Source organism: Cryptomeria japonica, chromosome 5 (genome assembly GCF_030272615.1).
Source record: "Cryptomeria japonica chromosome 5, Sugi_1.0, whole genome shotgun sequence".
Classification (NCBI taxonomy): domain Eukaryota; kingdom Viridiplantae; phylum Streptophyta; class Pinopsida; order Cupressales; family Cupressaceae; genus Cryptomeria; species Cryptomeria japonica.
The window spans coordinates 298,215,512-298,287,600 of NC_081409.1; positions in this window are offsets into that span (position 1 = coordinate 298,215,512).

Sequence of the window (72,089 nt, forward strand, 5' to 3'; positions counted from 1 at the left end):
GACCATATATGGATTGTGAGGTGTGGGAAGAGGATGAGATGGAGATGCCATATGTCTATATGTCATGATATTTGATAGGGCAGACACCCTTCATTATTGAGAGATTCCTATACAACCGGGTTCATCGACAGTATGGACGATAGTAGGGAATTCCATAGGGAGCATCCTTGTATGCTCGATGGAGGAAGGATGTGCTAGATTGGGGACCCACTATTGATAGCATGGAAGTGGTTGAGGAGTTCTTTAACCTAGCCAAATAGATTTGGGACTATGCCTACGGGATAGTGGATGTAGGTATGATAGAGGAGTTCTTAGCACTCTTTGCAGCTCATGTTGTAGCCAGGATATTGGATCCAACGGAGATGATTCCCGCTTTTGATGATGATGAGGATGAGAAGCCTGAGAGGCTAGGGAGATGGGGGCAGGAGGGAGAGGAGCTAGATGAGGGAGGTGGGGATGGTGGAGGAGGTGGACAAGGTCAGCATGGGGATAGAGGAAGAGAAGATCATGGGAGGAGAGGAGATAGAGGTGGAGTTGGTGGTGATAGAGGGATATGGGTGGAGAGAGTAGTGTGGTGGGCTATGGAGGATAGAGGGAGAGGAGGTTTGGCTACTGGAGTTGGTGGTGAGGAGAGGGTAGGAGAGGTGATCGTGGTGGTGGGAGGTGATAGTGCCGAGGAGAGGGAGAGGGACAGGGGGTACCACTACACAGGTACCCCTCCATATTTAGATTCCTACTCACTGAGAGGATGCTCAGATTAGGTCCTTACAGATGTCAGTGCAACATCTACAAACATAGTTGTTGGTGCATCAGCATTAGATTACAGAGTTGACTGCTGAGAAAGATATAGTTTTGGAGCGCTTGGGTCGAGCGGAGGCATGAGAAGATAGACTGGAGAGAGTGGTAGTTTGTGGCTCGATGAGAGACACATTGTGGGAGATGCAGTATACAACCAAGGAGGCTGAGTATTACCAGTGACATTATGAGGATCTGGTACCCAGGGAGCATAGAGTTCCTAGCTTCATGGCTACGAGATCGAGTCAATTAGGTAGACTGGGTCAAGGATAGAGAGCAGAGGCATGACTAGGCCTACTCATCAAGATCCACCTGGAGATCCAGATGTTGGGACATCTACTGTGAGACCGTTACCGTTAGGTGATAGTCATACCTAAGAGACATTTTCTCCACTATATTTTGATCATTTTGTTGTATTTGGGACATACATGACATATTTTGTACACTTGATCATTTTTGAGATATATATATGACACCATTTTCTTTGATCCACTTGTGATGCTTTATGGATGATGTGTTCTCTATGGTTTCGATGCTTCTATGATGATGATGCAATGCTTAGAGAGATGCATGTGATTTGATATTTGATGAATATGATGTGATATTGCATGATGTATGAGATGTATTCTGTAGGATGTGTATGGTAATGATATGTTGTGATATGTATCTTGAAAATGAGATGTATAATAATGATAATGATGTGAGATGTATCTTGAAAATGAGATGTATGATAATGATATGTTGTGAGATGTATCTTGAAAATGAGATGTATGATAATGATATGCAACTAATTCTAAATAATATGCAACTAATTGTAAAATGATATGCAACTAATTCAGCATCCTCATTCTATGTTTGTCATTCCTGTATAGTCACATATTTTTGCAGTCTTTGTGTTTATCATAATTGAGCATTGATTTTTTGGGATATGTTGAAACTTTATACAAGAACAATGGCATAATTGAACCATAATGACCTGAGAAAAATTTACATAATTTTTTATTTTGCAAGATGGCACAAGAATCGAGGTATAATTGAACCAAGATGACCTAAGTGTAGTTTGCATATAAATAGACAAGATTAAACCATTTGTATGCACAAAGTGGAATCATGTCTTCAGTGATATGCATTTGAATCACGTCTCTAGACAAGTATTTGCAAAGTACAAGTGATCATATCATAGATAGAAAAGATATTGGAGTCTTAATGACTTTCTCTAGCTCGATGCATCATTGAGAAAATGTATAAGATCCAATAATGCAAAAAAGTTCAAGTGCAAAAATAGTAAAAACATCATGCGAGATGCAAACATTTATACTTCAGAAAATCATCCATCATGTGTTGTGAATCCTTTTAAGTGATCAATGTTGTGTTCTCATGATTGTTGATTTGTTTGTTTGGACATGATGCTCTGAGTCTGCTGCAAGTTTTGACTTAGGATGGAATGTTGATCAATGTTGTCCCTAGCCATATCTACCTCCTGACGTAGGTATGTACAGTGATTACCAAGCCATGGTAGGAGATGACGAAATGATATTCAGATAAACAAGGACAATGACTACATTAACTATGTCCCGGATAATCCTATTTTGAAAAAGATGTTGGGCGATGGTCGGTAGTGCTTGATTGTGGATATAAAAAGCTCGAGAGTATAGATAGTTAGAGGAGCTGTCCTCTCACAATAGCACCTGTTGCTAGGTTTTCACTAGTTGTTTTATTTTACCTTTTTGTTTGCTTTTTATTTTATTTTATTTTTATGATTTTTTGGTTTTTTTTTGGTTTTTCCATGTATTAGACTGCTCAAGTGTAGTATTTCTTCAAATGGATGTTGTTGGTTGGTTCATTGAGCACATATCCTTTTGAAGTTGTTAGCTAATAGGCGCCTAATCCATAAGCAGATATGATGACATAGGGACCTAACCAATTAGGTTCAAATTTCACTTTCTTTTCCCGATCCTGTTGATTTTTGGGATTTTGTTTGAGTACTAGATCACCAATTTTAAATATTCTAGGGATGAATTTTTGATTGTAGCTTCGGCACATGCGTTGTTAATATTCTTTGAGGTGAGTGTAGGCATGTTGTCTCTTTCCATCTAGAAGTTCTAGCTATTGCAGTAGGTTGACTCGATACTCTTCATCCGGAATGAGGCCTTTCAAAGATACTTTGAGAGATGGGATCCATACACCAATTAATATGGCATAGCTCCTGTAGGCATGCAGATGCTAGTTCTCTATGCCCAAAGGGTTGGATTGAGTTGTACATGCAAATGTTTTCCTGCATCATTTACTATTTTCTTAAGGATTTTCAATATTGTTTTGTTGGATGCTTTAGCTTGACCATTCCCCTATTAGTAGTAAGGTGTAGAGAAACGATACTGGATTTTGAATCATTCACATAGTTCTCACACATCTTGGTTTTTGAAAGGTCATCCACTATCTATGATGATAGAACTTGGAATGCCATATTTGCAGATCAAATAATTAAGAATGAAAGAGGTAATTTGTTTCCCAGTCACTGTGGTCATGGGGACCGCTTCAATCCACTTGGTAAAGTATTATGTTGTAGTGATAATGAACTTGTGTCCATTTGAAGATGAAGGGTGTATTTTACTAACTAAGTCCAGTCCCCACTAGAAAAAGGGCCAAGATGTTGTGAATGGCTGCAGTTCCTGTGTTGGTGCATGTATAAGATTGCCATGAATTTGGCATTGAGGACATTTCTTTGCAAAATGGTAAGAATCCTTTTCCATTGTCGGCCAATAATATCCCATTCTTAGAATTTTTTTAGCCAAAGTAGGACCACTTGAATGTGTGCCATAGATACCTTCATGAAGATCTTGTAAAGTCAAGTCAGATTCATTACGATCAAGGCAATGAAGAAGAGTACCATCTAGACCTCGATAGTAAAGAGAATCAGTAGTTAGGGTATAACGGGTGGCTTGTTGGAAAAACTTACATTTTTGGTTTTGAGATAGATCAATGGGTAGGGTATTATTTTTAAGATAGTCATATATGGGTCCATATAACAAAGAGTCATAACCAGTTAAGGAATAGATAACATGGGATGCAAAATGGTCATAGGTTGGGGAGAACAGTTGCAATACCAGAAACTCAGAATGACTCTGTTGTTCTAGAATTTGTAGCAGTGAAGTGATAGTAGCCATGGCATCAACTACTTTGTTGTCCAACCTTGGTATTTTCTCAAAGGTGATGTGTATAACATACTATTTGAAATCATCCACCATTCATTTGTATGGTAGCAACTTGTCATGTTTCATCTGATAGTCATTATTGATCTGATTTATGACTAGTTGTGAATCTCCGTAGACTTTCAATTCTGTGATTCTCCATTCCATGGCCATTTTGATGCCTGTCACCAGTGCCTTATATTCAACAATGTTATTTGTGCATGGAAACATGAGCCTATATGATCTTGGCATCATGTGTCCATCAGGAGTGATGAACAGAATGCTAGCACCAGAGCCATGTTGAGTGTAGGATCCATCAAAGTATATGGTCCATTGCTTGGTGGTCATAGCAAGAACATCCCTATCTAGAAATTCAATCTCCATTGGTTGTTTATCGAGGAGTGGTGCATTGGCTAATTGATCTACAATCACTTGTCCTTTGATAGCTCGATGCTCTATGTAGTGGATATCAAATTCGCTGAGAATCATTACCTATTTAGCCAATTTGCCTGTGAGAGCTTCTGTGTTGAGCAAGTATTTGAGAGGGTCAATTTTTTCTACTAGCTTTATTGTATGAGCTAGCATGTAGTGTCAGAACTTTTGAGAAGCAAATACCACTGTGAGAGAAGCTTTCTCAATGAATGTATAATTGAGCTCGTATCCATTCAAAGTTCTACTCATGTAATAGATAGCTCATTCTTTTCCTTCTTGATTTTCTTGTGCTAATAGTGCCCCCAGTGATATGTAGAGAATAAGTGGCTTCCCTGCTATTAGCGGTACCAGGATTGGTGGGTTCATTAGATATTTCTTGATTTGATAGAATGATTCTGCACATTTTGCTTCCCATCTAAATGGTACATTCTTATGTAGCAAATGGTTGAATGGTAGAATTTTATGTACTAGTTGAGCGATGAATCACCTAATTGACTGGATCCATCCTTTCAATGATCTGAGTTGGCTGATATTGTTCGGTGGTGGCATCTCCATGATGGCTTGTACCTTTGCAAGATCTACTTCATTTCCCTTTTCTGAGACTATATAGCCTAATAATTTTCCTAATGTAACCCCAAAAACACACTTCTTAGGATTGAGCCTAACTTGAAATTTCTCCAATCTTTAAAAAAATTTCTCTAAGATGCCTAGATGTTCTGCTCAGGTAAATTATTTAGCTAGTAAATCATCCATGTAGTCCTCCATGAAGGTATGCATCATGTCATGAAAGATCATTGTCATTGCTCGTTGATAAGTTTCCCTAGCATTCTTTAAGCCAAAAAGCATGACATTCCAACAATACATTCCCCAAGGATAGGTAAACGTTGTTTTATCTTGATCCTCTCGAGCTATCTTGATTTGATTATAGCCAAAAAAACCATCCATTAGTGATAACATTGCATGGCCTGCTGTGACATCTCTAAAATTGGTGCATATCCTCATATTGCCATCTGGTTTTGAAACTGGCACAATGTTGGAAATCCATTCAGCATAGTCTATAGGTTGAATAAATCCGACATCTAATAGTTTCTTTAGCTCAGCTTTGACCATGAGTGCTACATGTGGATTCATCTTTCTCAATTTTTGCTTAACTAGCTTGGTTGCTAGAGTAATAGACAAGTGATGCATGATTAGATGTGGATCAATCCCGGGCATATCTGTGTATGACCAAGCAAAGTTTATTTGCTTTGCTTTAAAGAATTTGATAAACTCTTATTTTTCTTCCTTTGTCAGAGATTCTGCTAGGTGTATGTTTTTGGTTTATTTTATTGTATCGATGTTGATTGATTGAGTGGGATCAATCAATATGGGTGATCACTCCTGATAGTGTTGAGGAAGAGTGTCAAGTCTCTCATCTTTAGGTGCCCCAAAAAGGTTTTTCACCTGCAGATGCATCCTTTATTTTTATTTTTTTGTGATCTAGTGCTGCCATTGACTGGTTTTTAGTAGTAGATCCTTTATTTATTTCATTTTTGTGGCTAAGAGACTTGGCACTCCCTTGATTGTAGATGTCATTACTATGTTCACTGGTAGAGTCTATTTTCAGGTTAATGGTACACAAGTAATGGATAATGCATTCATCATTTGGGAATATTGGTATATCATGATTTTCAGGTTCATCCCAATCTATGAGGTTAGGTTATATGAGTGGTAAAGAATCATTGGGTGGGTCAAGTTCAAACATTGTTAGTGTTAGGATGGATGTATCATCGAGGTTGGCTGAGACATTGAATAAGTTAATAATGTTGTCGAGGTCTTCGATGGTTTCATCTTCCATGTGAACTTGCTCATAATATTTCTGCTCATTTTCTGTGGCATCATAGATATTATGTGTACCAAATTCAAGTATTCTAGGCTCTATGCCTTGTTCTTCTTGAGAAAGGGGTGTATGACTAGTGTGTTCAATAATATCCTTAGCAACATTGGAACAATTGCCCCATTTATATTCATTTGATTTAGTCTCAGAGTTATTATGCCATATTCTTTTAGTGTTGTGGACTGGTATGTTGTAGGGTGAAAAGAGGTCTTTGATGATTGACACTACTCTAACGGTCTTCTTAGATTCTGTATCAGATCCTGCTTCGACTTGTTGCATCTGTTCATATATTATTTCTCCATGGGGAGTAATGATGTTGTCTGGGGGTGATTCTTCTTTGTTTGAAACAAGTGCTTGAACATGATGTACCTCTACACAAGGTTCTTCTACTTTTTGAATGACTGATTGCTCTTGATGTTACTCTTTTTCCTGATATTCACATTCCTTTCGGATTGTTTGTACTACTTCAAATAATGCCTCTACCATGAGTCTTCCTTGTATTTCTTCTTTTCCTTCCACTCAGGTTTTTGATATTTACTTGGTGTCTTCTTTGGTGGTAGAGTGTGTTCATAGCCCAATCCTATTTTGTCTTTACAAAACTATGAAGGAGGATCTAATGGTTCTGTGACGCCTTCTTGATGCTTGCCGATAGGTCCTTTGCCGTTGTATCTCATATGTTGCATGATTAGGTAGCCTTTTCCATATAGCTGTGTTGGTATAGCCACTTCCATAGTAGTTTCTCTATCTTCTTCTTCATCCTTGTATAGCCAAATAAGGATTTCCTTTTCTTCTGATTCATGTGCTAGTGTGCCTAGTTGAATAAACTTGCCATCAAACTTGGTGATGGGCTGGGTTGCTTGATGTGTTGATGTTGTAGGTAGCCCATGAGATTTAGGCAATGCTGGTAAGTTAAATAAACACAAGGGCTCCAAAGGGTAGTCTCCCATGCCTTGTTCTTTGATTTTCATCTTCTGTTTGAAATCTATACATAAAGACTTAGGCTTTTCTTGTTGAAGATCTGGTTCTAAGGAAAGTTGTTTTTCTCTATTATGTGGAACCAAACTATCTTGGTCTTCCCCATAGCATTACAATGTTGAAAAGGGTTATGATCCATTGAAATAGAAATCTCTTGTCCATTGTATGGGAACTTAACACACTGGTGATAAGTTGAAGGTAGTGCTTGCATTTCATGTATCCAAGGCCGACCTAATAAGATATTGTATGTGAGGTCTATGTCTAAGACTTGGCACATAGTGTCCATTTGTATGGGTCCTACCTGAATTGGCAACACCATTTCTTTTGGATGATCTTTCTTCATCATCATATGCTTTCATAGTGATCTTTTTGCGTGGATCAATAGACTCCTCAGAGAATCCTAATGGACAAATAAGTTTTAAGGTACAGATATTGATTCCAGCTCCTCCATCTATTAATACTCTTTTGACTTGATGTTTGTAGACCAAGACCTCAATATGGAGTGGAGTATTGTGTGGATGGCTCAATGAAATGTTATCATGCTCAGAAAAGGTGAGATTATAAGGCCCTGTCATGTGAGCCACCATGGCTTGGAATTTGTCAGCATCCAGATCCTGAGGTACATTTGTTTCCAAAAGTGCTTGTTCCAAGATGTTCCAAGATATTTGAGTAGGAGTTTTGCGCAGTTGACTGACCAGATCATATTGAATTTTGGGTATGGTGTTCGCTATTGATGTATGTCCTTTCAGGACATATTTTTGAGCTCTAGTGGTTAAATTGATTGATTCATGTTCATGCTTGTCATTGATTGTAATAACATTTACTTGATTGCCATCAGTTGATATATGATTAATGGTGTTATTGTATATGTGATTGATATGAGCTGCATGTTTATCATTTGAGGTTGAAGCTCCATCCTTCTTGTAGTTCGAAAGAGGGTTCTTAAAGGCTGCATGGTCACCATTTGTCTTGAGACCATCGACTGTTAAATTGCCTCTATCAATCATGTCTTGAACAATGTTTTTCGGTCTCATGCAATCATTTGTTTGATGTCCTTTCTTTTGATGAAGGTCACAAAAATGTGAGTCATTCCACCAAGGTGGTTTGATTTGTGGTTCAAAGTTAGTGATTGCTGGTAAGGAGATAATTTTGTTTCCCAATAGCTCTTTGAATGCAAACTCCAATGATTGTCCTAAGGGTGTGTAAATGCGTTTAGGACAGTTGTTGGTGTTACCTCATGAGTTTGTATTGGGTCCTCAATTGGTGTTATTGTTTTGGATATTGCTGGTGTTGTTTGTGTTGAGAGGATCTTGATTGGTATTGGGTGCATAATTGTTAGTGCCTTGGTTAGCACCCTTTTGATTCTTGGTAGCCTGAGGATTAGCTGATAAAGCCAACAATAGTTGTTTGGACTTCACATCTTTAGCTTCATTTCCTCCTTCATTTCCAATGTTTTTGTTTCTGGTCCAGAACCGGGATTTGTCTAAGTTATTGTAGTTGGATGAATTTGTTCCTTCTTTGAAGAATTTTAATGTTCCTTTCTTGACACATGCCTACTCTACTTTGATGCCATTTTCAATCAATTTGGCAAAAGATGGTATGCATTTGAATTTGAGTATGTAATTCATCTCACTATTCAAGTTGTCAATGAAAATTCCCATCTTTTCCTTTTCAAGCACATCTCGAGGATATCTTGAGACCATTCATCACCAACGTTGAAGGAATATGATGAATGTTTCATTGTTTTTCTATTTGGTATTGCAGACATCTAGCATGGTGATGGCATGTTGAATGTTGTAGGAGTATTGAGTGATGAATTTGTTGAATAACTCATCAAAGGATCTGACAAGAGGTGTGATTTTGGATAGCCATTCCATTGTTTGCCCTCCCAAGTTTCTATGGAATAATCTCATCAAATAAGTGTCATCATGGGCAAATTCTAGGCTCATGGTACAAAATTCCTGAACATGATCACATGGATCGCTTTTCCCATCATATTTGTCAAATTTGGGAATGTCTGAATTTTGGAGAAAAGGTACCATGTTTAACCTTCTATCAAAAGGATAAGGACAAATTTCATTCAAGGAATACCATACTGTTGATCCTTGTTTCATGTCTTGCATTTGCTTTTTCAGCATTTGCATTTGTTCTGTGAGAGTAATCAAGGGTGCATTTGTTTGCTGGGGAAAGAGTTCTTCCTTCTCATTATGTCTAGCTTGGAATGGTGTGTGTAGCAGTATGGTTTTCTCATGGATTTTTTGCTCGGGTATGTTTTTGCTTAGGGATGTTTTGTTCAAGGTCACCTGGGTCTTCTTCTCTTTTCTACTCTTGATAAGTATAGAGTTGAGACCTTGTTCTAAACATGTTTGAATCAAAGTCTTCAGGAATATTAACTCCTTTTCTTGAGAGCATGAGTAGATATTTTTCTTTGTCTGCCTCTATGATTATTTCCATGAGTCTTTGGAATGAGGCACTTTCTTGGTATTCTTGAAGGAGTTCTTCAGTGATCTCTGTGTCTTCTAGATTTGGATAGTCGAAGGGGTTTGATAATCGGTGCCCCATACTAGATTTAGGTTATGTTTCTCTTTGTTTGTTTCATTGAGAGCGAATGATAGTGGGAATCTAATAGAATCTTTCTCTGATCAAGGGAATGAATTCCTCTTTTTTGTCTTGTTCAAGTGTTGGTGGCTCTACTCAAGGTGTGTTGTAAGTGATGCAAACTTCTAGGAAGAAAGCTAGATTGATTTTTCCTCCATGATTCAAGTGTTGGCTTAATGCTACTTTTTGACAGAATGCTCTACTCCTCAATGGTTCCTCGTCAAAATCATTTGTTTTGTCCTGAAGATATAAGCACATATGACAGAGGAATGTTCGATGAGATTTGAAGAGTTGGTGATTGATGTATAAAAATATATTCCATTTGGAAAGTTTTAGAGAACTAGGTTGTTGTTTCCTCAATTTAGTATTGCGATAAATACTCTTTCTTCTCAGAATATGAGGATTAGTCATGCACAGGTGATCAATGGTTTCCTTTGATTTGTTTTGGATTTAGATATCTTGTTTGGAAACTTTAAGTTGTACTTTTATCAAATGAAGGTTTCGATACCCCCTCACGACAAAGCACGTCAAATGTTATGGAATAAGAGATTTCCCAATATGGAAACTAGATTTGACAAATATGAGTTTAAAACAAGTATGTTTTGGGATAAAATCTATGTGATTTGAAAGACCTTTTGATACATGTGATGGTGTTACCTAATTCTAATAGGAGAGATGTGTTTTATCTTTTGACAACTTCATTTTAAGGAGAACTTGCTTTTGGAGTAGTTTTGATACTCTGATTTTGAATTTTTGTTTGATGGAGTCCAAGTGAGGAAAAAGGGCTTCGTAAACTGTTTTTATAATTTACAAAAATACTTTCTGTTTCACTCTTTGTTTTCTCAGTTTCGGCTATGTGCTACTGAATGTTTTTAACGTGCTAGAGGATGATCTCTATGTGCTAAGCTGCCTCTCTGACGCGCTATCTTGGACTATTTGAGTTTAGTTTGGTTTGAAAACTTATGCGCTAATATGTCCTATCAATGTGCTAATTGCTGACCCCAACACGCTAATGTTTGAACTCAGCGCGCTAAGATATTGCTTCAACGTGCTAGGCTATTTCCAGAAAGCATTAAGGTTCTAGCTATTGAATTATGGGATTGATTATGCCCTAAAGTTCAGAACTGATGCACTATGAGGAAGCTTGTACACACTATAATATGGTTCCTAAGCACTAAGATGTTTCTCTTACACGCTAAAATGCCTTGGTAATTTTGACTTGGTAGTTTTCTGTGATTTTTTTTTTTGAGTTTTGAATTTTGCTTCAACTGTGATAAATGATTTTTTGAAGTATAACATGAAAACAAATCACAAACGAGATAACCATTTGTCCTAGTCTAAATAATGAGTGTATATTTTGCAAGGATGTGTTCAAATCCCAAGTGTTTTAATAGTTTTAGATACAAAAAATACAATTTAGTCAGACTCTTTATTCAAGGGTCATCGACAATACCATAACTCACTATTCTTGAAACTTTGTTATCTCAAATAGCCTTATCACCCTATGGGGCGCACATTTTTTTGCCTTTTGCTAGAAATTAACTCAAAGTGAACTACTTCACAATTGAGTAGCTATATTGGGAGATATATGGTGAGTAATTTGGGGGCAGATTCTTCCCCACCCTTGCACTATGATACTGCAAATGTTTGGATACTGACTTAGCTCAAGGTTTCTAGTGCTAAAGTTTGTAATCAATCCTGTTTGGTCGTTAGTGATAAACTTCCTCAAGAGGCCTCCCAACCTTTAGAACAAAATATTTACGTATCGTAAAGATACTGGGGGAAGGCTAATCGTTGTGCACAACCATTGAAAAGGACTTTCGTTAGTTTCCACATTTGATTATAGTGGGTTGGAACACTTGGCTTCAAAGCCATTCCCCACTTAGGTCGTTCCCCTCACACCAACCAAAGAATGGCTTTAAGAGTTATTTGACTCCTTGGGAGGGCAAGACTTCTAAAAGACTTAATGCTATAAACACTAAAAGCGTAAGAGTGGTATGGCTTTTTTATCACCCAGTTAAGGGGAGAGCATATACCTTCCACTTTTGAAGCGAAGCACGTAAGTGTTCTTTTTAGCCTTTATCACAATGATTTGGTAAAGCCTAGGTGGAGATATTGCTCCACAAAAACATGGTGTTTATTTTATTTCCTCAAATCAGTGATTGTCTATTCTAGTAAAGAAACCTGGTCAATAAAGAAAAACTTCAATTTTTGGTCAGCAAAAGAAATCGACAAAAGGGGAAGAACTTCCCTCTTTTACTTTGAATAAACTGGACAAGTGAGGTTCTTTTACCTTGCAAAAAAATTTAAATGGATCCTTTTATACACCAAAGAATGGTGAGGTTCTTTTTAAAGCTCTTTTGCAAAAAAGAAAGTTTGTTGGTTCTTTTTAGAAACCCAAATGAAAATTTTCTCCTAAGAAAGAAAAGATTTTTGTTGTTGTTCTTTTTAGGTACCCAAAATAAGGCGTGAGTTCAATTTTTAGTTTAACAAGAATGAAAGGAATTGAAATCTTTAACTAACTTAGCCAAGTTAGAAAAAATTTCAAACTACTTTAAACCTAGCTCAAAATAAAATTAGGCTCCAAACCTGCAATTAAACTTTCGGTTACCTGCAAAACAATAGTTAATCAGTTAGCAAAATCATGGCTTTGTGGACTTTCACAAGTCTAATTCTCGAGGTCTTTGTTACAAATTATTTCCTACCCTTTGTTTGTGATGCGCTATATAATACACTATACGCGCTACAGAATGCCCCGAATGTACTATCAGATAGACCCGACGTGCTAAGTTATTTTCTAAATGTGCTGGACTATTAAATTCCCATGCTGAAATCTACAAGAAAGACTTAAAAACTCTATGTGCTAAGGAAGGGTTCCCATGCGCTAAGATATGAGTCCGACGCATCGAACAGTATACTGGATGCTCTGATTTGTTAACAAAATGTGCTAAGAGATGTTCTCTACAGGCCGATTCTCATTTCCCGCATACCTTTAAAGCTGGTCATATTCGAAAACTGATTTGATTAATAGGGTTATGCCCCACAGTGGGTGCCAGAAATGTACATGAGAAAAGCGGTTCGATGAACCTTAAATTGTGAAAATATTCAAAGACTTACCCACACACCCATGAGACTCTTGGTGCAAGTTATGGAGCTATGAGGAATAGCTCAACTTCCCAAGGAGTGTTCCATGGTTCTCTATCTCACAAGGTCCCTCAAGCCAATGTATTTTCTCTCAGATCACTGAGCAAAGTGACTTAGGGATGAAAAATGCAAGAATGCGGGATGCTTTAGATTAATTTTACCATGAATGCATCCTATTTATGCATGATTCTAACAAATGAGTTAAACTAGATGATAAGATGACAAGGTTAGTAACAATACTATCTTAACATGATATAATAGTTATATGATTTAAGCTAAGGTAATAGAAATGCTCTAAAATGTTTATTAGATTTGTTCCTATTGCAAAGAGAGGCTAAATGCTTGCTAAAATTGAGTATAAGTATGATGCTAAAGACTTGGATGATTAAAATGAGGGAATGAGGGCTCTATTTATAGGGAAAATAGGGAAATGGATGGTCAGGATTGAAGGATCTTATCAAGGGTAAGGATTGAAAGTTACCAATCCATGTTTGCAATTCTCACCAATGAAATGGTGACAATTGTCAACATAAGACTGGTTGAGAGGGGATGTAAGAAGCATTAAAAGCTTGAGAAGATCTCTTGGTTACCTTAGGAGGTAAGGGTTAAGGGTAGGTTAAGGTTATCCATTGGATAAAGATTTTACCCAAAAGGTAAACTATTGTGCAAGGGTTAAAGGAATAACCATGGTCGAAGCAATGAATGCTTGATGAGACCCTTGGGTTAGATGAGGGTTGAGTTAGGAAAAAAGTCTCTAACCATGCCATAAAGGGTTAGTTAACCATTAACGGTTTGAAAGACTTTGGGGACAAACTTGTAAGAGTCCTTCCAAATTTGAGGGTATTCAACAAGTTAGCTTGTTGAAGGCATAAAGGCTTTAATGCCTTTGGAAGACTTTACTCCAAATTTGAGAATTGACATCCTCAAATTTAGGGAAAGGGGATAAATGAAGGATTTAGGCTAATTGATTAGGTTTAGATGGGTTCTAGAAGAATCTAGAAAGAGGGTTAGGAAGCAAGTGGGTGAGGCATAATATGATTTAATTAAAATAAATTGCTTTGTTTCAATTTGGTTGCAAGTTGGGGATTTAAATAAATTAGATTTAGTTAATTGGGGTGAACTACTTAATTAAATATAATTTTAATTAAAAGTAGAGAGAAAGGATTTAATTAAATAAAATGATTTATCCAATTAAATTATATAAAGGGCTTAAGTGAATTTAAATAAATAAATTGAATAACTTATTTAATTAAACAGAAGAATGTCGATGTTTTAATTAAATTAGATTTAAGTAAAATAGAGGAATGAGAATAAAATGAACATTAAATATTCATTTAGGAATATGGTCATTTTTAGACGTCTACAGTACTGATCAGACTATTCAATTTAAATATAACTTGGTTTAGCATCAACATTAAAGGAGCCCAATGGTGTAATTAATCGCTGTGCCATACGAAATCCAAGTAAGGGAGGGAAAAATGAAAGGTAATTCTAATATGGATTTTTATTTTGAAGTCTAATCATACTAACACATTCCTTTCCTTACACCACAAATAGTTCCTAGATTTTAAAATGGATTGTAGTGGTAATGGATGCGCTAAGAAGAAAAGAACCTGCAACACCATTTATTGCAGTGTGGGCCTACTGTTGCAACCTCAAAAGAAGGGCTATATAAGATAAAAATAATCTCATCTTTAAAGTGCATGTTGACTATGCAGTAATGCTTTCATGGCTTTCCAATGATTGTCAATTGCTAGGCCTAATGACATTGCAACCATGGGATCACCTTCCAGTATAAGCCATTCATTGCTATTAGTTACGTCCTATTTTATTAAAAAAAAAGTGGATTGGCAACCAAAATTATAGGAGGATAAGTTAACTGACATAGTAAAGGTTATAGTATTGGCTTTATGCCTACCATCTCCTTTCCAACTAACGTAATTGATGCAAGGGAGAGGAGTCAATACATTCATGGGTCCAGAAGATGATATAGAATATGTGCATCATGGGCCCCACACATGACTATCTTATTCGGCAAAACTTGTGCAACCACACACCAAAAACATAACAGAAAAAATAGCGTAAATATTCACATTAAACGTAACATCTTCCGGACCATACATATGTCAATTACCAAAAAGCATAAAACACTACATAACATTTGGAAATATTAAAACATGCATTTACGAAATAATTACTTGTCAACTTGAGCAGTTTCATGTGCCACCATGCCAAGGAGTGGGCCCCTTTAACAAAAATAAAATGTTGTGGTGTGGAAAAAAGATGATGAGGAGATTGAGTGGAAAGCTTTACTATCCTCAAGAAGGAGTGGAAGTTTCACAAAGTATTCTCTTCAACCTCTCACACACATCACATTTAAAAGAGGGGGTTGAATTCACTATATCCAATCTCAATGGAAATAGATTGAATGCTAAGTGAATTGTCAATGGATTTGGAAAGTAAAGTAACCCCTCTTTTAGGATGAACAAGTTGAATTAAACAATTTGAGACTAAGTGCAAAGATGACAAACAAATGATTATAACTTGAAATAGGAATGTGGGATGAAGTTGTGCACCTAAAATTAGCAGTAAAATGTCAAGATGAAACTCCCTTGTAAATTTGAGTGAAATTTTTTGGGACCAGGTTGAAAGTGTACTTGGTCCTCTGAAAAATCTGTGTGTCGAAAAGGGTTTTTTAGTCTTTTAAAATGAAGTGTAAACCTATAATTATATCTATGCACCTACAACCTACACATGGAAAAGAGAGGAAATATTGTTGGGATTGGGGGTTTGCCTTTAGATCAAACCCTAGTTTTGGAATTAACCAAATGATGAAAAATACTTGCAAGTAAATGAAAGGAAATGTATGAAGTAGAATTCACCTCAAGAGAGGATGCAATTGAAATGTAGATAGAGTTGTTTGAAAGGATATGCGGAGTAGGATGTTAAAGGATATCTCTTCTTCAATGATTGAATCCTTGACTTGAATGCTACACCTAGCCTTGAAAGGAGACTTGAGATGCTCAATGCTTGAAATTTTGCTTGAATGCTTGAATGCTTGAATGAAAATAATGCTTGAATGACAATAATGATTGAATGACAATAATGCTTGTTCACATTACTTTCTCTTGTGCACTTAATTTCCACTTCTTGACTTATGCAAATAGGAGGAGAAAATGTATGTTATATATTCATCAATTAGGTTTTAATTTGACTGATTTTTTGTCTTAGGCTACCATGTGGAAACTTTTCCCACATCCCATTTGACAAGCCCAATGCAAGGAATAGGAAAAGGGGCCACAAAATAGGGTAGGGACAAGGGTGCCACACCCCTATCCTAGGGGGGCCAGGTGCACCACACCCCTATCTTGCCCTAATTTAGCACAGAAAAAGGAACAGACAATGCGAGGTGCAAGGAAATGCATTTTTGGTGAGCTATGAGCATTTGTCAGGTCTTGAATTAGGCTTAGGGATTAATTTCGCCAACATGAAGAGCCAAATGCGGTCAAAAAATTGCAAGGTCACAATTTTATGATGCTACAAATGTCATTGTAAAAATTTTAAACGTGACCAAGTTTCTGTTATGTAGCCTCAACCACCAATAAAATAAACACAACATACAAATTAATATCTCCAACATGGCACACGTGGACCCAAACATGACCCTTCACATAGCACATTTTGGTTAGTTTGGGTCCACATTGGTGCCACGACACCTCCTTCCCTTGGCACAGTACCCAACACTCCGTCACATATGTATAGACATTCTTGTCTCCTTCACGTCTCTTCATGTCAATTCCCACATAAAATGAAAACAAAAACCATGTAAGGCCACCAAATTCTAGCCAAAAATAATCAAATCAAGCTTAAATGAATTTATTTTGTAGATTTAATCGAGAACAATGTAAATTCAAATTTTAAACTTGAAACAACACATTAAAAAAGGGGAAACCACACAATCCATTTATAAAAAATAAATTCTCATCTCATCGAAAGAGCCAAATTTGAAAGAAATGCAGTATAAGAGAAAAACAAAAAGCAAAAACATGAAGTGGAAAACACTCACATCAGTTGAATAGATTCAACAAAACACATAGGTATTATTCTTGTTACCATACATATTTTTCTACCTCACATTGTTATTTCATATTTTCTCCTTTACGAACTAGATAAATTATAACATTTAATCTGAAACATTTTGAAGCATTCCCATGCATTCCCAGAAACCATTCCCAAGTATTGATAGGCATTCCCAACAACCATTCCCACTAAAATTTATGTATTTTGTTACTTTAAAATTAAAAACATTGAGAAATATAATGCTTACCCAAAATGTGTCACACACAAAAATATTCATTCAGTCCCACATTTGCTTCTTTTTCCTGGGCAAGGGGACGTAGTCTTCATCTTTTTCAGGCTCTGCAAGAACCTCTGGTACTTCGTACAAATAACCAGTGCCATTTGCAACTCTTTCCTTAGCTACACCTCCCAACGTTCCCTCTCTTGCCACCTCACCTACACCTTCCGATGTTCCCTCACCTCCCGCCTCACCTACACCTCCTAACCTTCCCTCACATCTTGCCTCACATGCACCACCTGATGTTCCTTCATCTACCTTCTTCCTCTCCATGAGCCACATCTCCAACATCATCCATCCAAGTGTAGTTTTGGTAGACTTTTCCTTGTGGTCGGCCCTCACCTCCCATCGAATGAAGGGGAAATTGCAGGAACCCCATGACCCAGTTCTAGCTTAGGAACTTCAATCCCTAGCCCTCTAATAGTCGTTATGAAAAGTTCATCAAGATTGAGCACCCATTCATCGTCCATAATTTCTTTCAACAACCATTTAACTTTCTCTGAACTTTTCCTAATCTGGCAAGCCCAAGCCACCATAATGGCCACAATGTCTATATTCATCCAATACTGGTGATCTGTGTTCATGAAACATTCACCCAGAAACAATTTCAAGTACCAAAGAAATCAGTCATCCCCGAACTTGAACACGGTCTTGAACCTTTTATCGATGATCTTTCCCCTAAAGGCTAGTTGTTATCTTGTTGTGTAAAGGTTGAAGGTGGCTTCTATGTCTTCTACAAACAATACATACATATACAAACCTTTTGGATTTATACAGGGAATATTTTTTTAACTAACTAAAACTATATCCCATCAACACATTAAATAGCAATTTCACTTCTTTTTTAATAATTGCCTCTAGATTTATTCTCTCCTACCATCTTGTTTTATTTATTGAGCAATTAATAATTGTGTCCCTTCGCAATTGTCATGTGTATACAATTAATGCATGCACAATTGTATAGGAGATGGCTGCCACCTTTCACCCTTTCCCAATTGCCATGCATATACAATTAATACATGCACAATTTTATAGTAGGTGGTTTACCACTTTCACCCTTCGCAATTTCCATGCATATACAATTAATACATGCATAATTGTATATGAGGTGGGTGTCAGCTTTCACCCTTCGCCATATATAAGCTAAGTTGTCTCCCTCCTATCAATAGATGGGGTCCACATATATATGGGTTGTATATGTATGAATACCTTTCTACAGGTTCCACATATCTAATGGGCTCCAATTATATATGATTAGCTATATGAACACACACACACACACACACATATATATATGCACACACAGACACACACACACACACACACACACACACACACACACACACACACACACACACACACACACACACACACACACTCACTCACATGCATATATATACACAAATGAGTATATATATACAGACACATATGTGATTAGATATAAAGTCATAAACAGATGCATAAATTTATATATTGACACATATTTGTGTATATACATGTTTGTGAGTATATGTGTGTGTGTGTAACTGCATACATCCTTATTCATACATGTATATGTCTATCAATCCATAGAATGGCATACGACTTACTATGCAATTGTAGACCAATTCAATATTTGCATTCACAAACATGTACAAGTGTTTAGAAATTCCATACCAATCCAATCTTTGAATTCAAAGAACATGTAAAAATGCATTCCAATTACTCTACATGTATGCATATACAGATTAAAATAATATTTTGAGGTTAAATGCAAAGTTTGTAATATATAGCATGATGCAGATTGAAAATAATACATTCCAGACAATGCACATGGATACAACAGATTGTAGAAATGTCAAACACAAATCAACACTATAAGATTGTAAAAAAATATTAATGTGAGAGGCAAAAATATCTCAAGGTCCACGAGATTTTAACAAGTGAACGTCTTAGCAAAACTCTACTTCCAGATAATGATGATTATGAAATCCTGAACTATCTCTGTGAAACTTTCCACATCTCACACTCTGTTGTTCCACCCACAGGATGCCCTGTTAACATCCCATATCCCATAATCTGAGCACAACAAGAGTGGTTAACCAGGCGGTTATTATGAGAATCTAGTTATTATTAAGAGAGGGGTGAATCAATAATAACATAAATATTTAATACTTCAAAAACTACTTCAAAAGCCAGTATCGGTAACTACTCAAACAATCCTTTAAACTGATTTACCAAACCATTCATTCAAGTGTTGATTATTATGCAACCAAATTAAAGATAACAAATGCACATATAAACAATTCAATCACAATATCAACAAAGATATTTTTCACATGGAAACCCAAATGGGAAAAACCATGGTGGGAATTACCACCCACAAAATATTTGCACTCTTTTAGAATTTTCTCGGTTAGGAGCTTTACAATATTCTCGGTTAAGAGCAGACCCTATCAGGAATCACCTGGTGACTAGATTTAGACTTATCTCTATTAGGATCTCTACCCTGTTAGGAGTAATGTTGCTAGAGAATTTTAAACTCAAGCTAATGAGCAATCGAGTGAAGGGATTTTTAATATTAGACCTGTTAAAGTCTAACCAGTTAAGAGATTTCAAAGTGTTCTAACTGTTAGGGAACAATAGGGCAAATGATCTAATTATAACACTTCCTTGCTTGCTAGTACAGATCCTTTTCATCTCAATTCTGCTTCTCACATGTAGACTCTTCAATTTGGTTCAACACACTCTTCTTCTCAAACCACCGACACAAAAAACCTTCTCAAACTAGACCTAAATACACTTGTCAACTAGGTTGGTTACATAGCCCTAGTTACGTCAAAATACATTGAATTTATATCTAGCATGACAAAACAATTTTCCATAATAGATTATAGATAATTACAACTATTTTCTAGACAATTTCCACCATTGAATAATCATCGCACATCGATTTGATAAGCAATCAAACCCTTGTCACATTCTGCTAAGCACTTTTCATTTTCCCAAGAAATCTGATCCTTGTATATTCTCAAACATCATCTTATATTTACACATGAATTCTAACACATCATCACTAAGTTCTGAACATGATAGGTTCCACCACCAAACCTTAAATCATTACTAGTTAAAGATTTGTCACCAGTATACATTCTTCTACACAAAGTTCACAACAATCAATCATAACTTACTTAATATACTGAGTTTTCTGATGCGGTTTCAATCACAGACTCATACCAAGGTCACAAACATATGTTCTAAACCGCAACACCTAACTCCTCACCAATCATCCATACCGATCTATTGATCATCATACTATTCTTGTTTACCTATTAACCTTGTTGTGAACCAGTTTCACTATCGGTTAGGCTTTATCGGTAGGTTTAGATGACTTAGATGACTAATAAAACATGGTTACCATTAATGACAACACAAACAAAGTCATCAAATGACTTCTCACAATCATCAAGCCAAAAATCTCTGCCATGAACATATAGTTGAACATATCAACTTTATCTTACCGGTCATCTTCTCATCTCACCATCATTAGTTATGCCAAAACTATGTGAATAATCTCCCCCTTTGGCATTGATGGCAACACTAAAATAACAACACCAAAATTTTATCATGTAGAACTGTTAGAGTTCCTTGTTATGACTACTACACTTGCCTTTACTGCACTTCTATTCTTTTACTTCTCCAACTTTTCTTTACTTCTCCCTCTTTGACAACAATTCCAAATGTGCAAAGTTCCATATTTTCTACTACAAATGATTCCTTCATCTGTGATGCTCTTGATTTCTTCATCTTAGCTACTCCCCTTGAGGATTAGCCCACTTCTCATCAATCCATAGTGAAAGATATTCAATTAGTCCACTAGATTGATGCATCAACAACATCTTAGTTGACCTGTGATAGGGGTATAACCCCTAACTTGCCCCTTGGATATTCAAAGGTATCCTTAAGAAATGGCTTAGTGAATATATCTACTAATTGCTCCTTTCTTAACACATGTTCCATCTTGACTATCTTTTACTACACCCTTTCTCCCAGAAAATGTTACTTCAGTTTAATTTGCTTAGTTCTAGCATGCAATATTGGATTCATTGAAATGTTTATTGCACTTGTGTTATCACAATATATGACCACTGATTCTATCATATTCTCATTGAATCCTTCCAATACATGTCTCATCCATATTGCTTGTGTACAGCTCATGGATGCAGCCACATACTCTGCTTTTGTTGTAGACTGAGATATACAACTGTAGACACCCAAAATTGTCATGTCTAATTAAATAAATATTTTATTTATTTAATTATCTAAGCCTAATTCTTCTATTAATTAAATAAATCTTTATTTATTTAATTAATTCATTTATCCTCTTCTAGCCTTATTTCTCATTTAAATAAATACATTTATTTATTTAAATTATCCCTTTCCTAAATTAAATAAATATTTTATTTATTTAATTGCCCTACTTCTTCTATTAATTAAATAAATCTTTATTTATTTAATTAATTCATTAACCTTTTCTACACATGACACATGTCATTCATCTCTTATTTCCTACACTACCTACCCCTTTCATTATTTTGGTATTTCTTATACCTACCCTCTAATCCTAGCCGACCTCTCTTTTTACACCTCTCAATCTTAACCCTCCATTTCTATTGTGTCTTCTATTTAAGGAGATGCTTTCTTCATTATCAAACCCTAATGACTAATCCGAATGACTAATTTTGGAGTACTTGGCTACACTACGATCCTACTTGCAACCACATTCCGTTCTTTGTTGAGCTCTTGTGCCTACAAAAATCTGAGAGTAAGCATATCAAACAAGATCAATGGAGATAGGAAGAATGGAGATCAAAACCCTAGTGGACATGTGATGGTATAATCTTTGTTATTTTTGAGTTATATTTGCATTGTCTTAGGTTATCTTCATATGTTATGGTGGATCTTTGTTCATTGTTAGGCTAGGGTTTGGTGGTTGAATCCATTTTAGTCTTTCAATATTGTTGTTTATTGCTATCCATATTCACCATATACATTTTGGCACGCCCGGTGGGACTCTTGTCCCTTTGCATTTAACATTTTGTTGCAGATTTTGCATTTTTGAAGTTGCAGATCGGACGATTTCGACGACATTTTAGGTTTTTTTCGCGTCTGCGAGTGTTCGGATCGCGTTTTTGTATTTCAGAGGCGTCTGTGACATCTTTTATCGCGTCTGTGTTTCTGTCATTTTCTATTTTTGCAGGTTTCCGAAAGTCGCGTCTGTGATCCCGAATCGCGTCTGTGAACCCTCTGATCGCGTCTGCAGAATAAAAAGGCGTCTGTGTTCTGAAATCACGTCTGCGAATCACAGAGCCGCGTCTGTGTCGGACAGACGCGTCTGTGTCTGGTATAACAGCGTCTGTGCATTCTGTTTTGCAGAATTTTTTTTTCAAGTTTTTCGATTCGGCTTTTCGGATTTTGTACTTAGGGTTTTCAGATCTGGCTTATTTTTGGCTAACCTTTGCAGATCTAGCTAACCTGGTTTGTGCAGCTTGCTTTGGAGGCAAATACGTTTTTTGTTGAAGGCCCCTTTTCACAAAGTCTTTTTGGGTTTTCTTAAAATTTACCTAACTTGTGTGCTTGCAGGAAGGGGTTATCATTTGAAACAACCCAAACTACTAACAATTTTGTTGCAGGGCCTTAGCTAGGGTTTTTGTAATTTTATTTGTGTGCCTTGTCTTCATAGCTTAGCAAACACTTCAATTGGTGCACTAAAATTGAACCATTGTCTTTTGTGTCTTGAGCAATAGGCTCTTTTTGTTTATTCTTTAGAGGGCCTGTCTTCCCGTGTGGTCATTAGGACTACTAGTGAGAAGAGAACGACCCAAGTGGTAGCGAGGAAAACCCACCTCATCCAAACCACTATAATCAAATGTATTCATGGTGAAAACTATGAATAACGTGTGCTGATTAGTTCATACCGACACTATGTCTCCCCATAAACCCGTTTGATCAAATTTATTTGATCATTTGTAGGGCGTAACCCCTACCGGCTGGGAGCCTTCTGTATTTACAGAGCTGAAAGTGCCGCATGTATGGCCACACGAGCGGATGCCCTTACTAGTACCTCATTGTTTTAGATGCCCAAATCCTTCTAGTTGTTGAGGCAGGAGGTCGGACCTCTGGTAGCGGCCCACACATATACGGTTCTTAGTAGAGATACAAAGTTCGCCATGGGGAGTTTTCATGGGGACTGATGCTTGGCTGACCCGAGAAGTGAGTGCCGAGGGTGGAGCCAGTGAGGTCAAGCATCTAAGTATCCGCTCTGAATAGCGTAGCCTCGGGGGTAAAACCCCATGCGGGATCAACAATTATTGTCCTGGCCAGCCATAAGAATTGTGCTTGACTTATGATAAACACTCAAACAATCAAGACAAAACAGCAAAACATTGTGTCTTTTGTGTCTTCAAGTGTATGCAAAAACTTTTTACATCAAACAACACACTTTTTGGAGTCTAAACAGTCTGCAAACATTGGGTCATCAACACTGTGTCCTCTTGTCATGAAAAACAGTCGAAAAATCAGATTTGGTCACAGCAAAACAAATTCACAAATAGGAAAGATTGCACTAAGGTTACAGAAACGCGTCTGTGTCTGTTAAAACCGCGTCTGTGTCTGATAAACGCGTCTGTGAAGTACAGAATAGCGTCTGTGTTTTTATCACCGTCTGTGTCGAACAGAGACACGTCTGTGTCTGGAAATAGCGTCTGTGAAGTATACAGGCGCGTCTGTGTCCACAATTGCAAAAACTGTTACAGTCTTAGCAAACATCAACAGGAAATCTCTGAATCACGTTTGTGTCAAACAGAATAGCGTCTGTGTCTTAAAACCGCGTCTGTGAAGTATACAGAGGCGTCTGTGTCAGGATTTAAAAAAGTTTAACAGTCAAGCAAACAAAGAAATCAGTTTCGGCACACTTGAGCTTCCTAGATTGTCTCTTCAGGTTCATCTAGCATTCAGCCTGTTCTAAGGTCTTACATAGTCCATCATTGCTTCATACCTCATTTTACAGTCATACTTGTCTAAACTTGAGTCAAAAGGTCACTTGCTTGTCCTCACTATACTTTGTCAACACACTACATACAACAACACTTTGCTAAGTGGTCCCTCATCAAGGTTTCTTACCTTTGGGTCTCATTTGGTCTTACTTAGAGTCAAGGTCAGCTTACCTCATCAAGAGAAACTATCCTCTCTTTGGAAGTCACACCTACTCTACAACATACATATTTGGTCTTACACTTTGGACATTGCAAGTAAACTTCAGATTCATTTACACTCCATACAACTCTTGGTCTTACATACTCTTGTCATTTTCGTCTAAGTCTCTCACATATTGGTCTAACACCTAGTTCATGGTTGAAACCCGTCTTCAAAGATCTAGGAGAAAAGCTAAAGAAGCTCAAGGGCCCGTAAACATGAGTTCTTATGAGTATGACAATGATGTCTTCTACAATCCTGAGCACACTACATTACCAGACATGAATGTTTATAGACACAATCCAAATATGGAAAGCGCAAACGCTATACACAACGCTACACACAATGATAATGTGGACAATTCTTCAATACTATCAGCAGACATACAAGAATCTATAATGGATCCTCAATTCAATAGATTGGTTGAAGAGATAATGAGGAGAGATCGTCAATACTTTCTAAACATGATGGCACAAAGTGGAGCTAAGATACCACATGATTTTGACTTATCTCAACTTATGGAAAGTAGACCTTCACAACAAACTCAACCAAATAGTGGAGGACCCAATAATATGATGCCGGAGTCACCATCAGTTTTGCTTCAGAAACCAGCAATCCCACATACACAAGCTCAAATGCATGATACTTACACTCAAAGACCATCATGGAGGCCTTATGTTCAAACACATGCTCAAGATATGGGTCAACCAAGACAAATGGATACTCAAGGACTTCCTCAAAATTTTGACACAAGGAGACCTCATGCCAAAATTGGGGGCAACACAATGGAAAATGAAAGGCCCATTGAATATGGTTTATATACACAAAACAGATATGGGGTTCCTCAACAAGAAATTATGCCAAGTGCTCCATACATGTCGCAACAATATCGACCTCCATATGGACATGTCTACGATCAGTATCATCCATACATGCAACAAGCTCCTCCTCAAATGGGTGTTTCAAACATGGGATATGCTACAAGAAATCCATCTCCTCCCAAAAATAATTTGGAGCAACAAATTAGAGATCTACAAAAGAAAGTGGAAGACATGGGCACATCAAAACCCACATATACTATGAGAGATATATGCCCTTATCCCTTTGATAAGAGCATTCCAATGCCTCCGTTTCCTCCGCACTTTGCAACACCGAAATTTGACAAATATAGAGGGAGAGGAGATCCCAAGGCACACATAAGACAATTCTTCACAGCTTGCATTGAGGTAGCGGCAGAAGAAACATACTTAATGAGGTTGTTCCCACAGAGCTTAGGAGATCAAGCGATGGAATGGTTTTCTCAATTACCTCCCGGTATTAAGTCATGGGGCGACTTGGCAGAGGCATTCATTCAACATTTCTCTTACAACATTGAAACAGATGTCTCAGTTACTACCTTGTGCAATACGAAACAAAAAGAAGGAGAATCTTTTGCGTCATTTTTGCAAAGATGGAGAAACTTAGCTAGCAGATGCTCTTGTGAAATCCCGCAAAAACAAATGGTGGAAATGTTCACACAAAATGTTAACAAGGCTATTGGTTATGATCTCAGAAAAGCTTGTTTGTCTACATTCAAGGATGTCATTGAAAAGGGCCTAGCGACAGAAAGAGTCTTAATTGAACAAGGAGTTATCAAACTATTCAAAGAAAACAAAGAGGACTTTAAGGGAAAGGACAAACCAAAGTTTTGGAACAAGAACAAGAACACAGTTAATGATGGTGTTGTTGATGCTAACACAGTGAGACCAAAGTTCATCTTTTCTGGATCAAATTCTACCAACAATCAAGTGAACAATCAAACGGCTGCTAGACCACGAAGGAAGTACACTCCATTGGGAGAACCACTTGAATCAGTATTCAAAAAGCTTGTAGCAAACAAAGTGATCACGGTCCCAGATTTTCCTCCATATGAACCAAAGGTAAAACCTAATTGGTGGAATGATGATGAATATTGCGAATTTCATAAGAGCAAGGGTCACAAGACAAGTAATTGCCATCGATTGAAAAACATTGTACAAGATCTCATTGACAGAGGAGATATTGAGATTGAGGGACATTCATCTAACCAAGAGCATGAGGTGTTTAAGGAACCATTCCCAAAACATGACAAGGGAAAAGGCAAAGTCACAGATGATCAAGCCAATTACACTAGAACATCTTACAATTATGATTCCACTATTAATCACATCTCAATGGACAATCATATTTCTACCATTACTATCAAAAATAAAAATCCTCAGCGACCTAAAATTGTCCTAAAAGGTGTGGGATCTTCATCCGAAGCTACCTCTGAATGTCATGTTACAACCCGTCGAGGTAAGATCACATTGCCAGGAACCTCTTCTAAGAATACCAATCTTCCGTCAACTAAGCCTGAGTACGATCTTGTAGAGCAATTAGGGAAAACACCCGCACTCATCTCTATTCTTGAGCTCTTACGTATATCTCCTGCACATAAAGCTGTCCTTGACAAAACCTTGAGAGATACTGCTATCCCTACGGATCTAAACGTGGATCAGTTTCAAGCCATGGTGGGATACCTATCCGTTCCACACTCCCTCACATTTACAGAAGCCGATGACGCCTCCATAAGTCAGCCTCACAATGCACCTCTACATATTGAAGCCTTCATACATAAACACCGAATAAAACGAGTCCTGATAGATGGAGGAGCAGGTCTTAATATTTGTACATTGAGCACCATCAGACAATTGGGATATTCTGACAAAGCTGTGAATGCTACAAACCAAATCACTATTAAGGCTTATGATGATGAAGAGCGTTCGTCCAAGGGCACAGTCATCTTACCACTAAGAATAGGGCCAGTAACAAAGGACATGATTTGTCAAGTCCTGGATCTAGACCTCACGTATAACATATTGCTAGGACGTCCATGGATTCATGAAATGAGAGCGGTCCCATCAACATACCATCAGTGCATAAAATTTCCTCATAATGGAGTCGAGGTAACGGTCAATGGTGATCCAAATCCATTCATATATTGCAATAACTTGAGAACACATACTGAGATTATCATTCCCAGCAATCGTGAGGCTACTCCTTCTTCAGCATATATTGATCCTGAGTCATTAAAGCCCTCGACATCCAAACAAGGTGAACTTAGAGCCAGGTTTCAAGACAAAGGCATGGGAGAATACACTCTGAATCAAACAATGTTCTTACGACAAGTCATGAACTCCCCCAAGGAATATGGGAGACCACATCCAAATAAGCAAATCTCCATCATGCTCCTCAAATGGGATCCTACCGTCTTTCAAAAATGGGGCGAACTAGAGGAAGAAAGTTTATATAAAATGCTATATAAGGACGCTGAAGATGATACACATGATCAGATTATAATACCCTGTGAAAACTATAGTAAAGGTTTCAAAATTCTGCAGAGATTCGGGTATGATGGAAAAAGTCCTCTCGGACTACGCAAAGAAGGTGTCATGGAGCCTCTACAACCTGAGCTAACTACAAGAAGGGAACGCTCTAAGGGGCTTGGTTTTCTAAATCCCAAGATTCAACACAAGAGAACAAAAAAGATATGGCGAGTCAAAGTGGCTGAAGTTCAACAAGAGGATAATTATTCCACAGACTCCAATGAGTGGGAATGGGGTTCAGACAAATCCTCCAGCGATTATGAACTTAATGAGACATTTAGAGAGCTAGATGAACCTACAGAGGAGGAGGAGTTTTACAAGAAATTCAGAGTTGGTCAAGAACCGACCCATAAGGATCCCGCACAAGCTTCGTTTCAGGGCCCTAGGTCAGGATCACATAGGATGAGGACACCTGTCCCTGAGGGTGCTACTAGTGATGATAATTTGGACTCACTCACGATCGACACTGATGAGGAGAGTGCCATTGACGACCTCGATGACTATCTTGACATACCTGAATATAACCACATCTTCACTATTAGCCTAGCGGATTCTAAAAACACTAAAGACCTTCCCCTCGTTCACCCCCAACTCATTGACTGGGATCAGGATGGACCACCACAGATTGATACATTTCAAAATGACGAAGCTATTGTTGATTATCTTGGTATTCGTGATGATCTTCCTCTTGGAGACCATAAAGCAGGATACGCCATAGAGCTAAATAACATGGCATACTTTGGTGAGGGTGTCGGGCCTTCTAGTCGCAAAAATGTGAAAATAAAGACAAAACAAGGGTCTTACGGCGAAAACCACACTGTGGCGCTCTCTGACTCTAAAAAAGTAAAAAGAAAGGACGTATCTGAGGGTGAAAACCTCTCTGAGGCGCCCGAAGATGGAAGGCTTGACATTCTCCCAGCATCATACGAGGAAAAATCATCCATGTTGGTAGAGGAGACTATAAAGACAAACATTGGTACAGCAGAGGTTCCACACAACATATTTTTGGCTCAATCATTGACAGAGGCCGAGAAAGCAAGGTTCATAAGCTTCTTTAAGGAACGACAAGTCAACTTCGCATGGTCTTATGCTGATATGCCTGGACTAGACCCCGACTTAGTAATGCATCATTTAACAGTCAAACCGGGGGCAAAACCAGTAAAGCAGAAATTGAGGAAAATGCATCCACAAGTGGCATTATTAGTCAAGGCAGAGCTGGAGAAATTACTAGATGTCGGATTCATACGCCCAATTGATTATCCTGAATGGATCTCCAATTTAGTACCTGTCAGCAAACCAGATCGCAGCATCCGAATATGTACAGACTTCAGGGATATCAACAAGGCTTGTCCGAAGGACGATTTCCCATTACCAAACATTGATTTAATTGTTGATCTCACAGTAGGCCATGAGATGTTATCTTTAATGGACGGATTCTCTGGATATAATCAGATCAGGATTGCACCTGAAGATCAACATAAAACATCATTCACTTGTCCATGGGGAACCTTCTGCTGGAATGTCATGCCCTTTGGGCTGAAAAAATGCAGGTGCCACATATCAACGAGCCATGACTACTATCTTCCATGATCTCATGCATGTAAAGGTGGAAGATTATGTCGACGACCTTTTGGTTAAATCAATAGACAGAAATACACACTTGGACATACTTTCAGTTGCTTTTGATAGGCTGGAAAAATACAAGGTAAGATTAAACCCAAAGAAATGTGTCTTTGGAGTAACCTCCGGGAAGCTCCTAGGATTCATTGTGTCTAAAAGAGGAATAGAAGCAGATCCAGCAAAAGTCAAGGCTATCTTGGACATGCCGCCACCCAAGAATATCAGTCAACTTCGGTCTTTACAAGGGAGACTCCAGTCCATACGAAGATTCATAGCACAACTTGCAGATAAGTGTAATCCTTTCCAGCACCTGCTACACAAAAACATTAAGTTCAAATGGGACGAGAACTGTCAACAGGCTTTTCAGGCACTTAAAGACTATCTTTTTAACCCGCCAGTTTTGATGCCACCAATTCCGAATCAACCATTGCTACTTTACATATCAGCTACTCCAACAGCACTGGGGGCACTACTAGCACAACAAATACCTGACGGCAAGGAAAAAGCAGTCTACTATATCAGTCGCACATTGGTGGGATATGAGCTCAACTACACACCAATTGAGCATGCATGTCTCGCTGTGGTCTTCGCTTCACAAAAATTACGACATTATATGCTCACTCACAAGACCAAGTTGATTGCCAGAATTGATCCACTAAAATATCTGCTCAACAAAGCTACACTTACTGGGCGACTGGCCAAGTGGGTAATGATTTTGAGTGAATTCGACATTGAATACGTGGACAGAAAAGCAATCAAAGGACAAGCCATCGCAGATCAATTGGTAGATGCTCCCATGATAGATGATGTTCCTCTACAGTCAGAATTTCCAGATGAGTCCATTCTAACAATATCACCTGCAAAGCCATGGCAACTATACTTTGATGGCTCATACACACAGCACGGGGCAGGAGCGGGTATACTCTTTATAACTCCCCAAGGCGATTCTATACCAAAGTCATACCGCTTATCATTTCCTTGCACCAACAATATAGCGGAATACGAGGCATTAACAACGGGGTTAAGAATTGCAGTTCAGTGGAAGATCCAGGAACTTCGTGTTTTTGGCGATTCTCAACTTGTCATCCATCAAGCAACTGATGATTATCAGACAAAAGATGAAAAGCTAATGCCTTACAAACAACTGATAGATGATCTAAAACAACACTTTGCAAAGATAGAGTTTGAGCAGATACCAAGAGAACAGAATCGCGCTGCTGATGCCATGGCTACAATTGCTTCACTCATTGACCTACCACAAAATGAGACCTGTTATGAGTTCTTGGTTGACAACCTGCTGATTCCGTCATATGAGATCACTCTCACGGAAATGATATGTGTTGTTGGTCCTGAATCCCAGTTATATGGTTCCATATTCACATACCTTCGCGACAACATCTTACCTCCCGATTTATCGAACAACCAACGCCGCACTTTCATCCGCCAATCCTCCCGATACGTTATCCTAGCTGATATCCTATACCGACGAGGTCTAGATGGCACCCTCCTTAGATGTTTAGAGAGTGACGAAGCTTAGATTGCGTTACGAGAAGTGCACGAAGGGATATGTGGTCCGCATACTAGTGGTCCTACCTTGGCCAAGAAACTCATCAGGACTGGATACTACTAGCCTACTATGGAAAAAGATGCATATCAGTTTGTCAAGAGGTGTAAGCAGTGTCAAATTCATGGAGACCTCATACATGCACCAGCACAAGAACTACAGCCACTTGCATCTCCTTGGCCCTTTTGTCAGTGGGGACTCGATCTCATAGGCAAGATTCACCCTCCTTCTTCCAACGGACATAAATTCATTATCACAGCCATAGAGTATTTCACAAAGTGGATTGAAGCCGTGCCTCTCACGCAAATTACTGGGAAACAAATCGCTACTTTCATCCTGAACTACATCATTTGCCGATACGGGATTCCTACTTCCATTATCACTGACAACGGGCGTCCTTTCAAGAATCAGGATGTTCGTGAACTCTGTGAGCGATTCCATATCTCTCATCGTTTCTCCACACCATATTACCCCCAAGGTAATGGCCAAGCTGAGGCGTCTAACAAAACAATTCTCAAAATACTTAAAAAGACAGTCGACGACGCTGGCCGTAACTGGCATGTCCAACTCAATCCCGCACTTTGGGCCTATCGTACCAGTGTCCGCACACCTACAGGAGCTACACCTTACTCACTTGTCTATGGTGCTGAAGCCATCTTGCCTATTGAGGTCAAGTTACCTTCTTTACGGGTCTCCTTGAGAAACATAATCAACGATGAAGACTACAGGGTCTCTCGCTTACAAGAACTAGAACTGCTGGAGGAACGACGACACACTGCTTTTAATCATCTCAAGGCTTACCAACAACGAATGAGTCGCATTTACAATCACAAGGTCAAGCCTCACACATTTGAGGTAGGTGACTTAGTCCTCAGAGAGAACCCCAAGAATCAGCAAGATAGAGAAAAGAAGGGCAAATTTGAACCCAACTGGCTTGGTCCTTACATCATTACAGCAGTATATGGATCTGGGGCATATCAACTCTCAACTACAGAAGGGGAATCTTTGGAGGATCCTATCAACAGCATGCACCTTCGCAGGTTCTACACATAAGCTCTTTTTGAGTATCCTAATGCAAAAACACAAAAAAAAAATCAAAAAGAATTCAAAAATACAAAAAAAAAATTATAAAAACAAAAAAATTGTTACTTGGTGAAAACCTGGCAAACAGGCGCCTTGTGACAACAAAAAAAAAAATTGCAAAATCCAAAAAAGTAAAGAGAAATAATTTCGTCCAACGGTGAAAACCACTTCGGTGGCGCCCTGGGCAAGTACCATGGTGAAAACTGGGTCACCAGCGCCATGCGTAGGGACTTTGCTCCTCCCTCTTTCAGGATTCCCTTTCATTCTTTCACTTCGCACACACTCACGACCAATTCACTCACAATAAACTTACCCATTCCCATCATGGCTTGTTATTGATCTACCCAAGATTGGTTAGCCATTCATAATAAACCCTCCCTTTTCACTCTCTTTCCATCCATAACAAATCAGATCCTATCTGTGACTACGGCCAATTCCTACGTCTAGTAATGGGTGTAGAACTGAGAACATCACATGTTTCGAGGAGTATAGTTTCTTTCAGCTCTCTTCGGTCTATCCGCGCACAATAAGGTCTATCCACGCGCAATTCGCAATAAAGCAACATTTTGCATCACAGATCCGCAATACAGTTTCATCTTCTCCACAATAAGGTATCAGTTTCATGGATTCAGTCAGTTTCCAAGGAAACACAGCAGCAACAATGGGCTTCAACAAAATCAAATCTTTTAATAGACTCAGACAACATATGGTTCAGTGCTATCTATCCTTTTTGTGAAAGTGAACATTGTGACCACAATCAAAATTTGACTTAAACAAGTGACAAGAGACACAAACTTGAGGACTACAGTGGATGTGGGTGTCGAGTCTTGGTTTTCTTTTGGTTTTATCTTTTTGGTGACATGTCTTTTAGCTTTTCCGGGATGTCTTTGACTAGAGATTCTATCTCCAGGATGTCTTTGACTAGAAAGGCGAGGATGGGGTATCGTCACTTATTTGCATTTGCTGTCTGTGGATTGTCTTTTAGTAATGCTATGACTTGTCCAAGGATATGAGGACACTGTGAGTCTAGTGTGAACTGGGGCATTCCTTGTTTGTGACTGTCTTATCTCCATGCAAACAGGTACAATGACTTTCTGGGCCGAACATATGCCTCGATTGTCATAACCTATTCTGCCATAATAAAGCTCAATGATGATAACGCACAAGAAGCTCTTTCACGTTCATATCTTCTGTCTTCCATCCCTCTTTCTTGATTGACTTTCATTGTCCTTCTCGAGTCCGCTATCACATGACTGAGTATAATGACACACCAAAAACATTTGCATTTCATATAGTTGCACCTGCATCACCACATATAAGCATTTCATACATATAGATATTATCATTGCATCACATCCTGCATACAACACATGTTAGCACATCTCACATTTTCATTATGTAAATAATCATTTGCATTTTTATTCGCATCATGCATCACATATACAACATAAAAGAACAAAAATATATGGCATCACCACATATAAGCATCCATATCATAACACATGCATCACATAAGGTACACATGCATATAGCTGCCGCAAAAGATGAATCATCTCATATATATAATCAATCAAATGTGTCATAATACAATGATGTCAAAAGAATCATATGGCTACAAAAGAATCACCCGCAGGTGTCTACAATACAACAATGATACATCTACTGATACAATGGGAGCCCACTATAGCTATGAGGAACTCCCTCCCTCGGAGCCACCTCGCCTCGACGGAGTCTGAGCTGTAGATGGCCCTGCCCCTGGATCCCCCTGTCCCTCTGGTGGTGGTGGAGGCCCCATAACCCCACCGCTAGATGCCTGTCTCCTGCGGCTCCCTCCTGTAGCCGTCGCTGTGCGCGACGACCTCTGGAAGCTCCTAGCCCGCTGCTCTGCTGGCACGGCTGCATAATATAGATCCCTCCAGTAGGCGATCTCCTCTCCCGCTCGCAAAACATAGGCGTAGCCTGCCCCTGCATCCTCTGCTGCCCGCCTACCTACCCTCAGAGCTGTCTCGGCCTCGGTATATCTCTGGATGGCCTGATCCCTCTCCCGCTCTGTATCTCGGACCCTGATCCTGAGGTGGTTCCTCTCTCGAACCAAATCCTCAATCTCATCTGCCTGGCCCTGGCAGATCTCCCGCAGCCTCACCACCTCATCCTCCTCGGAGTCTCCGCTCTCCGTCCCTGCCTGTGGTTCCTCCTCTACAGATGCCTGTCCCTGTGCCTCTGCCTGCACCTGTCCCTGTGCCTGTATAGGTACCTGTGGCTGTACCTGTCTCTGTCCCTCTGGCTGCACCTGTCTCTGTCCCTCTCTGGGACCCTGTGCTGCTGGCACCTGTAGGGGCAGTCCACCCCGTCCTCTCACCACTGGAGCTGCTCTCTCCTGACCTCCCTCCCTCCGAGGTGCTACCCGTCTCTCTCCCACCACTCCCCTCCGCCTCCGCCGGCCCCTACCTGCATCCCCTCCTCCCTCATCATCATCTCCTCCACCCTCTCCATCCACTGGCTCTGCCGGATCTGTCAACCTCGGAAATGGATGCTCTGCCCAGTACGCAGAGTACTCTGCGTCCATCCCTGCATCATCTACCTCTGGCCACATGTCCCATGGCATCGGCATCATCTCTGCTAGCTGCATCACTGCCTGATCATATGATAGCAGTGGGCCAAACTGCACCTGATCTCTGACTGTACGGGCATACATGCCCGAGCCTCGCGGCATCCTCTGAATCCTGCCATACTGCCTGCATACCCTATCCACCAGCTGTCTCTCTAATATATAGGGCGTCCGCCCAATCAGGTACCTGCTCCGGAAGGTGTAGGGCAGCTCCAGTGCATCGTCCCCCCACTCCTCGCACCCCAGGTACGGCCTCCAGATCACCATATCAATGTCATCAATGACTCTCCTCCAGTGCTCCAATCTCCCAATCCGAGGCTGGGATGTGATCATGGCATACAAATGAACAAAACTCTGTCCCTGTCCTCTGCCTCTGAAATGAATCGGCCTCGTCACTGGAAGGTGCTCATAGGCCCACACCTGCAATAGAGTCACACCGCAGCCCAGCCCCACTGATCCGTGGTATACAAACTGATGCAGCTCATAGTACAAATGTGCTAGGACACATGGCCCCCATGCATACCTAGTGTGCTCTGCCATCAGCGTCTCCAAGGCCCCTCCCCAGCCCACTGCCAATCCTCGTGTGGCCCTGTCTGGACACAGGTATCCACTGATAACTCCCCCAACAACTGCCGGCAATGCTAATCCTGTGGCAGTCATGGTGTCCCAGGCTACATGGCCTGCTCGCATCTCCAACTCAGGATCCTGAAAGACCCGTCTCAAGGCCTCCCTGTCACCGTCACGGTCGTAGGGGATCAACTCTCCATCAATGGGAACATGTAATATCCTGTATACATCCTCCAGTGTCACTGTCATCTCACCCATCGGCAGGTGAAACGTGCATGTCTCTGAGTGCCATCTCTCGGCCAATGCAGTCAGCAACCCCATGTTTGCCCGAAACTCGGGCACATAGAGCATATATGTGAGACCCATCTCCTCAATGGAAATCATGTCCTGGATAGACAACTCTGGTCGCAGTCTCTGTGTCGACGGGAATCTCTCCCGTGACTCCAACATCGGCAAATACTCCTGCAGTCAAGCAAATCAATCTTGTCAGTTATCGTGGCATTCACTGTTTATCACAAAATGCTACTCGCTACCTAAATGCATATGGCTATCTACCCTAGTGACACTCACTGTTCATCACAAAGTGTTGCTATTTATCCTAGTAGTGCTCACTGTTCATCACAAAGTACTACGAGTGTGACATTCCCTGTTCATCACAAAGTGTCACTCACATTCGCACTCCCTGTTCATCACAAAGTGCTGCATATCCTGGTGCTCCCTGTTCATCACAAAGTGCCTTGATTTATCCTAATCTTCCTAGAGGACCTGCTTGAGTGTATCCTCTCAGCAGCTTATCCAATCGACAGCGTATGTTCATCACAGAACTGCCGATTTGACCTAAAGGACTAAAACCATGCATTTAAACACATAAACCCACTTTTTCAACACACACGCGCTTTTAACTCATAAACGCGCTTATAAACTGCATAAACGCGCCTCTGCAACACAGACGCGCTTTCTAAACACAAACGTGCCTATGCCAGACACAAACGCGACCGGGGAACACAGACGTCCCTGCATGACATAAACGCTATTCAAAAGCACAGATGCTACTACATTTCACAAACGCGTCCGCATTCAACACAAACGCGGTTCCAAGCACAAACGCGCCTGGACCCGACACAGACGCGCCTGTTGGACACAGACGCGCCTGGCGCTGACACAGACGCGGTTGCGCGTTTTTGCACTTTTAAACTACCCTATTTCTAGCGCATTTATTGCTCCTAAACATGCATTTATGACAAAACTTGAAATGCGTGAAAGTACGAGGAGGTTTTCGGGTACTTACTGGCTCTCCTGCATCGGCTGGTCGTTGGAATCGGCGGACACGGTCGAATCTATGAACGAATGCCATCGCTGCTGACTGCTGCTGCTCTTTTCTCGCTCTGCACTGTGATCTCGTAAGGGTGTGAATGACAATGAGGATGTCTTTTGCCCGTGGTCTATCTTATAGCCTACCCTAGCCCTCGCCCTCATTTCCCGAGTCAGTCTTCCTCATCCCGTGACTTTGTCACTTTATCCAATCAGTCCATTCTATCCCATCTTTCTTATCGAGAGATTGTCTGCAATCTTTCCAGACTTTTTCATCCAATCTCTCGAGGGGGCATATCATTCCCATCCTGGGGCAACTTTGTATCAGTTCATCTTATCTTCTTTGAAACAACGCGACAAGCCGCATTGCCTCAAAGAGGGGCAAAATGTAGACACCCAAAATTGTCATGTCTAATTAAATAAATATTTTATTTATTTAATTATCTAAGCCTAATTCTTCTATTAATTAAATAAATCTTTATTTATTTAATTAATTCATTTATCCTCTTCTAGCCTTATTTCTCATTTAAATAAATACATTTATTTATTTAAATTATCCCTTTCCTAAATTAAATAAATATTTTATTTATTTAATTGCCCTACTTCTTCTATTAATTAAATAAATCTTTATTTATTTAATTAATTCATTAACCTTTTCTACACATGACACATGTCATTCATCTCTTATTTCCTACACTACCTACCCCTTTCATTATTTTGGTATTTCTTATACCTACCCTCTAATCCTAGCCGACCTCTCTTTTTACACCTCTCAATCTTAACCCTCCATTTCTATTGTGTCTTCTATTTAAGGAGATGCTTTCTTCATTATCAAACCCTAATGACTAATCCGAATGACTAATTTTGGAGTACTTGGCTACACTACGATCCTACTTGCAACCACATTCCGTTCTTTGTTGAGCTCTTGTGCCTACAAAAATCTGAGAGCAAGCATATCAAACAAGATCAATGGAGATAGGAAGAATGGAGATCAAAACCCTAGTGGACATGTGATGGTATAATCTTTGTGATTTTTGAGTTATATTTGCACTGTCTTAGGTTATCTTCATATGTTATGGTGGATCTTTGTTCATTGTTAGGCTAGGGTTTGGTGGTTGAATCCATTTTAGTCTTTCAATATTGTTGTTTATTGCTATCCATATTCACCATATACAACAACTTTGTTTCTTACTAGTCGAGGATACCAGTCTCCCTTCTAGAAAGAATGCACCACTGGTTGTTCTCTTCTAGCCATCTATATTTCCTACCCAATTAGCATCTGTGAACACCTTTAAAGAGAAGTTTCCTTTGTGTGGATACCATAATCCATAATCAGTAGTTCCTCGAAGATATATGAAAATTATCATCATTGCCACCATGTGAGTCTCTTTAGGAATTTTCTGAAATCTTGCCACTATACCATCTGCATGAGCAATACTTGGTATGCTATGAACAACATAATGTAGCTTTCCAATCATAGATCTATACTCAGATTCATCCACTATGTCTAAATCATCCTCCTTTGATAATATGCAACCTATAACCATAGGGGTTCCAACCGGTTTAGATTTTTCCATCCCAAATATTTTCAATACAAACTTCACATATTTGTATTGACTGGTAAAGATACCACCTTTCATCTACTATACCTGAAAACCAATGAAAAATTTAATCTCACCTATCAGAAACATTTCAAACTCCTTTTTCATTTCTTTTGCAAAATTTAGACTCATCTCATCATCTCCTCTCAATATGATATCATCAACAAACACTTCTGCAATTAATAGCTTGTCTCCTTCCATCTTCAATTAAATGTTGTTATCTTCACTGGTTCTTTGAAATCTAATCTTTATCAGATGTGAATAGAGTCTCTCATACAATTCCCTTGCAACTTAGTTTAACCCATATAAAGCTTTATGTAGTTTTCATACCACGTCATTATCTTTAGTCAATGCAAACTCATTTGGTTGTTCAATATAAACCTCTTCTTCTTGAATTTGATTAAAAAATGTAGACTTAACATCCATTTGGAAAACCTTGAATCCTTTAAATGCTACAAATGCAAGTAGCATCCTAACTCCTTCAAGTCTAGAAACCGGTGCAAAGGTTTCTCCATAATCCTCACCTTCTTCTTGTGCATATCCTTTGCAAACTAGTCTAGCCTTCTTCCTAACCACTTCACCATCTTTATTCAATTTGTTTCTAAACACCCAATTAGTACCAATCACTTTTTTATCAGACGATCTGGGAACAAATGACCAACTATTGTTCTTCTCTATTTGATCAAGCTCTTCCTCCATAGCCTTTATCCAATCATAATCCTTGAAAGATTTCTTCACTCTCTTAGGTTCAACTATGAAAATCAGACAAACACTTTCTCTGATCTTTCTTCTTGTTTTTACTCCAACATTCCTATCTCCAATTATCTGATTTGTTGAGTGATTTAACTTTACATATCTAGGTATAACCGGTTCCAGTATAGAAGTCTCTTCCTATTCTTCTTCATCTTCTATCGACTGAGCAATGTCCTCTACACTATTATGATCAACATCATTTTGAATTTTTAGGTCAATGATCACAATCCTTTGATCATCAACTGCATTAGACTTGTTGGTATCATCAAATTTGTCAGAATACTCATCAACTTTCATATTAATTTTTTCCACAAACTTCTTAGTTCTTTACTTAAAGCACTTGAATGCTTTGCACTTTGTTGAGTAACCAAGGAATTTTCCTTCATCACTTTTAGTATCAAACTTACTTGTATACTCATCACTCTTAATCTAACACTTGTTGCCAGAGACTTTGAGATAAGTGACATTAGGGGTATGACCATACCATAATTCATAGGGTGTTTTATCATTACCTTTCTTGACCAATACTAAAGTAGTCACCGGTGAGGAGGGAACTCAAGGAGATCAGTCCAAACAAGTCAGCAAGAGTAAACACAATGGAAATGCTCAGATATGATGGAGGCAATGCATAACAGATAGTTTTATTGTATGAAAGCGAATTACATCCAACCGATAACAATCATGTTACAACATACCGACACACATGCCTAGTAGAATAGGTCACACCGGGACCTTAAAGCGAAAGATCTATCTTCTAAGGATAATCTATCTATCTGATACTTCTTGATTCTGAATTGATTACATTCTAAAGCATGATTATAAATATATATATTGATCCAAAGGATCAGGTCAACCCAAAAGGATCAAAACCCTAACATGCAAAATGAATAAGGTTAGCCTCCACCAAGAGATTCCTCTATAAAATCCAAAGGATGAAACACAGAAGGTCAGTCACATACCAGACAACGTCGATATCAACACCCAAGGCTTTGTAAGCTTCAAAATGGGTTTTAGTAGATCATGAAAATAGGTCTTATACAAGTGGTAACAGAGGAACAATTGGTAACAAGAAACTATCATGGAAATCAATGGTGATATCTTGTCGGAAAGTGCTCCAAAAGTGATGCAGTTTGAAAAGAAGCAGGATGATCAAGTCTTCAAGTAGAATCCAACTCCATGGAAACCGGTGAGCTAAAACTGGGACACACAGAAAGGAAAACTGAAACTACAAGCAGAGAACAAAATAGAAAAGAAAATATTTTTGGTTGATGCAAGATTGCTATGAACCGGGGATGCTCCTGCATCAAATACCCGGTTCATTGCATATACTGTAGTACTAAATGATTCTCTCCAAAACATCTTAGGTACATCTCCCTGTATCAACATTGTTCTTGCTGCCTCAACTATGGTTTGGTTCCTTCTTTCTACAATCCCATTCTACTATGGTGTGCTTGGTGTAGATAGTTGCCTCTTGAGTCCATTCTTATCACAATATTTCACAAATTCAACTAATGTGAATTCTCCACCCTGGTCATATCTCAGACACTTTAGGTTCTTACCAGTTTGTTTCTCCACAAAGGCTTTGAATGCCTTAAACTTGTTGAAAACTTCAAAATTCTCCATAAAAAATGTAACCCACATCATTCTTGAATAATCATCAGTAAATATCATGAAATATTTGTCACCTCAAAAAACTCCTACTCATAGACCCACATAAATCAGTGTGTACCAAATGTAAAATAATCTTAGAACAAAATGATTTTCTTTTGAAAGAGGAAGTAGTCATCTTACCCAACTGACACTCTTTACAAATCACATTGTCTGGTTTGACAAGTTGTGGCATACGTCTAACCATATTTGACTTTCTTACCTTAACCACATTTTCAAAATTCACATGACAAAATCTTCTATGCTATAACCAACTATCCTCAACTTTAGCAATGAAACAATTGTTTACATTAGTATTTAGATGGAATAAGTTACCTTTTGTCTATTTACTGGTAGCAATTAGATTTCCTTTGTTTCCTAAAATCCTACACAATCCATTCTTGAACTCAAAATGATAACGTTTATCATTTTACTGACCAACACTCAACAAGTTATGCTTTAGTGCTTCAGCCCAATACACATCATCAGGATTACTTTTACCATTTAAAGAAATAAAACCTTTACCTTTTACCAAGCATGGTGAATTGTTGCCAAATCTCACTACTCCACCATCAAATTATTCAAGTGAGATGAATTTTTTCTTGTACACTGGTCATGTGTTGCGAGAAACCACTATCAATGACCCACTCACCACTATTGTCTATATGAGACACTAAAGCTTTCTTGTCAGAGAGATCTTCCTTAACTGGTACAAAAAAAATTCCTCATTATCTTCATCCTCAGATTCCTCATTGGTAAGACCTTCATCTACTCCAACATAGCATTGTTTCTTTCCTTTTCCCTTAAAATTTTTGAATCTTTCTTTCTGATCACTGTTAGGACAATTAGTAACAATATAACCGATTTTGTTACATGAGAAACACTTAAGAGGAAGCTATCCTTTGTACTTACTGGTGCCTCTAGGAACTGTTTTTGCCAAAAAAGCCTCAAATTCCATCAGGTTACTTTCATCATCCATTCCTTCATTACCACTACTAAGATGATTTGACTTATACACATCCTTTCCTTTTCTTACTAGTGCATTAGATATAAAATCTTTGAAAAAAGATTCTTCCTTATGGACACTATTGTCAAAGCTATTTAACTCAAAAGTAGTAAGTTTGCCTATCAAAGAATCAGTTGTTACTTTATCTTTGCTAACTAATCCTGGATAGAAAAATATCTAATAACATAAGGAAGCAATAAGGTTTTGAGCATTTTACTCACCACTCTAACTTTTCCAATAGTTCCACCAACACTTTTGATTCCTCCAACTACTTCTTTTATTCTATGTCCATACTGTGTGATGTTATCACCTTCCATCATCCTCATGTCATCAAACTTGACTCTCAGTCTTTCTTCTTTAGCTCTTTTCACATGCTCATATCCACCATAGATTAACTTCAACTTTTCCCAAACTTCATAGGTAGTTTCTAAACCATGAACATAAATATAATCAAGAGTCAAAAATTGTACTTACAATGGCTTCTAATGCTTGAACATTCTCCTACTGCTCCTTAATCTGATCTAGAGTCAGTGTACTGGTAGGAGTTGTGTACTTATTTTCAACATGTAGCTAGTATTTTTCCCCCATTCCTTTGATGTAGATCATCATTCCATCCCTCCATATTATGTAGTTATCCTTTGTGAACTTAGGAACCTCCTTCTTCATCATCTCAAGAACTTTACCTCAAGAAATTAAGCTTCTACAAAAAGATGACCTAATTCTCTAATACCAATTGTTATTATGAGGATTCAGTTAGTACTAAGAGGGGGGTGAATCAATAATAACATAAATCTATAATACTTCAAAAAACTACTTCAAAAACTAGTACCAGTAACTACTCAATCATTTCTTTAAATTGATTTACCAAACCATCCATTCAAGTGTTCATTATTATGTAGCCAAAGTAAAGATAACAAATGCACATATAAACAATTCAATCACCATATGAACACAAAGATTTTTCACATGGAAACACAAATGGGAAAAACCACGATGGGAATTAGCACCCACAAAATATTTTCACTATTTTGGAATGAGCCCTTTAAAGGCCTAGCCTGGTTAGGAGCTTTACAATATGCCCAGTTAAGAGAAGACCCTATTAGGAGTCACCTAGTGAAGGGATTTATCCTTAGCTTTGTTAGGAGCTCTACCTTGTTAGGAGTAACCTTGCTAGAGGATTTTAAACTCAAGCTAATGAGCCACCTGGTGCACATATTTACAATATCAAACCTGTTAAAGTCTACTTGGTTAAGGGTTTTCAAACTACTATAACTATTAGGCAACAATAGGGCAAATGATCTGATCACAACACTTCCTTTCTTGCTAGTATAGATCCTATTCAGGTCAATTCTTTTTCTGACATACAAACTCTTCAATTTTTCTTGGAACACTCTTCTTCTCAAACCATCGACACAAAAACCCATCTCAAACTATACCTAAATACACTTTTCAACTAGGTCAGTTACATAACCCTAGTTACATCAAAATACATTGAATTTACATCAAGTGTGGCAAAACATTCTGCCAAAATACATTACAGATCATTAGAAAAAAATTCTAGATAATTTCCAACGTTGAATGATCACCGCACACCATGACACATCGATTCTACTAAGCACTTTGTTGTTTCACAAGAAATATGATCTTTGTACGCGCTCAAACATCATCTTATATTTACACACAGATTCTGACATGTCATCACTAAGTTATGAACATTATAGGATCCACCTCCAAACCTTAAATCATTACCGGTTAAATAATTATCACCAGTATATATTCTTCTCCATAGAGTTCATGACAATAAATCATTACTTCCTCAATATACTGAATTTGTTGATGTGGTTTCAATCATAGACTCATGCCAATGTCACAAACATATGTTCCAAACTGCAAGACCTAACTCCTCAAGAATCATCCATACCAATCTCCTGATCATTGCACTGCTCTTGTTTTCCTATTAACCTTATTGTCAACTAGTTCCATTACCGGTTAGGCTTAACCAATAGGTTTATATGACTTGGATGACTAACAAAACATGGTTGCCATCAATGACAACACAAACAAAGTCATCAAAAAACTTATCACAATCATCAAGCCAACAATCTTTGTCATGACATCATATATGTGAACATATCAACTTATTCTTACCGGTCATCTTCTCATCTCATCATCATCGGTCATGCCAATAATATGCCAATACAGGCATGGTCATCATGTTGACCAATTCTTTCTCTATCCGTACCCTTGTGATGATCTTGTCTTTCCCACAAGATCTTGTTTCTTTTCAAAATTATTCAAACTCAGCCTCCCTTCATGGGAAACCAAGTATATCAATATATTTTTCTTAGAAAACTATGGTCCTCAGGTCTGAGAATGCTCTCAAGACTTGTGCTAGCAATGCCTTCTTTGTAGAGTAGTGGATGAACAAATACTATCATGGATTTTTACCAAAACATGAGGCTAAGGAAAGGGAAATCTTAGAGCAGGTCTATGAGTTGGCAAGAAAGAAGTTGTTGAATGGTGAATCTAGTCTGTCCATGCCTTTTCCCGACCAACACCCTTCTATGCAAGATCTAATTAACACAATTTTTCCCAGCTTTCCAATAGGCATGAATTATTCACCTACTTCCCCATCACCTACTTTTCTCAGTACTTCAAAATATATTGCAAGGGTGCCACCATATGGTGCCAGCTCTGGATATTGTATCCCCATGCCACTTGAATTGAGTACCAATGAGCCAATTGATGTTGACAAGAACATGGCACCCATTGCAATACAACAACCATCAAGCTCAGGGCCAAGAATTCTTTTGGCTTGTTTCTTCAATTGAAGTTTAAGAAGACATTTTCAATAATAGTTCTTGTTCAAATTTGATTGATACTTACACAATGTGTAGAAATTGATGTAATAGAGACATTGGTAGACATATTGATTGGTGACATACATGTAATGGGATGATTGACTAGTTTTGCTAGTTTGAATACTTTATTATGTCTTAATGGTTTCAATTGTTTGAGGGTTAAAGATTTCAATGGTTTCAATGTTTGAATGACTCAAATGCTTTCAATGGTTACATGTACATTCAATGTGTCAATGGTTTTCATAGTTCAAGAGCTCCAATGTTTGAATGTCTCAAATGCTTTCATATGTTACGTTTATATTGAATGCTTGAATGGTTTGCAGAGTCCAATGGTTTCAGGTTGGAAAGGGAAGTTTGATATGTTGGTACACTTCACATGTAATGGGATGATTGAGCAAAGGTGTGAACACCTACATGCTGTAGTTTTCTTCTATTGAATGATTTTTATGGCAATAGTTTTTATGTATCAATTTAGCACAATTGAGTTGGGTGCCTAACTCAAAACCTTTTCAATTGAACACCTTGAAAACCTTTCCATTGGTGTTAGGTGTCGAAATTGTGCTATTTTGTACCATTGAACAAGGTCACCACATGGCATTTTCCTACATGGCCACCCAATCCACCAAGCTCTCCCTCCATACTTCCTCTGACCACTTTGAAAATTTCCTTGTAGTCCCATTAACTACGCCTCACCTCACCTTCCATGAATTCGGGTACTCCAACAAGGACACACAACTGTTTGAAAATAATAATACTTTTAAATTGTGATGCACCCAATCCACTAAGCTCTCCCTCCATACTTCCTCCAACCACTTTGATAATTGAAGAGCACGAAGGTTTTCAAACAATGGCATATCCTCATTGTTTGGGAATAAGATAAGTTCAAATCAAGATAAAGGTATTTTTTGTGAATGCAACACGTAGAGGATCAAAGTTGTTTGAACTTAATTGTTCAATCCACCTAAGAACTATTTCAAATTGAGCAAGGTCCCTGGGTTCTTGTAAAATTTGTGCAAGGTTGGAGGCTTCTTGTTCCAAATGTTGACATATTGGCTCAATCATCACAATACATGTGAATGGAGATAAAACACACAATGACCTTGTTGTAGCTAGGTGAACAAAGTACATGGGTAGAGGTCAAAGTTGGTCTCTCATTCCACATGGCATGGCATGTTGTCCCCAACATTAGGGTGCACGCATAGTGGATCCTCACACCAATGTATATACATGTTCAAGAACATATATATATATATATATATATATATACATGTACATGCACATTTGTATATACATGTACATACATGCATAAATGTACATGTCCATATAGTGAACATCTTCAAATTTGAGTTGTAAGTCATTTAGATTTATACATGTACATACACATGTGCACACACATGTGTACATACATAAACATGTGCAACCACATGTGTAAATACGTAGACATGTCCATAGACATATGCAAATACATTCACATGTGGATACATGAGTGTATATACATACACATGTGCATACACATTTGTACATACATGCCATTATTCATGTCTAAGGGTTTGAGGGTTTCTAATTTATTGTTTATGCATTATTTGAAAGAAACAGTACTAGCTACAATGAAGCATGACAAGTATCAAGTATTTCATTTGTGAAAATTCAAAATTTAATTTAAAGCATTGGAGACATCAAAACATTGAAACTATTGAAACATGACAAGTATTGAAACTATTGAAATGTGACAACATTGAAAGTATTGAAACATGACAATTATTGAAACATGACAACCATTAATTAGTTCATTGAAAGAAGAATAGTAAAAGTATCTTGACAACTAACACACAATCAACCAAATAAACTTCTATTTAATTGAGTGTTAACCCTTGGACATGTAATCATTCAAGCATTGAATTTACATTTAAGCATTGAAGCAATGAATTGAAATTTGTTAAAAATTGAGACAATGAAACCATTGAAATAGTGAAACCCTTTGAACCATTGAAAGCATTCAAACCCTCAATGCCACAAATGCTGAAAGTCACAAAGACTTAAGCATTCGAATATTCAAATAATCACTTGAACCATTGAAACCGAGAAACCAAGAAACCCTCAAAAATTCCAACAGTCGATAAATTCAAACATTTGCACCATTAAAACAATCGACAAATTCAATTATTTGCACCATTGAATAATTAAATAATTGGGGACATCAAAACATTGAAACTATTCAAACATAACAACTATTGAAACTATTGAAACTATTGAAACATGAAAAGTATTGAAACTATTGAAAGTTGAGAACATTGAAAGTATTGACACATGACAACTATTGAAACATGGCAACCATTAATGAGTTCATTGAAAGGAGAACAATTAAAGTATGTTGACAACTAATTCACAATCAACCAAATAAACTTCTATTTAATTGAGTGTAAACCCTCAGACATGTAACCATTCAAGCATTGAATGTACATTTAAGTATGGAAGCAATGAATTGAAATTTGTTAAAAATTGAGACAATGAAACTATTGAAACACTGAACCCTTCAAACCATTGAAAGCATTCAAACCCTCAAACCCTCAAACCCACAAACCTTTAAACTCACAAAGACTCAAACATTAAAATATTCAAATATACACTTGAACCATTAAAACTGAGAAACCCAGAAACCCTCCAAAATTGTAACATTTGCACCATTGAAACCCTAATCAATCTCTTGAAAACTGAAATAGTGAAACCTTTGGAAATCAAAGGAATTGACCTCTCCCAAGAATTTGAGCATTGAAACCATGTAAAAAAGGAAATCCCAAAAACCCTATACAAACTATTGAGACATGGACTAGCAAGGACTCGAACCTAGGACCTTCCATACGCTGCTAGAGTGCTCTACCACTAAGCTACTGGCCCCTCTTGGACCAGTCCATCATCGGTCTAGGTGTGGCTTATTTCTAGCACCAACACCCCCTCTTAAGCCACACTTCTCGTGTACTTGGGGCTCCTAGCCTACACCTAGCTCTAATACCATGTTGAGACATGGATCGGCTAGGACTCAAACCTAGGACCTTCTGTACATTGGTGGAGTGCCCAAACACTGAGCCAATGGCCCCTCTTGGACTAGTCCATCATCGATCTATGTATGGCTTATTTACAACACCAACATCAACCATTCAAGCATTGAAACCATTAAAACAATGAGTGAATTGAAAAGCCTTCGAGAAATTGGAATATTGAAACATTTGAAACACTGAAACCCTTGAACATTCGATCAATGAAACCTTGGAAACTGAAGATATTGAACTCTCCAAAGCATTCAAGCATTGAAACCATGTAACATAGGAAACCCCAAAAATCCTATACCCTCAACCATTCGAGCATTGAAACCTTTAAAACAGTGAGTGAATTCAAAATCCTTCGAGAATTGGAACATTGAAATATTTAAAACACTAAAACCCTTAAATATTCAATCAATGGAACCTTTCCAACCGAAAACCATTGAACTCTACAAGCCATTGTAATAATTCAAACATATATCAATTCAAATCCTTGAACCCTCAAACAAAATTCAGTTAGACATCGATTAGAAGCCATCAATACAAACAATGATGCAAGAAATGTAAACCCGTCTTATCGCGACAGTGAGAAAGAAAAAGAACAATGGACCTTGAATAGAGGATTATGATTCCTTTTTGGCATATAATTGTGTTCAAGAACACATCGTGTTGTGCTCAGAAACACAAAGACTTGCAAAAAGATAGAGAATGAGAAAAAAAATACCGAAATAGCAAAGGGAAGTAGCCTTCAAATAAAAAACCGGAATTGACATTGCCTTAGTGAGGACATTTCCTCACATGGGTCGAAGGGGGAGTCATCGTTGGTCTGTCCCGGCCACCGCAATGTGTCCAAATCACAGCCGAACCCTACAAAAACCAAATGAAATGCCAAATAGTGGAAGGAGGGCAAAAAAATTGAGCAATGTCTAGAATTCGAAGGAGAAAAACAAATTCTTAACCCAGCTGAAGGTTCACACGTTCTAGGTCCTTACCGATTTGGTTGCATGCCATGGCGAGCAGGAGGTGAGGTGATGAAAACCCTTCAGTTGATAAAGTGTGGGAAATGGATGACTTTTTGCAGGAGCAAAATGTGAGGAGATGAATGCCATGAATACCTCTCTACCTAAAAACCATGATGGGGCAGTTGGACGTAGGGTGAGCGTATGCAAAGTTAATGCAATAGGTTGGAAAGTGTGAAAGTGGCAGTATCATTTTTAGAGGGAGAGCTCGAAGAAATGGGTTGCTGTTTAAAAATTTTCCATGCTTAAATTGTGTTAAAGACTGGCGGAAAATGTTGACAGTTAATGGGGTGGGTCCACCAACGTTCCGGTTGGGGGTACAAAATGGCACTATTTTGCAACCTCAAAGCAATGCACTCCGGACATGTGGTAAATCAACTGATTGGACTTCCACCTCATGATTTCTGGTTGCCAACTCACCAGTTGAACAGGGTGAGGGTCAAAATTGGTCTCTGGATTCACATGGCATGCCACATGGACCCCGAAGTTAGGGTGTGCATGTATTGATGCCTCTCCCCTTAGCGCCTATATTCTGCATTGCCAATCACATTTGCTGAGAAGTTTCTGAAGCCTGTTGAACAAATCTAGGGGGTTCGTATCTAGTAGTATGGATAGGTCTGGCAACAATATTTGAGTGTAGTTTCCAAAGCTCCTTGAACAAAATATATTTCTGGCAGTCACATTTCACGGGGAATTAGAAGTGTCATAGCCGAGGGCAAGGAGTCAACAACATTCTCTAGCACCCTATCAACCAGCGCAAAGTATGGAAGCTTTCACTTGCCACGTTTGCTTGAAAAGCTTTGGAAGCCTTTCAAATACACAGTACAAATCCTGAAACCATTGCAATCCTTGAGAACAAGTTAGCACGTGTGGATGGAAAGAGTAGTTTTAATATGGAACAAGAACTATACAAAGGGCATGGAAATCAAACATTACGCCTGTTGTTTGCATTTTCTTGAGAGTGTCTAAAGTCTCTTCATCAAATCCATGTGCTCATCCCATTCCATGGGACAACATGTTTTGAGGCTTCCTGTCAAACAGTTTGTGTGCCTTGTTGTGCTTCAGTGATCTTTAGGCAATGGTAGGATGAGGCTTGATGAAAGAGATACATCGCATGACTTTGCTCGAGAGGAAGAGTGCAGTTGTTCATCCAGGGATGTGAGTGAGTATGTCACAGGAGGTATGTCATGGTGGAGAAGAAGAAATGGGGGAAATATTTGTGGTGTTGAAAGTGCAAGTTGTGAAAGGAAGGAGCTTGGCTATGTGGGATATCTACAGCAGCTATCCCTACATTGTCCTCAAGTTGGGCAACTAGGTGGCCAAGATGAAAGTTATTAGTAGTAATCTGAATCCAGTGTGGGATGAAGAGTTGATGCCCAATATATCTACAACTACACCTCTCTCTCTCTCTTAAAGTGGTAAGAAAGTGAATTTCTCAATTAGTTTCCAAGCTTCTTATGGAAAATGAAAATGCCCATTTTGAGGGTTTTGCTAGACATGCTTTGAACATGCCATGTTTTCAATGACTTTCTTGTTGCGGGTGATCTGTTTGTTTTGTGGTCTCTTGACCCCTATATGATAAAGAGTTGGCTCTGTGTAGTCATGGATATTTTTGTTTTACTGGCCGAGTGTGAAGGGAGGTATACAAAAATTTGTGGGTTTAGTGTGGGTGGATTGCCAAGTTTTGTGCCAAGGGGAAAAGCCAAGGCTACCAGATTCTAACAATATATATAGGGTGAATTGTTAGCGCAACTTAACATGTAGTCTTCCCCGTGATTTATGATGATTGTGATTTGCATTGTTGCTTATGTTTAAGCTAACCAAGGAGTTCTTGTTTTTAACTCTCTCTTCATCTTCTAGTTTTGTTTCATGCAAATAGTTCTTGATCTCCAGAAATTTCATGCATCTAATGCATAATTTCTGCTCTTGTGATCTAATGCATAATTTTTGCTCCTGTGATCTATAAACCAATTATAATTCATTCAAGTTTGAATATGGTAATAAAAATGGTTTTATTGCTTTCATTTGTTCTTCTGATTTTTCTTATGCAAGTTTTTCTCTTCTCTTCTTGCTAGATCCATACTATGCAGGTTAGAAAATTTAACATGGTATCAGAGCCTGGGAGCTAGAAGAAAGGAGCAGAATTTTTTTTTTTTTTTGCAGATTTATGAAGATTAGCATTACCATGGAAGCTGTTGTAGACCTCTAAAACTAGATGCATGCTTATTTTTTCCCTCATTTTTGCATGCTCCTTGTTTTTTTTTTTTTTCTCATATTGATTCTTTAAAATTGTATGCGCTTTGCAAGCACTACATGATAAAGATCGGGAAAAATTGGGGCTTTGTAAAAATTGAACTTTAAGAAAGTTTATATGGAGGTTTTGCTTAATGCATTTAGTATAGGTTTCTTTTAATAAGTTTCCTGAATAAAATAGAAGATTAAAGTTTCTATGCACTCTTCCTCCAATTGACAGCCAAAAATGTTCTTTTGTTCTAAATTCTTGTCTACATGAGATTCCAATGTTGCAATTTAGTTTTCTCCTAGAGATTCTTTCTAGCAGGGTTCGTGACTACATGAGATTCCAGAGTTGCATCCTCGAGTGCTTCCAGAGTTTCTTTCTAGTGGGACATTATTGAGCAATGAATATATAATGGCATCATCCCAACTGGAGGTCATCTTTGTAGTTCTTCAGCTTGAAGCACATTTCTGCAAATTCATATCTTCCTATCTTCAGATGGTCAGTTTCTATATTCAGTGTACCTGTCTGTTCATCCATTTGAGCAATACAGAATATGTACAACTACATTTTCAAAGTATCCCAGAGGTACTCATGTAGTGGTTTCTATGATTTCGATACAATCCTGTTGCACTATGGATTCATTTGCAGTTCTTCTTCATTGATAATTGTAGCTTTCTTTTCTAGTTCAAGTAATGGTCAGGAGTTTCTCTCAATTGGGTTTTCTCCTTTCTTCTTTGTAATTGGGTTCTTAATCAAGCTTTGTTGCCAAGACCCATATCTCTCCTTAATTAGGCTTAAGGGGGGGTGTTAGCGCAACTTAACATGCAGTCTTCCCCGTGATTTACGATGATTGTGATTTGCATTGTTGTTTATGTTTAAGATAACCAAGGAGTTCTTGTTTTTAACTCCCTCTTCATCTTCTAGTTCTATTTCATGCAAACAGTTCTTGATCTCCATAAATTTCATGCATCTAATGCATAATTTCTACTTTTGTGATCTAATGCATAATTTTTGCTCCCGTGATCTATAAACCAATTGTAATTCATTCAAGTTTGAATATGGTAATGAAAATGGTTTTATTGCTTTCATTTGTTCTTCTGATTTTTCTTATGCAAGTTTTTCTCTTCTCTTCTTGCTAGATCCATACTGTGCAAGTTAGAAAATTTAACATGAATGGAAAGAAGGGAGTCTATAAAACCAAATAAGTTTATCTTACTTTAATTTGTGGGTAATTGGAGAGTGGCCATTGACCTTAACCTCATATTTTGGGCACAGGGAACATGGAACTACTGGTGGAACTCCGGATATAAAGCATTGCTTTGTGCTAGAGGGAGTATAGGGAAAGGAAACCATCCTTGATTTGGTTGTCACTCAAACAAATCACTCAATGTCTAGTGTCGAGAGATATTGAGTATGTAGTTTGGCACAATGAGGTGAGTGGATGATACGCCATAACCATCAAAGATCACATAATGCCTAGAGCACTGAGTAAAGCTTAAAAGTATCAGCTTGTCAATACTAACTTCCAAATGAAATTTGAATCCATTTAGGGTGCCACTCATTGTTGAGAACCGATGCATGAGCCTCACCGTCATATACTATTTTGATAATTATCATGTTGCAATTCTAATTATAGACTGTTAGTTATAATTTAGTTAACATTTATTTTTTATACAGCTATCAGTGAATTGAATACACAGAATGCAATCAACCTAAATTTAGGAATGAATAATTTGTTTCATGAGGCTACAACCTCTATAAAATACTGATTTATTGTGCTACTAAAATTATGGCCTAAGATTTTCTGTTGAATTGAATAAAGTATTTTTCTATATGTTTGTGTTAAATGATTTCTTGTTTTGTGTTTATTCTCTATTGTAGCAGCATCATCTGTGTTTCTAAAATTTTAGAAATGATATCAGAGTGGCTGAGAGATCTTGGGTGCAGAGCAGATTTGTGGAAAAAAAATTGCAAGAAGAAAGGTTAGCAAATTGTGGATCGTAGTATTAAAAGAAGATTAAATATCAATCAAAGACTACCAAAAGGTAATTGAATGTATTAAATCACTGTTGAAGTTGAAAGAAAGCTGTCACCAAGCTGAATTGTGCAAGATTATGGGGATAGAAAGAACAACAGTCTGGTTTGAGAAGTCAAGGAAGCCACTATAACCTTAGTGCTCATAAAGGAGGATGCCATAAATAAAAGAAAGTAATAGATATGAAGTTTTCAGAATTCTATGTTGTAAGAAGTCTTCAATTGCTTACCGCTGGCTATTAGAGAGTTTAAAACAAAATCAGGGAAGTGTTATAAGTAAAAAAAAGAGTTGTATCCAATTGTCATTGGAGAAAATAATTGATACTTTTTTAATAAGAGAGAATAGTAGGGGAAAGTTTATTGTTTCTCTCTAGTCAATTGAAGAATTGGGTAATTTAAATTATTTGTTTCAATGGGAAAGACAGGGAAAATGTTAAAAAGAAGAATGGAGATCTAGAAGAAAAATTCAAATTGTTGGAAAAAGAAAATCAGCTTTTGAAATCAAAATGACCAGTTTGTAATGTCTCATGTGGCACAAAATATTTGCTTCATTCCCTTCATCATTCAGCTGATATGGATGATGTATCGAATGTTTGTTTAGGTGAAGATGGTAAAATTGAAGGTAAAAATATGTGTAAATCTCTAGGTGAGACTTGTGATGTTAATGACAAAGGTTGTTTTGAAAATAATGTTTGCTGAAAAATGATATAGAAAATGAGTTATAAAGGAAAAGGACTAGGAAAGCAAGGCCAAGGAATTCAAGAGCCCATTCACCGAGTTATGAGACAAAAGTTTGAAGGTCTTAGATATGATAAGAAAGATAAATTTACAGTTGCTAGTATTACACATTCAAGAAAATTAGCTAAAAGAATTTAGTGTTTGCATTGTCACAGAGCACATAAACAAGAGAATTGTTGGGATCTTCACCCTTGTTCAATTTGTGGGTTGAAGAATTATTGTGAAAAATCATTTTGGAATATAGAGATGTATGAACAATTAAAAAATGTTGTATACAAATTGATTATGGTTAGATCGATGGATCTTGTTGGCAAAAGTTAATGAATATATTTAGAAGGTTGTATCAGCCTAAGTGTTTGCATGTTAACAGAGACTGCTCAAACACAATTTGAACGTTCCAATCAAGTAGTTGATGACTACTTGCTATGATTGGTAGATTGAAGTGTCATGAATCTTCTATCTCTCATGAGAGATATGAGTAAATTAATACTTGAGATGAGTAAAGGTTGGGATTTTGCCACATTGAGTTACCTTATACTAACAAGGTCACATCAAGTTGCGAAGATCTAGTTTGTCAAAGATTTGAGATGAAATTATGAGTCTCAGAATCAACGGAGAGTGTTGAGAATTTATGCATGAGCCTTACTTCCATGCACTATTTTGATAATTATCATGCTACAGTTCTAATTTTAGACTGTTAGTTAAAATTTAATTGACATTTTTTTTTTGAAGTATCAATTAATTGAGTTGTTTGACCAATCCATGTTGAATGCACGAAATGTAATCAACCTAAATATAGGAATGAACTATTTGTTCAATGAGACTCCAATCTCTATAAAATATTTATTTATTGTACTTTTAAAATTATGGCTTGCAAGATGTTAATAACCTTCTATTGAATTGAATAAAGTGTTTTTTTCTTATGTTGGTGTCAAAAGATTTCTTGTTATGTGTTTATTCTTTGTTGTAGCAACATCATCCATGTTTCTAAAATTTTACATTGATAATGACATAATCTCAATATATTTACAAATAGCCCACATTGTGTGGTGATTATAGGGAAGGAACATTGTATTCATAGAGACTGTAATAATCTACAAGTCTTTTTCTCAAGAATCGTCTGCTATACTATTCCATTCTAGTTTGAAACTTTTGAAGCATGGTAATTTGGGAATCTTTATGCCTCTTTTACCAAATGCTAAAATTAGTGTAAAATTGTTTGATAACCATTTTAATCACTCTACCTTAAATGGTGTAGTAGAATTGAACCAAGTTGGCAGTAGATTGAAATACAGTTGTAGTTTAAAGGAGACAAGCTTTGATTTAAAACCATATTTTCTAAATTATGAAAGAGAAATTATCAATTTAAAAAAAAAAGAGTTATAGCAACCAATGATATCTTTGGAATTAAGCTCATTTTATCTCATAGAATTATAACTTGTTTATGCTCTAACTATAGTCTTGTATTTATATTTCTACTAAATTTATCAAGTTAAAAATTTAAAATCTTTTCATTTTTTATAGTGGACAACTTTATTTTGTTTTATGTTATTGCAAGATATTACTTAATGTGTTGTTTTATAAGAGCATTTCCATCTTTGTTAAGTAATTGATGAAAGATACATGCCATCTTCCAAACCATTCAATTTTCTTTATAATCTCAAGTTGATATTTTTTTGCTTTTTATTCTTTAAGAGAGGACTACTAGGAATAGATCATGGCTAAAGTTGTACATAATTTGCAATTCCATTTCTTAATTGATCCTCTTGGAGAAATTATATATTTGTTCCTATTTGAAATTCCCTCCTCACTTTGGCCAATTGGTGTAACCTATCCCATGTAATGCCTAATTTAACTAGTGAAATTATGTTTATGGATATTTAAAGTGAGTAGGTTTACTTTAGAAAAATGTTATAATGGTTCCAATCACATATGATTAAAAATATAATTAAAATTTTGTATTTAAACACTTTTTTATAATGGTTGTGAACATCCAAGTGATTATGTCTTATGTCATTATATACTCATACACATAGAACTCAATTCATACTAGATGTTTAGAATAAAACATCATCTTAATATAATATTTCATAACATGAGAGTTACCTTTGTAGTATTCTAACAATTGTGAATTGATATCCCTCATTGGTAAGTCTCCTCTCATCATGTGTCACATTGATAATAACCAACTTAACACATCTCAATGACATATACCCTACCTTGTTGATAACAAATCTCAATAAAACAAGGTTCATTTGCAATAGATTCGTGACATTATTTGTAGATTATTCATGATGATCTTAGGTCCATTGCTTCCCCTTGAATGATTGATAAGTTATTAGATTTAGGTATATGATGTTGATCTTATTTTATTTGTCATGACTATTTTATCGATGCCATAGTTCTCACCGAGTGGTAAGTTCATACTTTAAATATACTTATGATTGGATAATCACTAGGAGGTAACTAGTATTGCTTAATGGAAATGTTATATGGAAATATGCATAATCATGTACATGTTTATCTCTTGTTAATTGTATGATTTGAGAGTAAATATTATCATGGTAGCTATGTGGTGTGCTTGTTGGGATTCATTTCATGCATGATATGGGTCACTAGAGATGGGATGCATCTTGTAAACTTGTGTGCCCTTGGTTATTAATTTTTTATATGATTGTTGTTGTCTCATATGTGATACTAATAAACCAATATGAAGTAAGTTGGGAGATTAAAACCTTGATGTATACTTCTTTCATCCTTCCATTTCTTTCACTATCATAATCTACATATGGATTGGTTGATTTGAGTCTAGGCTTAGGTCCTTGAGAAATCTTGCGAGGATGACTACGAGTGGATAATCTTATAGCCAAGATAACTAGGATTTCATCTCGTTTTCACCTAAGTGGATGGTAATTGATGAATAGAACAAAAGACACAAAATATTTGATGACAATAAATTGTACTCTAGTCAAGATGCAAAATGAGATCAGCTAGATCATTATATACAATGTAAGATGATCCTGCTTATAAAGAAAGGCCATATGGATATGTGAGCACACAATAATGATATGTTGATCAATTAGAAACAAGGGTAGGTGATGGTAGGTAGGAGTAGGTAGTAGAAATAATAAAATATTCCATAAGAGGTGGATAAACCATTGAAGGTGGAATGTAATGGCAAGATAACACCGCAAAAGGTGGAATTTATCCTACATGCTTCATCCCTATCTGAACACTTCTCTAAGTGTCTCATACCAAAACTATTGTGAAACATATTATCCTACGTCAACTTAAATAAAGTATAATTATGAGACATAATTTACACTAACACCCCACCTTAAGTGTAACTTAGGGGCATGTAGACTCAAGCTAACAATGCAAGATGGGTCCCAACTATGAGGCCATTTTTGGTAGCCATGTATAAATACAATTCAATCTCCCTCCCTAAGAGAGAATTAGAGAGACCAATTAGCCCCTCCCTCAGTATAGAATCTACACCAATGGTAGAATAACGAAACTGAATGAAGAAGCTACTCCATGATCATCAAACAAAATTTTGACTCTTGAGAAGAAATTAAACCAAACATGTGTCCATGAAGTCTCCCCAATCATGAAGGGAAGATGTAGGGAAAAAAATCCAGATGTATGGATTCTTTGAAAACTACTGAAGTTCCAGATGTCAATGCTAAAAATTACCCCCTCGAAATCAAGTCTATTGGTCCACACTGCCAAAAAAGGAAATCCAAGATCTAGTGGAGATGAATGTAGAACATGATCCAAAGACTCAGATGTCTCCTTTAAGGATGAAGAGACCTCCTCCAAATGTTGTACATAAGAATCCATAATTATGTCAACCTTGAAAGAATGACCATGTAGAGAATGAACAAGAGGGTCAAAGTGTGCCCTCACAAAAACTAAAGAAGGATCACCTTCATCAAATAGAAGATGAGTATTATCAATTATGTCTCCCAAATATGCAATGTAGGACTCCACAGACAAACTTGCAATGATCAAATAGTTATCCCAAGGAACTAAAGTTGGAAGATAAGGTATATCCTATTGCATTGAATCACAAGAAGCTAAAACTATAGCAACATCTGCATCATTAGGTGCAATGGTAGATGTGATATCAATAGGAGAAGATTAAATTCTAGTCTCAAGAATAGGATCACATGCGAGAACACCCAAGTTCAAGTAACCAAAGTTCTCCTTGATATTTGAATCAACACAATAAGTGTGATCATCATGTGAAGAATCAACCTCATCAATAAGAATAAAATATGCAAAGGAGTAAAACCGAGATGCATGATCCACCACCCTAGTAGCAATAATATCTCTAGTCTTGAAGTCTATAATGATAGCTAAATCAAGTGTGAACACCACAAGTTTCCTTACTATGCAATGAGTGATCTGATAGATGGAAAGAAGATTGTTTGTCCAATGAGGTACACACAACACATCATTGAAGGAGTTATCCTAAATGGAAATAGATTATTTCCCAATCACATTCATGTATATATGATTTCCTATCAAAATCAATGGCATGTTGCAAGGCTCAAATGAAGAGAACATAGACTACCAAGATGCCATATGATGAGAAGCTATTGAATCTAGTAGCCATCTCTCTAAATCATGACTTGTAATAGCACAAAGATCTTTTCACTGTCCTTTTAACTATGATGATGGGGAAAAAGATTGATTCTTCTTCTTGTAACTGGATGACAAATCAATGTTGTTCTTCTTGAGGATGTTGGTGAACTCGTCAATCTACTTGGCGTGGCAATTATTCTCATCATGACCACTTTTATTGCAATATGAAGAAGAGCCTCTCCTTATATTTTTTTCCCTTAGATGAGGATTTACAATCCTTTTGTTGTAGAGAGGAAGATTGTGTTCTATCTTGTTGTGTCTTATGCTTTAACTTGTTTTGCTTCTTGTTGGAATCCTTTCGTTGATTCCCTTGATTAGCCACCAAATACATATAATTTGAAGGCTTGAAAATCCCCATGCTCATCAAATTTGATTTCTCTAACATCAACATTTCTATGAATGCATCAAATGAGGGCATAGAAAAAGAACTACCCAATGTCAAGCGATGGGTTTTGAAGCTAGAAACAAATGTTGCATATTTTGATGGAAGCTTTCCCAACAATCTATACACCAATTGTGCATCCTTCTTATCAATCCACAATCCTTCAACTGCACTCCTAGCCCATTTGCCTTAGTGACATAGTCTTGGATTATACCAATATTTTTTGGATCCAACATTGAGAGATCATTATCAAGTTTATAGCCCCTAATCTCATCAATTTAGCCATACAATTTTCCCAAGACATCCCATGCATCCTTAACTATTTTACACTTTTCAATATGAAAGATGAGATCCTTTGATATATACTTCCTCAAAGTGATAATAGCCATAATTTTTTTAGTGATCCACTCCATGTGACCATTAGGATCAAATTTAATATATGTTGGTGTCATGATATTTCAATCAATATAGTGAGTTAATCCCTTTTCCATTAGCTTACTCCATACATAAATTTTCCATGAAAGATAGTTGTGTGGAGTTAAAAGTGGAAATTTAGGAGAACCCATAGCAAAAAAATGAAAGATAATAAAGAAAAGTGAGGCACAATCACTCAACACAACCCCCCAAATTCACTCAATCAAAGAATCCCCACCCCCCTCCCAAAAAAATGGATGATTTGGTACTTTATACTTAGTGCATGTACAAGGGGCCACTTGCAAAAAATAGCAAAGTGGAATTTTGATATAAAATTTACAACTATCTCAAATAGGCTATACAAGACTCAAACCAATACTACAAGAGATCTAGGTTGAGATACAAGCAAATTACAAGTACCAAATATGCAAAAAATGACCAAATACTGAAAGTAAAATTTCTACTCAAAATGGTAAAAATATAAGAGCACCAAATAAACGTAGGCAAAAAATTATGCACTTTAAAAAATGGGCACTTGAAAAGGAGGTTGTATGAGCTTGAACAAAGCCTTTAATGTTGCACAATCGAGGATTGGATAGGTACAGTTGTGAAAAACTAGAAATTCTGAAAAATATGTCTACGAAAATAAAAAAATAATCATACCACTACAAAGAGCACAAAAAATTATCCAAAATAAAAAAATACACTAAAACGGGCCTCAAAATAAGTAGGCTAATGTCATCACATCATGGCATTAAATTTTACGGTCATGTGCCCATCAAAATTCCTCACCTCCCCTACTTGCATAGGCATCCATACTATATGGAGGGCTAACATGGACCATTGGTAGGATGACATGTGTCGTATGGATATGGCATGATAGAAACGTGGTAGTGTACAATTGACTATGTGGTAGTTTATGTGATGGTACAAATAGTTGCACGTCAAGCTAACATGGCAACTCTATGTTGATGTGGCATGTCAGGTGGTAGTATGGAAGGTTCTACATGGCACATTGTGTGGCAAATGAGTAGGTGCCAACTAGATGCTTCTATGGCAGGTATGATAGATACAACCTAGCATTGACTGTACTGGGATGAGCCAATTTTTTTGTGCCACATGTCACTACAAAGTCCAAAGAAAACCTGTCACATGGCAAACGCGTGAGAGTGGTTCGACATAGATGGCAATGGAGGAATGCCAAAGTAGTGGCATGATGGAGCATGCAAGGGTGTTGGGAGGATGTAGAGATGGTGTAGTTGGTGGGAGTAGGAAAAAACACAAGTGCTTGGAGCACAACAAAGCTGCTCAGGGTAGTGGAGCAGTAACAACATGAGTGGCTATTGGTGGTGGCTCCAGGAAAGTGAGCAGATAGTGAGGATCAATTTACATCATTTTGAAATTCAAATTAGAAATATCAATTTTACGCAGTCGAAGTTACATAGTTTTAGTTTTGTTGGCCACTTCCTTTATAAAAGTGTGACACAACATTGTGCTTTTACCCATGGATAATTTTTTTTAATTTTATTTCTTTCAAGTTAATAAATATTCATATGTTTCCAATATTAAAAAATTAGTTGAAGGTGCCTAAGAAGAGAAAATCCCTAAGAATTAAGATGTCTTAGAGATCTTGTTTCAAAGAACATGGACATAGAAGGTCTTATTAGCCTAAGGGCTAATAAACAATATGAATAACTATTATAGTTTCTCCATTATGGGGAAAATTAAAACACTTATTAATGATGGAAGGGATAGATTTCATGGGTTTGAGCCAAGGATGTCTCAACTACAAATGAAATTGATTGGAGTTAAGTATAATAGAAATGGTAACATCTAACAACTTGGTTCCAAATTTGATGGGAAGAGTAATGGAACCTATAGTAGGACAAGTGCAACCATTATACACCTCAACGACAACATCAGATTTATCATATTCATCTTGGTGAAATTGTTGTGTTTAGAGATGCTCTTTTTGATAATGCTCACCATATTAGAAATATGGATAGAGCTTATGAAGCTCTTAATCTAAATAAAATAATTCATGCTTCTTATTTTTTCATATATATATGACTTATATTTCCTATAACATAGGAAACATCCTACAACAACTCATAGATAATTATGTAACTAAAAAACTCCTAAATACATGAGTTGTTAAAAGAACTCATAATACAAACAAGCATTTACTATAATATTAAGTTGTTTCTCAACTTAATATTTGTAACACATAATTAAACAAGTGAACACTAATATGTTTCCCAACACTCCCCCCTTAGTGTGAACATGGTAGAAATCACACCCTACATATATAGTAAACCCAACTCTTGTGAGTCATGCTCTTGATTCAAAACAAAAGGCACCTCCCATCAACCTTTCATGGTTTTCACATAGGTTCACCACAAACCTAGACATGAACAAGAACCCATCAACTATCTACCTCGTGTTGTTTTTTGGATCCTCCCACAAAACCCTTTTGAGATCCATGAACTGAATAAATCTAGTGTTTTTGTTCACTATTATGCTTGTAAATCAGGGAAGTTATATAGAAATCAACATATAGATCAAAAAATTGAAAAACACATTCCTTAAGAACATAATGTTCTTAATTGTAGTCAATGATATTTGTAAAGTTCTGATGCTAAAGTAAACAAGATGAGAGGGAGGGGGGGGGGGGTGAATCATACAAACTTAATCTTCAATATATTCAACAGATTCAACCTCAGTAGCTTATACTTCAGAATACATAGCCAAAACTGTAAAACATTCAAACTCATGAATAGAAAACATCACAACACATATAACACCAGATTTAATGTGGAAACCCAAATAGGGAAAAACCACTGTGGGATTTTGGACCCACTAAGAAATATACCCTTCTAGAGTATGCTCGGTTAAAAGAAAATCCTATTAAAGATCACAAACACATTGCTAGATGTGACCCGGTTAAGGGATTTCCCTCAGATCTGTTAGGATCTTCCCTTTGTTAGAAGTGACCTTGTCAAAGGATTTCAAACACTCATTTAGAATGTTACCTTGCTAGAGGATTTACAAATAAGACTGTTAGGTCCACTCGGTTAAGAGATTTTCTGTCACTTACAAAATAAACAACAGTAATAAAATATATCTACAACTTCACATCTGAAATGCTCAAGCAGATTCTTATTTGCTCAAAACAATCTTGTCATAAGACTTATCTAATCCCTTGATGGGCTTGCTAGGCTTCTCAATCTGTTCTTCAATCAGATCTCCAAGCTTCTGAGCTTGGTAAACAATCCTGTAGCATCACTATGCATACATTTGCCCGCATGTAGTGTTTACCAACAATTCCTTATTTATAAACAATTTCTAACCTCTTAATCTCCTTGATCACATTTCCCATGATCAATCTTAGCCATTAGATCATCAAACTTGACTAGGTTCAATTTATCCTTCGATCTGAAAATGTTTTACCTCGCCTAGGAACTTGCATACCTTCCTAGGAACTTGTTCTAGGTTATTGTGATTCAATCTGTCTTGTAGATCTTCCTTTTGATTTTCCATTGCTGTAGATCCTTAACAAACTCTTGCGTGGCATACCAATCATTTATTCATCTCTAGCTCATCAACATCCTTCATTAAGTAATGTTTTTATCCATTCAATGCGATCTATTATAACTCGGTTGTTACTCGATTAATACTAAACTTTACTTGGTAGACATTCGGCCTTCATTAACCGATATCGGTAACCTTAGGTTTTATCGACTAGGTACCTTAGGGTTTACCGACTAGGTTCCTTGTTCGGTGACATAATACAATATTAAACTTCTAATCTAGAACATTTGTAGGATATCAAAACATTCAAAACAACATGATCTCATCATTTTCTAACTCGGTAATAGTTGCCCATTGAATAACTTATTTCTCCCTTTTATTATCACATTCTTCTGTGTCACTTACCGACCTCTTAATACTCATCAAAACATACTTCTCAAGATATGGCAACATCATACTGAATCAGAAAATCAATTTCTTGACATCAATGACAAAAAAATATTATTAAGATAGTAATCATCCTTCTTTAGTTATATCAATAATCTCCAACAATCTTCTTAATATCCTTATTGAAACACCAACAATCTCTTTTCTATTGTAATGCCAACAATATTGACTACCACTCAATCTTGAACATAGAGAATTGTCACTATCACTAGAATCTTTCCTTGACTTTAGTCATTTTGGCATGAAATAGGAATGGAACATTGGTTATTATTTCCCCCCACAATGTGAAATTTCTACTTGTTCACCCAACCAAGAACACTGAAAAAATATAATCATCTCATGTTGCATAGTAATATCCAAATCTTGTTGTCTAGATCTTGTTGCACATGATCACCATTGCCAATGAAAGTATTCATTGAATTATCATCTTCCATTCAAGTACGATAGTTAGAGGATCACCACAGTTAAAGGACCTTTGCAGTCATCTGCTCTCCAATACAACCTTTTTTTCAATATTCACACACAAAATTGAAAATATGAGAAACACATTGCATAGTGTACATTTGTCATCGTATCATGCATGCAACCCCATCATTGGTGACTAAAGAGAGATCACAAATTGACCTCCAAACTCTGATGCCTCCATCCTCTAGTCATCTCTTTCTAGCTTAGCCAAATTTGACTATGAGACTCATATATGTAATCCTTACGATGTGATTGATACCAACGAGTCCAAGCCTTCAAGTGCTCCAATATTGGTTAACATGACTCAGGTAGCTGAGATGAAGTTTAGTCACCTCACTCAATAACTCCTTTGATGAACATAGTGTAGTGTGGTGTTGTGAAAATGTAATCGTAATGATGAGCCAAAACCACAAGTCACATATCACAATGGCACAATCAAATGAATGTACCCAAACCACACCTCCCAATCCAAGTGTGAACTGATTCAGAAAATCATGGCATGGAAAGGATGGTGACTATGTCAATCAAAACAAGAAGGAACAACATGGCAGCTCATGTAATGAAATCTACTTTGATATAAATTTAGGAAACCATGAGTTATATATTATGTGTATGTGAAGGACCGATCAAGTGGAGGAGACTATTGCATTAATAATATAATACCAAACTCAACACACCGATGAAATTACTAATGACAAGTTCAGTGTTGATTGCATACAATGAAATGTCAATCTACACTAAAATTGGGGCAACCATATATGAACAGATCCAAAATCGGTAAGAGAGGCTTGAGCCCTCAGGCTAGAGTGTCATGCAACTAATAAAATACCAAGATGTTTCTCAGCACCACTATTACCAACCAAGACATGTGCATGGAAAAATTTTCTAACACAAATGGGGTCCGCAAATCCCAAATCCAACTCAGTGTGCAAGTAAATTCTTATATCCTTAGCCCTTGTCTTTCCATGTCTCATAATATTTCAGATATCATTGCACAGTCATTGGCTCCCAAGATAATAGGCACAAAATCTATAAGCTTTGATACCATATTAGAAATATGGATAAAGATTAAGAAGATCTTAATCTAAATAAAATAATTCATGCTTTTCTTTCTTTTCATATTTCCTTCAATACATTTACATATGCATATATATAGGACTTGTATTTCCTATAATATAGGAAACCTCCTACAATAACTCATAGATAATTATGTAACTAACAAACTCTTAAATCAGGCTGCAATTTTTGGTGATAGCATTTAGGCTATCAAATCTGGTGGCTTTTCTGACAATGTCATGCCTATAGGGACGAAAACTGATGATATCTCAGAGACAATGGAGACTCTTTTTGCGAGCATTCATTCTCAAGGTAATGGTGGTCTTTCATTGGCTTGGCATGGTAAGGTAGTGCAAGTGGAAGAGGGTTGGATTTCTATCAATGGTAATAAAGCTAAGTTCTCTAAGCCCTCTTTTGACATGACTCTCCACTCCCACAAGTGTACCTCTAAATGTAAATCTTAATGGTTCTTGGTTGGGGGTAGGTTGTTGGTTATTCTTCTTGCAACTTTTGTTTTAGGTTGTGGTTGCCTATTTTTAAAACCTATGTATGTGGCTATGGGAGCCAAAATAACCCATGGTTGTCTGGTGCTTTCATGTTCCTTTTGTTATGGCAACATTCTGGTTAAGGGTTCCAAATCCATTCAAAATCTAATGTAAAGGCTTTCGGGTCCCTTCAAAACCTGTTTTTGTCTTAATAGAAAACAAACACTTAAATATATTAGTTGTTAAAACAACTCATAATACAAACTGTAGTCACATAAATCTATCCATTTTAATTAAATGAACATTTTCTATTTATTTGATTAAAAACCCACTAGCCATCAGTTAGTTAAATTAATATTTAGTTAATTCATCTTCAAACATTCTCTTATTAATTAAATAAATTATTCAATTTATTATAATTAAATTCATTAAACCAAATTCACAATCAATTAAATGAATAAATCTTATTTATTTCATTTAACCCCCCCTTTCTTCTTTTAAATAAATTAAATAAAACATTTATTTAAATCATTAAATCCCCCCACTTGCATTTTCCTAAAAATGCAACTTAACTTGCACCTATTTGTTGAAATAAATGAATTTTATTTTAATTAAAATTCTATTTTCCCTCACCCACCAAACCCACTTGCAAAATCCTAGCCCCCTTCTAGATTCTTCTAAACCCCTTTCTAATTAACCTAGCCCATCCCCTAATTATTGTCACATTCCCAAGTAACTTGGAGTCACTTCTCAAAGGCTTCAAAGTCTTTGAAAAGAATTAAATGCTTTGTGTGTTCAACAATTTAACCTCTAAAGTCTTCCAAACCACTTATGGCTCTTACATGACCATTAATAATTAATTCCACTTGCACACATGGTTAGGGACTTTGACCCCTAAACTCAACCCTCATGTAACCCATGTGTCTCCTCAAGCATTTATTGCTTTGACCTTGGTTATTCATTTAACCTTTGGCCAAGAGTTTATCCATTGGATAAAAGCATTATTCTTTGGATAATTAATTTATTCACTCAACCCAACCTTAACCTTAACTCCCAAGTTAACCCTCAAGTCATGTCAAGCATTTAATGCTTCTTCGCTCTCCTCTCAACCCCTCTTATGTTCACACTTGTCATCCTAGGATTGTGTTGGAAGCCCTCACATGGATTGAAAATCATTCAATCTTGACCCTTGTTGAGATTACTCAATCTCAACCATCCATTGCTCCATTTTACCTATAAATAGAGCTCATATTCCTCATTTTCAAATCCTCCATCATTCTCAAGCATTTACATTATAGTCATTTCTAGAGAGCATTTAGAATAAATCCATCATATTCACTCTTTTGGTTTAAAATTAACACTATCTAGATAGATAATTTCTCATTTTAGCTCTTGTTCACATTTACATAGCATTCTAGAGTAATCATCATTTCAATCTTGAATCTCCATAAGACATCCATAGTGCAAAAAGCTATTGAGAGCTACACTAATTTGGAAATTGGAGAGGAGAGAAAGAAGGATGGAGAACCTACCAACATGGTAGAGAGCATATGGAGATGTTTGGTTACATTTGTAGATTTATTATGCTTTTTATCTATTTCGTAGTGTCTTTCTTGATATGCCTATTTAGATTAATCTTTTGTTGTTAACACTAACGTTTGTTTCTTGTGTTCTTGTGTGTGTTCCATACCACAAATTTTCTAATCCTTTTTGTAGAGCATCATTTGGTGAACCCAACATGAATCAAAGAACAACCTTTTTTTTTAGACAACTAAGTTTTTGACTCTTTTACTTGACACACAGGTCGTGCTTCAACACTTTTGTTCATGCTTTAGTGATATTGTTACTTTCTCCTTTAGCACTTTTGTCGCTACAATAGCGCTATTGTCCAAAACTTAGTGTTGTTGTTCATAGTATAGCACTATTGTTCTTTAGGTAGCGCTTTTTTCCCTGTCTTAGCAAGTTTGTATTGCTATATAAATATTCTACTTTAGCATTTTTGTCCTTACTTTCACGTTTTTGTGTTAAGTAGTGCTTCTATTTTCACACAGAGTAGTGCTATTGTAACATAACATTGTAAAAAGTGCCTTGTAACCAATAAATTTATTTTTCTTAGGCTTGTGGAAGCCCACCATATATTTGGATTTTACAAACTTTTCATTTCATGTGCAGGTTTTAAACTAACCCTTTTTGTTGCTTAAGATCAAAATTTTCATTTGGTGCTTTAAAACTCACAAACAAATTTTGTTTTTCATGCAAGATAGGCAACTTGAAAATTTTCATTTGGTGCTTAAAAATTAAAATTTTCATTTGGTGCTTAAAAATTAAAATTTTCATTTGTTGATTTAAAACTCACAAGTAGATTATGTTTTTCATGCACGATAGGCAACTTTAAAACTTCCATTTTGGTGCTTAAAAATCAACTTCAAACACTTCATTCTAGTGCATAAAACTCAACCAAACAAAATTTGATTTCCTTGCATCAAATTAGGTTAAAAATCACAATCCACACTTGGTTTTGGGACAAATAAAAAGAACAATCAACTTGTCTCATTTTGCAAAATGATTTACTTCAAGCAAATGTGTTTTTCATTAAGTTGACCAGGATTTTTACTTTCCTAGTTTACTCAAAATTTTGCCTTTGGAGTTAAAAAGAACACCATGATTGTTGGAGCAACATCTCCAAATAGATAGATCATCAATGCAATGACAAGTTAAAAAGAACAAGTGTATATTGTGTTTGGCACACTTTTGCAAAAGAGTTTGTCGAGTGGTCCTACTTCTAACACACACTATCCTATCCCTTGACTTTCGTGGTCCTAGGTGCAAGAGAAAAGTGTTAGTAACACTCAAATTTTATATTTTTAAGAGAGGCCTACCAAGAGACACATCACTCTTGGGAACAACCTCACATGGTAAATTCTTCGAGCTGCTATAGAAATCAAGTGTGAGTGAAAGTTGTAGCCTTGGGTATAGCTATTCCTACAGTGTAACTTGCAAAAAGGACAAATGAGCCCCACCACAAGTTACAAGGCTCTTAAGTGAGTCACTGCAGAATGAACTTATGTCCAAAAACATAAAAAATTACTAAACACCTTTAAGTAGTATCCCACTCGTTCTATTGATTGAGGATATTTGTGATAAATTTAGTGCAAGAGCATAGAAGGTTTTGCTCCCAAGATACTCACCATACATATTTCCTTGAGTAGAAACATAGCTTTTTGAAAGGTTACTTGTAGCCCAATAAAAGTGGTGACTCCCCCATCATAGGGATCATCTATTTGTTATGCTTGTGCAAGACCTAGTATATCATATCCTTACCTACCACAATGGGATTCATAAGGTATGTAGTACCAAAGTTGAAGAAATATCAAGATGTGGGCTAAAATTATCGCAACTGGCCATTTGACCTTAGGGATAAAGAGTGTTTGAAGTGTTTTTCATTTTCGAGTCAAAGACCAGTGCAAATTGAGCCAACTTCAGGCTTTGAAAACACCTAAAATACATTTGAAGGAAAGGGTCATAAAAAGTTCAAAGGATTGGGTTGATCTAGACCCACACCTATTTGTGCCTTTTGAGGCAACATTCTTGTGTTTGTGTGCTTGCTTTGTTTTCTTGTCAAAGAAACATCAAAAATCAGTTCCAAAAACAAGTATTCATCCAACATAAACATTTTCAAATACCAACAAAAAGATCAAAAACAAAGAGAAAAAGCAAAGTATCAAACTATATGACCATTCTTCACATCTTGAGAAAGAAGAATCTTCATCAACATATCAACTTGAAGAAAAGACCATTGATCAAGAGTCATTAAACCACAGAGCTTTTACTCAATATCGAGCTTTGAGTTATCACAAAAGAAAAGGAGGCAAAATCAATCCTGACTTCTTTCCAGACATTTGCATCACATATAATGTAGCTTGGGAAGAACCACCAACTCCTGAAAGAGAAGAGGAAGAATTTGTCCCATATGTAACACGAAGTTTTTATTGAATTTAACATCTCATCCATTCTCGCATTCACACGTCAATCCATTCCAACTCTCAAAACATAAAGACGTCTTGTCCTAAGTTCTTTTTAGTATTTGCTTGAATCAGACACAAAACACATCACCTTTTAGAGTGTCTCTACATCTAGGATAAACTCATCCTAAGAGGCATTTCTATGCAGGTTAAAACTAGTCTATGAGTGCATCCTCTCATTACTAGGTAGTTGGGTCTGTAACACATCTCAGGCCTCTCTAAACCTTATCACATCAATCTTTGTCAATCAAACACAACAAGCAATTGAAGGAAGAATTTTGGTAACATCTACCTTTAGTGTTAGAGATCCATATGCAAAACACTTCACCAAACATAAATCTATCATTTCATCGACAACTCATCATCATTTTCATCAAACTTCAACAAAAACTTGTAAACAAAATGGCTCAAACTAGATCCAGATCTAGACAAATAGAGATTGAGGAAGAAGAAGAGGAAAATATCAATGAATTCCAAGAAGCTCTTGGAGGAAATCCAAATGATGAAAATCCAAGTACTCCTACTCCTACGGCAATAGAAAGGGCACAACACAACCCTCTCTTTAATAGACTTTTTGACAAAATACTCAGGAGCAATGCTAATGCTCACTTTTTTAAGACTTTCTAAAGAGGGGGCCAAACTACCCTTTGATTTTGATGTGGCACAACTAAGGCAAGCATCAGAATGCCAAAGTCGTAATGTGGATGAAAGAGGTCGAGATCACATCAGAGAGAACCTTCATCAAGGTAATCCCCCACCTCCTCCTCCTCCAAATGACATAGAAATGTTGCAGCAACAAGTCGAGAATATCGCCCAATAGCTTCATAGTGGTGTGAAAACTAACCAACTTTCACGTAATGACATTTGTCCCTATCCCTTTGATAGGAATCTTCATATGCCACCTTTTCCATGAGGGTTTGAAACACCTAAGTTTGAAAAGTATAGAGGAAAAGGAGACCCTCGTGATCATGTTAGAGAATTCCATTCAACATGCCTAGAAGTGGCATATGAAGACACATACCTAATGCATCTCTTTCCTCAAAGTTTGGTAGGGACAACGACGCAATGGTTTTCCTGACTAATAGGCGGTATTAGGACATTTGAAGAACTGGTCCAGAAATTCATTACACATTACTCACATAACATTGAATGTGATATCACCATGGCTGATCTATGCAACACTAAGAAAAAACCAAGGGAGCTATTTTCAGCTTTCCTGCAACGATGGCGACAAATGTCTAGCAGACGTTCCCTTCAGTTACCTAAAAGAGAGCTAGTGGAAATATTTATTTCCAACTTGAATGAAGAAATGGAATTTCATTTAGACATGAGACAAAATGAATCTTTGAATGAAATGATCACACATGGTTTAAAATGTGAGAGGGACCTCATCAAAAAGGAACTTATCAAAATATACAATGAACCCAAAGATGCACCTTGCCCGTGGTTCAATAGTGACAAGCCTAACTTCTAGAACAAAAACAAAAACATCATCAATGACGGGGTTGTAGATACACAAACTATCAAAAGTGCACAACCTATGGTCTGATTTGCAGGACATAACACCCCAGCCAATAACAACACAATTGCTCCCCCAAATCAAGGATGCAATGTACCTCAAGAGGAACCCAGACAGCGTCAGCAAAATTTTAAACCAAAATGAACATACACTCCCTTAGGAGAACCTATTGAAACGGTGCTATGTCAGCTGGTTTGTCAGAATCTAGTGACCTTACCCAAAACATCAAATTATGAACCTCAGGTCAAACCTTCATGGTGGAGGGATGCTGAACATTGTGATTTCCATCAAGGGAAAAAGCATAAGACAAGCAATTGTCACAGATTGAAAGATCTTATTTAGGATCTTATTGATCGTGCTGAGATCGAAATCGAAGGACATGACCCAAAGACAACAAATAATGATCATCTCATGTTTAAAAATCCACTTCCATCACAAGATCAAAGGGGTCTGTCCACTTCAGGACAAGACACAGATACCAATGATTACACACGAGCCACTTATAATTACACTGTGAATCACCTATATGATGCCAGTGAACAAATTGCAACAATTACCATAAAAAATCCCAGCTCCACTTGCAATGTTGTTACACATCATGGCCAGATGACCATAAAAGAAGCTCCCCAAGGTACCCCATCTATCCCAAAGCAGTATAACCTTGTGGACCAATTACACAAAACACCTGCACTGATATCTATCTTAGAGCTATTGCACCTATCTCCATCTCATAGAACAATCTTGGATCAAGCTCTCTAAGAGGCGTTAGTTCTAGCAAACCTAAATACAGATCAATTAAAAGCCATGGTTGGGAATCTAAGGTCATCATCTTGTCTCACTTTCTCTGAAAGTGACAATACATCTTTCCAGCAACCTCATAATGCCTCACTCCATATTGAAGGGTTTATTAACCAACATAGGATCAAGTGAGTCTTGATCGACAATGGAGCAGGCCTAAATATCTATACACTACAATTGGTCACATCATTGGGATATGAAATTGAATCAGTGGATCCCCACAAGAAGATAACAATCAAAGCCTATGATGATGTCAAGCGTTCATCCAAAGGAGTTGTTATGCTACCAATCTGAGTAGGCCCACTGGTGAAGCACATCATATGCCAAGTTCTGGACCTTCCTCTACCATATAATTTATTATTAGGAAGACCATGGATATATGCCATGCAAGTCGTTCCATCCACCTACCATCAGTATATCAAGTTCCCACATAATGGTGTAGAAATTACAATCATGGGTGATGCAAACCCCTTTGCATATTGTCACAATATCAATCATCAACCAAAGATTATCATTCCAAACAACAGAGAATCCATATCATCCACATCATATGTAAGTCCAACCTCTCTTTCCAGTTCAAACACCACTATACCCAAGCAAGAGAAGCTCAAGATGAAAATAGCAGAAGAAGGTCCTGGAGAGTACAA